We start from the raw sequence: 72,089 nt of genomic DNA, 5'->3' as shown, positions 1-72,089 counted from the left end.
TGTTGAAGCAAAAAAAAAATGATGCGTCTGGTATTGGGCTAAAGACCGTCTTAAAGGTGTGTTTCTTGGTAAAGTAATTAAGAAAAAATCATGTACATAATTTACTACTCCTTAATCCCTGAGTCTGCCTTTGAAAACTCGTATTCAATTCCTATTCATCATCTTGAGGCGTGTGTCTATTTCCATTCCGTGGTGTAATTTTTGATTGATTGTTACATCTAATTTTATGCAACTTGTTTGATTTCGGGGTTTTAATAATTTACATCAATTATAAATGCGTGTTCTGTATGTTTTTGTTTGTTGTATTTATCCTTAAACAACTTGTTCTTGAAATATCACTTGGGGCCTTGACAGTAAAATTAGAATACGTTTCTAACAATTGCTTTTCAATGGAAATGTTCATTTGTTGCTTTATTTGAGATGCTTTAAGTTTATTAACATTTTACAATAAGTTTTAAAGCCAAAACAACCATTTAGTAACACATTCTCGTAGGCCACTGTACGCATGTACAGACGGACTGTAGTACAAATATAAACCAATAACAAAATAATTTTACAATTGTATTAAACGATAAAAATAGTCCCTTGACTTTAAAAGAGATGTAAATTAAATAGTTTTCTGTGGAATATTGACCCGCTTCAAAGAATATGCGATGAAATCAAAGTTTGGTCTATTAATAGTAAATACATATTTACGCCCCCAGTTTGTTTCATTGACCTCATTCCTGCATATCTGCATCCTGGCAATGTCACACAACGAACTCCATTGTAACAGGTATGCAAATGCGGAAGTAGTCAAAACACTCCGACAAGTGTCCTGTTTTGGAACCGGTCTACCAGCTATCAGTCACCCTCCCCTGGGTTCTTTTTGCCACCCCAAAACATCAACCTTTCGAAGGCGTTCGTTCCCGCATGCGCCTCCCGGGTTCATTTGTGTTCATTCCGTAACCCGAAGGAAAAACATCGAACCGAATGTTGCTCAGCCGGTACACGACACAACCGAATGAATGAATGCTTTGCTAGGGACAGTGGAATATTTACGCGCGCTGCGAAACTTATTTTTTATCGCTCGTCAGAACATCACGCAACGTGCTTTACTGTACGATAAATTCATAACTGATGATAGGAGCCTTATCATGCTGCTGATAACGTCGATCGTTACCACACGCGGGCTACACCTTGCAATATGTGTGTCAGGTTTCTTAATCAGTTCGCAACGTGTGGCCGATTGATGAAATAGTGAAATAACATTTAATATTTTTACTTCAGACAATCCCAACATAGATCAACAACGATATCGTGGCTGTTTGGGGAACGTTAATAGATTTATTTTGAGTCGTATTTTTTACAAAAGTGGCATTAAATTTCCATTTTTGGCGAACCGTTGCTTTTTTCCTTTTTCTTTTCCCCGAACATGGTGCGCACTTAGCGAACTCGTCCAGCATCATGTAACCAGTGTCAGAATTCTTGTCCATCGCACACAGAAGATGAGATCATATTTTTTCCATTTTCCTCCATGGATCGGTCATATGAATCCAATGAACACATCATCCCCGCCGGTGCCAATCTTCCAACTGCGCGGAAAGATGATCCAGACCGGGGGGGGTTTCAGAGAGAAGAAAAAAGTATGCGCTAGTACAGTGCAGAAAGGAAGCAAACAAGCAACAAGAAGAAAAAAAGCACGTGAAAATGTCACCCGAGAGCAGCATAAAGCAGTCGATTTGCTTAGTCAGTGGTTTATGACCGTGACTAACGATCTAACGAAGACGATAGCTGAAGTAAAGTGGACGGAAACGATGCTGCCGCCTGCTGGCCCATGGTTCGTTCGGTTTCGCACGATGTTGCGGCGATAGTTGCTATATTTACATTACAACCCACACGCGGATAAACTAAACAAAGCAAAAGCAACCCACAGTCGTTTATTTATGTTTTGTGCGAAACTGTATTTATGCTTGGGTGTGGGGTTTTTTTTTCTTTCATTTTCTCTTTTGCCTAACTGGAAAGCGGATTTGCAAACTGAGATGCGCTTGTGGCAACAGCGGGCACAGCGTGTCCATTATACAGTGAACTTGAAAGGAGCAAACAGAGGAGGGCGAGAATTAATTTTCTACCATCCGATCCACTCGAAGGACTTGCAAATGTGGCCGCGGTAATGGTGGAAAGTGAAATAACAATAGAATTAAATGAAGACTCGCGAGATATCGTCAGACGAACATTCGTAAGTAATGAGGCGTACTACAGAGCTTATAAATATTGTTTTTTTTTTAATCAACACTTTCTTACAAGCTTGTGCTCTTCGTGTTTCTTGCTCCTGTTGTAAGTTATCAAGCAACAGAATTAATTCTCTAATCAATACACAGTTCGATAGGTAGCAACATCCATGCTATAACATTTCCATAACAAAGCATATTAAAGAAGCAGTAATTACAACACTGTTCGGCAATGTTCGATTTCCATCCATTCCTTAGCACCATAACAGCTAATTAAAATCAATCTCCTTCCGGGAGCCAATCGTCCGAGGTTATTATTGCCGTGGGCTTTAACGTGGGTGCCATAGCGCGAAAGATTTCCGATAGGGAAGAATATGCATGGCGATTAAAGCTGCGAGCAAGCACACGAACCCACCAATCGCAACGTACGATCAATGAAGCGTTTAGCTCTATTTATATTCTACCGTTCGAAGCTTCAATTGTCCTTGGACGCGCGAAAGCTGTTCCCGTTTCTCACCTTGAATGGGTCCTGCTTTCAAGACCGCTCGGGCTCTGGCGGTCGTGCAAGTTCCGAGTCCTGGAGCACTCTTTGGTCGATATGGTCGAGCCGTGGCAGAGCAGAAGTTCGTGCGGTTTCCGATGCGGTATGTGATTAGCATCAGCGTTTTCTCGACACTTAGCAAACGCACACACCAACGCACCAACGGTGAGAAGCGATAAAGAAAGGGGCCAGGTTATGGCTTGAATGGATGCTTCTCCGATGTATAAAATCTATTCAGCTGGGGGAGCTTAGAACCAAACCGTTCACCAAGCAGTTAGAAAAAGGACGAACGTAAGCGTTACTAATTATAGCCCTTTCCTTCGGTACACGGAACTGGCAACAACGTCTTTATTTACACCCAATTTTTGCCATCGTGTGCACTTTAAAGGGACGCTCGCTTCAGGCGGGATCCCTGCGAACTGAGCGGAAAGGCGAGTGCTAGTCCCGCCTTCGATGTCCTTGAAGCAGAGCGGAGCACTACTACAGTCTAGTGATCCAGAAGGAACGGATTAAAGACCTCACCGTTTAGCAATTGCTAGTGTGCGTTTGGCTATCGTCGGTTGACTGACGTTGTCAAAGTGGAATACTTTTCCGTTTTTCAGGTGCTGCATGCATTTCCACTTCAAAGGAAGACGCAACCGGAGCGAGATTAACCTTGAATGAAAAGGTTCAACTTCAGGGCTCTTTCTTGACATTCACCTGGCTGAAAAGGAAACGAACTGATGGCGAGTTGCAATAAAAAGCTACTCTCTGCTTGCAACGGAGTGAAACGAAACATGAATAAAACTATCTTTTGATAGCAGAATCCATTCAACGTTGGAAATAGAGTAAATCACTGGGATGAGGATACATATTGAAGTAACGTTTTTTGTGCACTGTGCTGTTGAATTGCATCCATTCAATGGTGCAGATGTTGGATTATACTATGCCATACATCGACGACACGTTTGAATCCTTCCCAACAAATAACCACCTGAAATACCGGATCGACGTTGAACTTTCATGCACGGAGAGACGTTCCCTATTTTCGGTTCTTCCACAGCGACTCTCCTTCCTTCCTTCTATTTACCGAAGCGTATCGGTTGTTTTAACATCACTATAAATGAACGCTGTAATTATACCCGGGCAAAGTGTGTCTTTTATGTACCGAGCATAACATCGTGACCACGACACAAAACCTCCAATCCTACACTCGCAGCAATTACGTCAAATTAAACAGCACCAAACGTCATAAACCATGTTGCAACAGCAATTTATAAGCATTTTTAACAACCGGACCGTTCCCATTTCCTTATCCTCCGGGGCAGTTCGGTGGAAGGAGAAATGTCAAGATCTTGTACAAATCGTCACTAGTCGCTGCAATCAAACGGACCACTGACCCGTTCCCCAATGTCCTATTTTAATACGTCCGGTAAGCACGGAAACTCGCTCTTTAAGTTTAATTTACTGTGACCGTCCTCCCGTGCGGTTCCCATCGCTCGCTGCACGGGAGTTTTGAATTCCACCTCCGCAGGAATCACCTTCAACGGTGTTTGGTGGCTGCCAGAAGTTTGAACGAGTTTCCCTGTTCGTTGGCATCCGGTGGCGGAACTGACTTATCAGCAAAATTTTACCGAACCGTTCGGGGCAGGCACGTCTTGCTCCCATTCCATTTCATCGGTCAGAAACTGTGAGTCGGTTGTATAATTCATAGGAATTTATGAGAACTCCTTTAACGGTGCTTCTACTGGTCGAACTTTCGGGTTAAGTGACATTTTTCGAGGGTTTTGCGAGAATGTTCAACCGACCCTAACACACTGATTGGTGCGGATATATATGGTGTGTGCCAGCAAAACTGAAGTAAAATATCACACAAACACGCGCTCCCGCCGTAAAATAGCAATGTTTGTAGCTTACTTTTATACGTGCGAAAGGCTTTTTTTTGGGGGGGGGGGGGCGAATTCTTTCCACAAGTCCCCACCCCCAGTATAGCGTCGAAAATGTGTGATGATAAATCAAACACAATTAACATTTTTCTTTACTAAGTCTGTGTTTTTTTTGTTGCTATCGAAAGCAGATCCTTTGAACGCATGTGCAGCTTGGGAAGCTTATTGTGTGGTTCGGTGGCATCGTAGTGTAGCAAAAAAAAAAAAGGTTATTGTATATCGGAAAAGTGTTGAAAGTGAAAATGAGACAAATTTTTTGAAGTCGATGACTAACTTTTTTTATTGAAGGGAATATAAATCAATTTATTTTTTAGTTTTGTACGGGATTCGTGTTTTTTTTTCCACGGGCTATGGTGACACTAGTCCTTTTAATTGTACAAAAGAGAAGAGTTCGGTAGTGTATGCAAATACTACTATCAGGCCCGCCCTTCATAATAATTTTCAGTGTATTCTATATAACATAGTAATGTTTTACTGATTTATACATCAATCCACAAACATGATAATTCGATAAGCAAAAAGTGCAAAACAATACATCGGCAATATGTACCATAACATAAAAGAACTCAACTACATCATATCTAAATTCTAGAAAACTTTCACCAATTTTTGGGAAGTTACAGATTTAGATTTAGAAAGATTTAGACGTCACATTCATCAGTCAGTTCGTCGAATACCCCTTTTAATTACCACGTAAAACGAAATTTATAAACGAAATCAGTCTAAAGATGGCAAAGAACTTGTAAGATTTGTATATTATTACGTGTAGAGTTATTATCATGTGCAATAATATTGCTTGACCACCAACGGTGAACTATTGGGAGCTTTAGATAAGGCACGTCATTCTAATATCCTTAAATATTTCAAAACATTGTAAACTATTGGGAGTATGAGGAAAGCGAAGAATTAGAAATATTCGACGTAAAACATGACCAAAAATTTGGATCTAACGAGGCACTTTCCGATGGTTCTAGTGTGAAAATAATCAAATCGATAGCGTTTTCAATAAATAAGGTTTATTTTAAATGATTCTTGTTGTATGTACTCTATTTAAACCGATGAGTTCCTCTAGCTATAAACTCTAAGCTAGATAACTTTTTTAATACTTCATTTAACACTTTTTGTTTAACTTTTGTATATTCTTGTTTATGTAGTTTTGTGATCAACTCATCTATTTTACTATTTTGTGATATTTTATTTCAAAAAGATGCTATCGAATATAAAGAGGAACAAACACACAAGATGGCCATCCTTTTTAGTACCTTTTTTTAACATAATTGGCTCCTGTTTATTATCCATCTGCTAACACAACAACAATGCCATCGCGAAAGGTAATTCCTTCCATCACTCCCAGAAAATGGGAAGTGGATTTTATTTGGCACCTTTCAAATCAAAAACACCCAAGCAAAACCCGAGACTCATTTTGATGTTGCGCGACGGTGTTTATGGGCTAAAGTCGCTGCGTGTGTGTGTGTTGCAAAACAATAAGTAAGGGAAACGAACGCAACGCGGCATATAAAATGAAGTGAAAAATTCTGTTCCTTCCCACACCGAGGAACACCGATTTTTGTCAGCATGAACTACTGCAAGAAGTACGCAAGGTACAGGCATTTACCTTCGGCAAGGAGCTGCGTGCTACAATTTCCCCGGCCACGAAGGGTGACATACCTCGATGGCGCATCCATTAGCTGCCAGTGTCTGGAGCAAAACAAGCAAACGGCACACAAACAAGAAATCGTCCCGTGGGGGAATGGGGGGGAAAGCTCTCGGGATGCGAATGGGAATGAAATTTAATGGCTTTATTTTCATTACGCTTGACATGCGGACGTGCCAATGTAATGTCTTTACGTTGTCGATCAACGGGACGCCAAAAGCAACGAACATGGCAGTAAAATTATTCCTTCTCCTTCGATTTTTGCACAGGCGGGAAACGTAGCGGGGGGCACTGGAACAAAAAAAAACACACACAATCACACAGCCGAAGAACAGAAACATTTGGAACCGAGGGCAGAAAGGTTTCGACTGTTGGTGATGCTCTTTTGGACCATAATATTCACCCACTTTGGTACAGGTGCGAAGTTTTCCGATGATCCAGTGTCGTGGAACTTTCGCCCGGGCACTGTTTCTCGACCGAAACAGATAAAACTTGATCTGCGCGCTGGCCAGCGTAGAGTGTGTGGCTTAGTTTTGCCGGCTGTGGTTGTTGTTCCGAATGTTCTCATCCTGGAAAACTTATTCCCCTTCGTCCTTGCCACCATCTTCGCCACACAACGGTTCGTATCGGACCGGCTGGAGCGCACCGCATGTTGCCATTTATTGGACGCAACTTGAGTCTTACGCAACTTCCCCAAACGCAAGAGCAAAGTTTAGATTTACCCCAACCGAGGGCAACCATCTTCTTTCGTCCGTGTCCGAAGCCTTCATTCCTGCTCCTGCACCACAAACGCCAAGAAACCGAGCATTCCTTCAACCTTTTGTTTAACTCCTTTTTTTCGCACACAGCCGGGACAAAACTTTTGCATGAAACGATTTGGGATGAATTTTCCTCGGCGCTTCCTCAACACACGCAGCGAAGGAAGAGTGGGGGGGGCGCAGGGGAGACCGGAAAAAACCCACAAAATTCGTTGCACAAGGATATAGAGATTTTTGCGAGCGCAAGTGAAAAAAAAAAACACCGAGCCACAGAAACAGAGCAGCGCACTACTAACTGCCACTGCTCGAAAAACGCTTTCGGGCCAATTATTTATGGACAAATTTGTAACAAAAGTTGTCGCTTTCGGTTCCTGCGCATCCGCGCAACACATTCCCTTCGGCCCAAGGAAACTGAAGGATTTGAGAGAAAAATTGCAACATCTGGAACAACAAGCTCGAAAGTGGCGGACGGCACTCCCACCACCACCGGTCCGGTCCAACCCCCCTCCCCCCTCCCCCTCGCACACCGGTTGCGTTGGTTGGAAGCTAAAATTAATGGAAAATAAAATTTGCATTGTGCTTGCGCTACCAGGACCCACCACCGCAAGGCAACAGTTCCTTTGCAATTTTCGGATTTTCTCGCTAGTGATTGTTGTTTCAAAATTTGCTTTATTTATTTGAGTAGCCGTGTTGTTGTTGGTGCTGTTCTGGGTCAAATTAAAAGCAACAACTGAAGAAAATGCCTTGTACCGATGGTAGATGGTGGTCTCGTCCAATTACGCAAGCAACACACAACAGCCGGGCTAAGCTGACCCGATTTTTCTTGGATTAAGGTGAAACATTTCTTTGCCAGGAAGACCTTTTTGGGATAAGGAAAAGATGTTGGTTTTTGGTTTTTTTTTTTTGTGGAAATCTTAGCAATGTAAATCGAATATCAGTTATTCAGTCTCTCGGTTATTTTATTCATCTCGGCGTGTTGAATATTGATTAAGTGATACGGACAGAATTACTGAAAAAAACAAAGGAAACGGGCAAAACATATCGAATCGAACACATTAAAATAAAAAAAATTAGAATCTTACAAAACGATTAAACTTAATTTTGATTGAAATTGTCCTGAAATCCTAATAAATAATCTAAAGATACAAAACAGAGGTGCAGGCATACAGTGTGTACCATATCTATACGATCGCTTAATTAATTCGTCTGAGCTACTGAATTTAATTTTTCTGTTATTGTTACTGACAAATTAACTACTCCGAGTTCGTATATTGACAACAAAAATGTATTTTTTTAATGAAAATTAGTTCAAATAGGTTTCAAGCGTTTCAACAAGGTTAATATATTTTGGTAAATATCGTTTTTCGAACATTTATTTATGTATTCCAGTGATTAATCTAGAACCGTGCTTTACTGTTTCTTGTTTTCCTTTATCTTTCTGTGTGTAGTTGTCATCATGGGGTTTCTTGTAAAGTTATGTTACGCACTGTACTGTTTTTACTTTTTATCTGAATTTGTTTTGTTACATGAGTGTGAAGCTATTTTAAAGTGAAGTAAATACCAAAATTTAGTTATAAAAACAAATTTAAAATGCTTTTATGTATAAAATTTCTTAAACAAAAGTTTAAAACAACAACACATAATACATAAACATCACACAAAGAATATCCCCATTCCTGAGCCGCTATGTATGAACCCTGAACGGGTTAATACAGAATGGAAGTTTCATGATTTTCGATTAAAATTCATTACGTCCTTGTGCCTCTTCCAGACCGATAGCAATCTTTAATTCATTTCGACCACCGTCAGTCATGTTGTCTCCGTTGAAAATCCCTGTAGGCGCAATATACCACAAGCCAAAGTGTTTGTTTTTCGACAGCGCTCAGTTGCACCCGCAGTACGGTCCATGCATCCTGGTTTGTCTCCCGGTCTGCGTACATTTCCGGCCTGTCTTCCGCCCCCATACGTGTCGGTATCAAATCCGACTGAAGGAATCATGAGCCACCGATGAATAATATATTATTCTTTTCATCAGACGCTTCGACGCGTTTGTGGGCCCAATAGGCAATTCCCGATTTGCGGGTGTTTTACTTCCCAACGGGGAAGATCCGTGGCACTAGCGTGCGGCAGCAGACGACAGAGTTACTCATTCTTTGCCCATTGTGGTGGGGTGTTTAAAAGAAAGATGCGAAAAACCGGAAAAGAAAATAAAATAAAAAATAAATCCCCAAAAACAAATGAACGAGCCTGGCGAACGTTTGCCCGTTTTGCTTTCGTTTATCGAAGAACTCGATTGCTTCTGTTAGCGAAAGTCTCCACCTCCGACCAGTATCTTCATCTTCGGCAGACATGTTTAGCATTTTTTTTTAGTGTTCAATATTTTTCAAACCCGTCATAATGGTAATAGCATCATGGCGAAGAACTCTTCGGCGTGCGTCTGGGGAAGAAAATCAACTACACGAAGCCGTGCAAAGTTGCGTTGTCGATAAGGCAAAAGGTGGTGTTTCACGTTTCTCGTCCTGCGACTTTCAACGAATGTGACGACGGCATAACGTTGCCTTGCAAGTGGAAGCTAGCACATAAATAGCACAAACTCAAACAACGAGCAATACACACACAAAAAATGCATTGGCGTAAACCCGACGACGCGTTGCCCGACTGTTTTGTTATTGCTCCATGAATAACTGATACGGTGGAATAAATATTTGAACGGGTAAAAGTGAAGGTGATAATATTTCCGTGCAGAAATGCTCCCTCTGCAGCCACCAAAAGCAGGAACAGCACAGCTGAGCAAACTGACTGTTCATCATGTAGGGGGTGTGTAGTTTGAATTCTTTCTTCTGCTGCTGGCTTTGACGATGATGTTTACGATGAGTTTTTTTTTTTCGAGGCCAGCTTCACATAATTGGCACGCAGTGCAGATTCTTGGGGTTTCATTTTTTGAACTCAATTCTGCTGTGATTCTCATACATTTTAAATTGTATCACCTGCTCCATCGTAGGGGGGACATGGTCTATTGCTTTTCTCTAGTTGAAGCAATCAAGGGAGGAGTAGTAGAAAATAAATACATCATTTTTGCAGTAAGATATATTTCATATTAAAGAAATATTGGGCCAAATATCCCCCCGCCGGGTGTCCGATAGGATTCTAACGTACTAGCGAAATAAATTCATCATTTATAAACGATCGTTTGAATTGTCAATTTTCGTGTGGGCATTACTGCGAACCATCTCAAACGTCAAACGAACAACGCACACCGTTCTGCTATTCCGACTGTAACACTCATTGACTTGTGTCGAAATTGACGTGTTAAATCCAATGCCCTATATTTTGATACGTTCCCCCACATCCTCCAAAGACACGCAAACGAATGGGCTCCATTATCGTTACAAATAGCTGCGACTTAGTGTGGCTATCGCACGCCGTGACATCGAACCGAACCCCCAATATCTCATCCGTACTCAGCCGTGACACAGCTCTAAAGCTCTCATGCTCGATGCCACACAACCGGAAGCGCCTTAAGATATCGGAAAACAACAGGCCCGAACTCCCACCGTCGGTCGCGGCACGACAACGTCCTGCGTATCGTATCGTTTCTCCATTTACGATCCATCAGGACAGCGCACTGCTCTGGCACAAGGTGCATTGTTTCGTTGCGCGCACCCCAAGATTTTGGGATTTTTCTCTGCATGCTATCAACATAATTTTTCTTCTAATCAATCTCAATCACACTCCGCTTTTCCTCGCCATTATATCCCGGTTCGATTTGATACAGACGTGCCGTTAGCGATGGGTGGGGGGAGGTCGATTGCACTTTCCCTTTAGGATGATTAATTTCCCTCTGCGAACGGAAGGATGAAATAAGGAAACCCATTGTTTTTCGCCTGTCAGCTTCAAAGGGCATAAAGGCCTTTTGACAGACGAACTCTGTGCGGTATCGAATGGTTAGCTTTTGCACTTCCTGCCCACATTATCGGCAAACGGAACGGAAAGTTACCTTTTGTTGTGAGTACATTTGTTTTTTTTTTCTTTCGGCACGGCCTGCTATGACTGATGGATCACATGTTGGGTGAGCAAATATCATAAGCTGACACTCCTTGTCATGTGAGTGGTACGAGCCCCCGGTTTTCCGATACTGATGTCCTTTTGATTTTGGCCGATGCTAACACGCCCTGCACGGCTGACATGTGACACTTTCTGCTTGAGCGTGGTTACATTACCCAGCCATGCCATGTTGCATCCATTGCTTTGTTGCTTTTTAACCGAACGTAAACATGGACACATGTGCCGTTTCTTCCATTGCGACAATGTTATGATATGGCGAAAAGGAATAGAACTCCATTCCGAATAGCAGGCGGCACTTGCGCTCCGATATAAAAACCCACCCGAGAGGGTATTTTGTTGATGCGCGTGGCGCATATGAGTGAAAGTGTGGGAAATTAATTTAACCCACCCCGGGACCCATTTATGCGCACCTCCAGCATCTCCAGCTTGCTGATGGAAGATATTAACGGACTGTTTACTTAAGACCCTTATTCCATTCGCTTCTCCCTGTGCAGGAGGGAACGTTTGAAAAGGGGTTCCGTTTTTCGGTGACTTATTTAGGAAAACAAGAATGATTGAAGATTCGACAAAAGGGCAAACACACGGCTTGGGAAATAGATTTTAAGATACAAAAGATGGTTGTAATTAAGCCATTCTTTGCTTGTATCTGCCACCAATGTAACGTAAGTGATGGGGTAAATATTTTACGATTTTTATTGCTTTACAGAAGGGTAGTACTGTAAGTTGTTTAGGATAGTACAAGCGCAATTTCTACACGATTTATGTTTACAACAAAAAATCTTCCAATGGATAAGTAATGTAAACAGATGAATTTTTACATAAAAAATCGATTACTCGTTCGAGCGATCGTTAGCTGCTGGTTTGTTCAATTATTATTCATTGCATGATTCCGTCTAATCGTTTCCCGTACCTAATTTATATGCAGCGCTAAACGACCTAACCTCCGAAACATGCAAGCCCAACACGGAAAATACAACAATTTGTCTTACACGTTCGATGACAAGAACAGGGACAAGCACACTCGACGGCACATACCGCTATGTGCCAGGATATGCTAATTAATGTTGCAAGCTTCACCTTTCGAACCCCTATCGGGGATTATGGTTTAGTTACGAATCAACAAAAAAAAACAGCCAGAAAAGTAACAATTTCATTCAAATAATAGAAAAGGGAAAAAATGCCAGTGAGACCCAGATTTCGAGGACAAATCGCGATGCTTCAAGAACCATTTGAAAAGGTAAAGCACCCTTCATTTCTCTCGCTCTTCTACGCATTATAGACGAGCTCCCTGTTTTTTGGTGGCTGATTGACCCCTTTCGAGATGCAACGCTTAAGGGTCGGTTGCGTTTTGTCGGTGCACATAAAAACACAACAATCGGTTTGTAGTACGCGGCTGTCCCGAAGAGCAGGAATGATAAATGTGACTTTTAGCACGGAAACCATTTAATAAGAGGTGAAACACACGGTCCCTGTAGGGTACTCGTACTTTCTTCCCTAATGATGCGAAAAACGAACGCAATCCTAGCCCGAAAACGCAATCGACCGATGCATTGGCAGAGGATTTGCCGAAAACAAAATCGAAGGGATCGGCACGGTTACTGTAACTCCCAAAAGGGAAAAGTACCGGAAAACCATCCGGACATACCACTTTAACACCGTGAGGGGGATGCGTTTGCAGCGGGCTGCGGATTGATAAGATCAATGTTTTGGGAAACATATTTACAGATTCCCCGGGAATTCGGTACAGATTGTTGCATTCTGCGATTCGCTTTTATGCTTGTGATTTTTTTTTTTATTTCCCTCGTCGGTTAGTTTTACCCAATTCTAGAATGCATCCCTTCCGGGGCATTTCTAGTGCCGAAGCTGCTCCAGTTCGTAATAGCGAATAACGATGTTTATTAGTGTTTTGCTCCGTGTTGTCCCTATTTGCGCCATTGAAAGGACGCGCCATTCGCTTTGGAACGCTCGGGCAATGTGGTCCGGTGTACAAAAGCCACGCGCTGGCGCAATATTGCATCGATTATAGGAGGGTTTCCACTAATAAATAAAGCCCTACATCCACATGAAACCTTCTTCCTGGGCTACACGTTTTTTTTTTCCTGTGCCCTCTCTTCGCCGAGCGTGGAAAATAAATCATTAGCTTTTACTGTGGCAAATAAAGCAAAAGTGTAGCAGCGGTAAGTGTAACGCCCGGACTTGTCAGTCCGACTTGGAAGTGGGGAAAGGGATCGAAAAAAAAACGTCGTAAATTACCCGTAACATTCTCGATTTGCTTTTATGAGCGAGCGGCATTAAGTTCCACTGGGATGTGAGGACGTAATGGGTGCGGATTGAGGACGCACCGACCCGAGCTAATTTGTGAACTATACTCGCTGAGCATGGTGAAAATGAAGTGCTAATTTTTTTGTACGAAACAAGATTTCATTCCGAAAAAAAATTGTATTCGTTGCTCTTTGGAACTCTAAATAAATGTAAATCGTTAGATTGGCAACACTGCAACAGCATCCGTACAAGTGACTCATACCATCCGATCGGAACTGGAAATCAAACCAGTCGTCGGTAATTGCATTTGCCTTCTGACAAGTTTTGCCCTTTCGCAAACAGTTTAGTCACTGCACAAATACAACCACAAAACAGTGCATAGCTGCGTGTGCAACAACAATCTAATGCACAATACGGATTGTTGCATTCCCACAAGTGGTTCTTTGCGTGGAGAGTAGCGAGCCGTTCATTCGTGGGATGAATCTCCCAGGCGATGCCGGTGTGACAGAGAAAGCAAACAAGCGTGAAAAGCGAGAAACCGGAAAACATCGCCGCTGCGTTCATCCAATCCGTGCGTATGGATGTTTTGAATCCTCTGCTTATTTAGCAATTTTCACTTGTTTAAGTGGAGTTTCTATTCATCGAAATTTTGTTAATATTACAATATTTTATGCATAAATTCTCTAATTTATCTGTATTTATTTCAATTAAATTGATTAATCATATTCCGTTGTTACATATTGTGTATTTCATTATGTTGATCCCAAGTAGTATTACAGTAGTATACAGCAGAAGTATCAAGTAGTATAAAAATACAAAATGTAAGTTTTTCATACAATAATTAAACCCTCCAGTTGCCGAAATGTAAAACATCGCTGCTTTTAAAATTTTGTTCTAGCACATTCCCACTGTGCCGGACCGCGCGTCGTCCAGAATGAACGCTTACGCAAATGAACTTACGCGGCTGCTGCTACACCTTCCAACCGTTTATTCGAATTCATGCGCATTCATTTGGAAATCAGACGCGAACCGTACTGGACGTGTGTGCCGCGAACGTGTTTCGGTGGCCGGTGTTAGAAATTTAGACCGCGTGCGTACCAGAATACCGCCGTTTGTGTATTCCGGTGGCCGTTACGAGATTTCCGTGCGTTCTTTGCTGCAAGTGCAGTCGTGTGTACCGATAGCATTGTTTTTTTTTTCTTTCGGCGGGAGGGGGTATGTGTGGTGAATGTGTGTAAATTTTATTTAAGCGCTTTAGAACTGAGCCATTCACGGGTGAGCCAAGGGAAACCGCACCCAATCGAGCACACGGGTGTGGTGGAGTGTGGTGGACGTACCGTTGCACAATCCAACGAATCCCAACTGCAGTTGCCGCCCGCTCTGTTGTGTTTAGTTTCGTGCTTAGTTAACAGCCCCAGAAAGCGCGAGTGTGTGGAGTAAATTGGATTAAATGATGCGGCCAGGCCACCCCGTGGGTTTTGGCCGGTAGGGCTTGACAGGGCCAATTCTATTGGCGTGCGTGTGTGTGTGTGTGTGCGAGTGGCGATGTTGATTAGTTGTGTTGTATTGTCCCCGCGCCCGAGCTTGTGGATTGTAGACACCCCTGCACAAGTGATCCCGAAAAACAAAACCCACCCCTAACCATTCCTACCATCCCGTGGTTGTGGAGTTGATTAAAACACTGCCCTGATGAGCTGTTCTCTCGTGATCTCGCGATCGTGTAGGCATTTGTTAACAGAGGTATCTATTCGTTTTGGCTTCCCAGCAAGATACCTTTGATTACCAGACCAGAAGAATGCTGCGGGAGGCGTAATCAATTCGATTGAATCACCTGCGGTTTGGATGTGTTGGTGTGGGCGCGCGAAAGGCCCACAAAGTCAACCTGCGATCGCACGTAGCGTTTGGTGCGCTGGTGTACGTGGCGTCACGACAAACCATAAGCGCGGACCCGAGAGGTGTGGGGGATTGGGAAACACAGCTAAGATAATTGTAAATCCACTTGTTACTTGTGTGCGCTCTTGTGCGTTGCATTCATAAATTCGGGAAGGCAAACTGATAAAATTCATGAGTCAAAGAGGCAGCGTCAGTACGGTCCAGCGCAGTGATCGTACTTGTGTTGGTGCGCGAAGTCGCGAAGAATGACGGGCTCTCGCGAAGCAGATAAAAAAGCGTAACCATCTAACAACAGGCACCAGCTTCAATGTAACATACGAATACCTGTGCACCTGTGTGACGTCACGGTCCTATGGGCACTGTAACCTGAAGCAGCAACCCACCAAACCCTTCGTACAGGGGATGAAAGTGAGAAGGTGCCTCAAACCACGAACAAAAGGCAACATAAAGAGAGCGAAAAGAGAAAAAAAAAACGCGTCACACAAAGCCCAAAGCCAACATGAGGCGATGAGAAGAAAACAAGTGTGTGCGTTTTAACGTTTGCTTCGGGGTTGATCGATTTATTTGCCGACCGTTTGGTTGATCGACAAATTTAAACGCGCGTAGGATGTGAAACGTGTTATTGAAAATATTTTGTTTTAAATGAGTGTTTTGTTTAGTTTTTGTTTCCATCATTTAAAAAGCATTTTGCGATTTTTATTTCTATGCTCAATACAGGTTTTGCTCATAATTTCAGTGCTCGCGTGTGTAAAAATGTTTAATTAAAACACAACTTTGCCAGGTTGAAAGTGTGCTATCGATTTTCCCACCAACAAAACAGTGAAGAGAAGTGTGAAAGATTGTAAAAGTCTCTTCCGTAAGCAGTGTTTCTCTGCGGGATCGTGCGCACAGTCGTCGACGATCGCGTCGATCCACAAGATCTCGCTAGATAGAAAGGCTTCTTCCTGACGCGACCAAAAAGGAAACAAGATGGCAGCTCAATATGGCCGTAGCAGCAGCTCAGCGGCCCTGATGATGCTGCTCGTTTGGATTACGCTTATAGGTAAGAAATGCAACAGCAAAAAATTAACTCCCCTCATGAAATTATTGCCCGTACATTATTGGTGCCAAGGATGGTACGCAGTTTATTGTATGGTAAACTACCCCTCCCAACAGTACGTTCCATTTCGGTATTGGAATTTTGTGATGAGAGCTAATAAAACTAACTTTCAAAACTCATTCGAATTCTTGTGGAGGTCTTTGGTGTTAGAATCCACCTGCGGGTGAAGTTGTTTGGCAAACATTGACCAACCACACAGGTGGTCATCGTGCGTGGAACCATTATGTGGAACGAAGAAGACGCACACACATCTAATGTCTAGGTAATTCTACCGGTTGTGGTTTTTTTTTTGTTGCATCGTTCCATGCGGGAACCCGCTTTTGACAGTAAATAAACAACGAGCAAAACCTTCCGTTCGCTCGCTGGCCGCGCGAAGGTAGAAGGTTTTGCGCGCGATCAGACCTTTCGTCGACGGTCGAAAAAAGCGCTAGGAAATTTGAACCATCTGCACGAGTACAACGCAACCCGGCAACACAACACCCCGTGGCCCTCTGTGCGCTTCGTTTCGTTGGCACCGGGGTAATTAAGTGAACAATTTGTAATCTTACTTTGCACACCCGTACCAGGGTAATAATAGGCAATACATAAACGATCGGAAGAGGTGCACAGTGTGAAGAAAATGCTCGTTTCCTTTCTCAGTGTTATAGCGTCATGCGCTTCGCGGTTTGTTGTCTAGACGGCAGGATGTGTTGTTGTAGCGTGGGGATATTGCTCCAAATATTGAACCCCCCGACCAGCAGAGAGACATATCAATTGATTTTAACGACGCTTTGGGTGAACGGTTGCAAAAAAGGGGTTTTAAAACACTTTGGCGAAATTGTTTGAGCAAAAGACGCTGTGAGCAACGGATTATGATGCAGCGTTCTAATGGGAAATTGTCTTCTTAATGTGATGAACCGGCATCCAATTATAACTTTTGTTGACGAAAATTGGATTTTGTCCACGTCTCTGGGGTTTCGGCAAGCATAATTCCTGCTTCATGTTCAGTACATGTAAAGATATTATAGACAAAATGTGTCGTCGATTATATGTGAATTCTTCATCATTGTTAATCGTTAAATGCTATTTATTTGCTTACTTTGGGGCGTCAACAAACTTTTTTGCCATTTAAATTTTGACTGATCTTCGCTGTTGATCGTCATTTTCGAATAAATGGTGTCCCAAATCATATTCTTCACCGATCAAGAGAAAGACAACAAAAATTTGATTAAACCCCATTGTCCTTTAACAAGACATTAGATTTAATCCGGTTCGAAGGTAAAATATCTTCCTCCCAAGGTTACTACAACCACACCCAACGCACGATTCTAGTGTTTCGCTTACGTCCCTGGACTAAACCAATCGATTTAATGTCGCAATGCCGTCGCTAGCACGAGTGGGTCGCATAACATGGTAAAAAGTCCCACATTTTCAGGGACATTTCCCGCAGCTGGTCTGGATACTGCTTACTGTTCGCACGACAAAATGAATAAACGTTTACTACACCAATAGAAGTGCTGTTGGCAAATACATGCACACACACACACTCCTCTCGCTAACCACTTGCATCTGTATCCTTCACTTGAACCGTTTGTTGGTAAAAAAAAAGTGTACTGCACGGCGTTCCGTAACGGCTTAGACAAGGACGTAAAAACCACCGAATGGCATTTCAACAGAGGAAGCGAAGTTTTTCCTTTTGCTATGGAGGAGAACGCACCAGTAGACGAAAAAACACACACCAGAAATCATAAGGCGAAAGAAATTGCGTCGAGAAAACGACGGTCGTTTGTATGACACCGCGACGGGAACACGCACACCTCCGATCCGGTGTCAGATCCCCGGGTTGTACGCCGATGACAGAAATAGAAAATTCCATCAGGTCACCGGTTTCGTCGCGAATACCAAAAGCCAAAAGAACTAGCGGAGGGCAGCGTGTTACACGGTCGCTGGGAATCGGCAGTGCCTTTCCATTTCCAACCACGGGTTGAAGGCTGGGTTCGGAAACAAAAAATTACCCATCGCAAACGCTTCAACTTGACCGCCTGCCAAAACATTAGCCAATGACCGGGAACCGAGAAACCGAAACGTGTGGAGGCGGAAGCGGGACGTTTGTGGGTGGATTGGTGGAAGATTTTGTCGGCGTAAAATTGGAACGAAAGTGTTAGAAAAGTGCTGAAACACGCCGGGAACGGGACGGAGATGTAAGACGTGTGAAAGATGGCGAACCTTTTTGCCTTTGAAGCTTGGTAACTCCATCGGTTCGATCTGTGTATCCAATCCCGATGACCCTTCGGTGTGGCCCGATCCCCGAGATGTTTCCAAACACCCGCCGACACTAGCCTAGGCGGTAAAGCACATTGCACCTTACGTAAATTCTTCCGCTTGTCCACTCAGCGTCAGTGGACCGGTCAGTGGATGAGTCGAAGACTCTGCTATTCTCCACCTCGGAGACAGCGGAACGAAATAACGAAACGAGCGAAAAAATAGACTAACATGACTCCCGCACACAAGGAGTTGGCAGTTGGCTAACATCAAAATAATAATAAAAAAAAACCTCCCGTATCGATTCGATAATGTCGGATCGACACACGATCGATGGGCCATTGGGGTTGTGATGGACACGAACTTTCTAGTGCAAGCAACGGTAGACTCTCGCGTACGTACCGGTCCCATTGGCTAGGGGACTATTTTTAGGTGTTATGTTCGTTGTTGCTGCCCGCTAGTCGTCGGCAGCAGGATTGACTGACTGGGCCGGACTGACCTGACATTTCATGGAACAACGTCCAACAATCCGCACGCTATTGTTTGCCGAAAGGGAAAAGTATTATTAATCAACCAAACAACACCAGCGAAGGTTCCAGGTTCTTCTTCATCATCATACGCTACCGATGGAGGCAACCAAATTTAATTGGGTTGTGATGGACAGCTTTCGGCTACGCGAAACGTTCGAACCATGCTTTTGGCGTTGGTTGTCATAAATATTGCAATAAAGCGCGGCCTTAAATCACACAAGTGCGCCGTTTCGTACCAGAGTAGTTACAATTTTAGAATATACCCTCTGAAACCACAGTGATGTTTAATTATTTGTGGAATGATTGGTAAAATTTGTGCTTCGAATGTTTTGTTGTAAAATATTTTACTTACTCCTCGAATTGGGACAATCCCTTGGTCTAAGAAGAGTGCACCGATCGCCATGCAACGAATCTCACATGCATGTGACGATGATGTAGCCTTAATAAGACAGACGAAAGAACATAATTTCTCCTATATTCTTATAATTATATCATTATACGTTTCGAATCGTACATTCGTGGCCCTAACCCATCGATGTACACTTTCCAATAAATCCCCAAGATGTATACGTAATTCTATCTCATGGGGTTTTTAGACTCCTTTGCGTAGAGGGCCAATTTCCAGCTGGTTTTCATTTGTTCCAACAATAAAAAAATGCGGGTCTCCCTATAGATCAGCTTGGCAATACATAAGTTAGTCACGCTATCGCTTCCACTTACCACTTCCCGTAATGCGTGACAGGCGATGACATTCGATACTCCAACACATGGTGGTTTTACAATTTGCGGCATTTTAAACAGACACCTTGGCAGGAAGTACGTAATACAAGAGGTGCACCCGATTAGTGCCATTGGACAAAACTAAGGCAAGCTTTCGATGCAACTGTCTTGTTGTTTCGCCCGTGCCTGTAGCCTGGCAGGAGCCAGGTTTATGTAACTTGGTAGACAATAACAAAAATCAATAAGCATGCTGACTGCCGATAGCAAACCGGCCATATACACATCAATAATGTTAGCGCCCATCGATCGTATTTAGTTACCATACACACACACACACATGCACAAACCCCACCACAGCTGAAGGTCATCCCCAAAGGGAGCGCGGTCTGGTTGTCACCAGCCCGGATAAGATTCCGGCAGGGCTCTGAGGATTCAGCTTAACGCTTAGCTTTTATGACCGCAGTGTGACTCGGAACGACCGGTGGCTCATTTTTTTCTCATTAGTTCTTAATGCGGGAAGCCTTTCCGCTTCTGCTTAAGCCGTGGGTCTTCAAACTCATATTGCCATACGTTGGTTAGACACGATCATGACGGGAAGCGAGGTTCTTGGTTGTTCCGGTGTATGCTTATGGTTCTTTCTTCGCCGACCATATGCGTCGGGCTTATGTCACCGGTAATGATGGCGATGGAATGGTGATGACATCGGTCGCATATTGATTAGCTAAAAATTCTTTTAGCGAAGCTTCCCGTAGAAAATGTCTGGTTTATTGCCTCTTACCTGGTTTATTCCGATTTTGGCAAGCGTTTATGAACGCAATGTCAGGCAGTGTTATCGTAATGGCCTGAATATAATGAGCACTAATTGAAAGGACGTCATCATTATGAATGGATCCATATGAAACTCGTTAGCAGTATAATTGATTGCGTCAGGCTTTACGAGAAAGCTTGTTAACTAAAACCCATATATTAACAGTTGTTTGATGGGCCATTAGCCATTGGTGGGCCTAAAAAAGAACTCTTCTCCGGAGACTGTTCGCGGTATTGACGCTATTCTATGGGAAGTCAAAATATATTCTTAGGGTAATGTAAATGTGTATTTCATGGAATGATAACTTCATCAACGTAATACACTCTTGCTACAACAACAAACACCATCGCACAGTACACGCTCCTTTCATTCACAACATTTACCCGCTGATGATACGCATGGAATTAAGCTAACGATCCTCATCACGATTAGCGCACAGTTCCTGCGACACAAATTTGCACATGCACACACGGCGGATGATATTTTTTCCAGTGTTAAAAATACATCCATTTCAATGTGTTCCTCCGCAACAGCAGCATCATGCTCGTAAGTAATGCTATCGCACGGTGCATACGGTGCATCCCACCCTGCACCTTGCCGTGCAGTGTGAGAACTTACAGCAAGCCGGGTTCTATTTTTGTGGCCTTGACTTGCTGTGATGCATCTCTTCCAAAGCGAAGTCCGCAAGTCACAGTACCGAAATAAACCTGCATTGAACATTGGGGTGTGTGTCGTATGTAGGACGTAGAGTGTGAGCGGTGTGTGGTTTGCAATGATGCGGTGCAAAATAATTCACCCATGGCATGGGTTGTGCCTCGCAACGGTCGAATGTGTAGGTTCGAAACATAAATAAACTCATCTGTATTTCCATTTCCCTGTTTAATGAAGGAAGCAACTTGGTTGGGGGTAAGATATTTGCGGCAAGGCATTTCTCCAAATTATGCATTCGTGTGCTATTTTATATCCAAACCACGAGATCCTCGTTTTAAATACAGGTAGTCTTCGAGATACGCTATAAAAGGGGAGATCCAGGGAGATGTCTAATTTCCGCGTATGTCGGATGCGGGTATAATATTAATTAAAGTTGAGTTGAGTTGGAGAGTTTACTTCTTTATACAAGTACACAAGTACGTACAAGTACTAGTACATACAAGCACAATACTAGAACTACTCTACCAATCACTTGAATTGGTCTAGTTTCTTCCAATCATATAAATTTTGAGGATTAAACTATTGTAACTTAGTTATATATAATATAATAATATATAATATAACCTCAAATAAAATAAAATAAATGTTGCCCAGCTCTTTAAATTAGGTTAAACGAAGTGTAGTGCGCTAATAGGAAATGAAAATACTAATGAAAGTACGCTTAAAACATTACCATCCACATAATCCTACAACATCATGGTCTCAGCTGGAATATTCAACGTGTACACGTTAGATTTCTACTTTCAGTTCACATTTCATGTGCTCCAATTTTTGCCACCTTTCCACATCATTGTTGGTCTCATTTAAAACGGCTAGCATAATTCGTTTTTGCGGTAAATAGCAACGGATCGGTAACAGTGGCTTTGAATGCAAAGTAGAACCGTTCCATGCGACTCAGGTGACGGCAGGAAATAGCGGATGTGGCCAGTGAAATGGTGTGTGGTTCCACCTCGATGGCAAACTGGTGCAGAGTGGGTTGGTGACCGGAGCAAGTGTACGCGGTGCTGGTGACAGCACTGCGAAAGGTGCAACGGTGCAGCGGACCAAACTGTTCAACCAAATCGTAACCGTCCCTGCGACGGTTCGTGTGCCATCATTGTCACTTTGCTCGCGCGCACACCCTGTAGTCGTCGTACCATCGGACACGACGGATCAAACGTCTCATCCATCGCCATTGACACACGGGATGCGAGAATCGCAATCCTATGCTTCAGCAATTCTTTTGTGTTGGTATGTTCTGCTGCTTTTGCATACACCCGCCGGAAGTAGTCACTTCTTGCAGGCGGCATTTCGACGGAGGGCGAAAAACGGAGTTTCCCTCCCATGCGAGAAGAAAACAGACGAACGCATGCAGAAGAATGTGATCCCACCATCTTCAAACACATCCGTTGCACTGCGTTTTGATCCAGCTGTAACTATGATCTTTTGCTGAAGCATAAGCGGAAATTGTTCCGTATGTTCCGTTCAAATCCCACAGTCTCGCGGGTACCCCGGTGTCGGGGAAACATTTTTTCCCCCGGTGTAACAATCAACATCATTGCCGCATTTCAAAGTTTGGCCGGGAAAATATGCCATCGATTGCTCGCTTTAGCGCAAAGGCCAAACACCACCAGCGAGTGGAAAATCGCGAATTGTTCGCGGCACGAACGATCAAAACGTTGGAATGACATTCTCACGGTGGAAATCTCATTCGCCACTCCATAGTTGCCTTTTTTTTCTTGTTCTTCTTTCGACGGCTCGTTCGCCTTCCGTCCGGGCATATTACACGTTGGTGGTTGGTTTACGATTGCAGCATTATTATTATTTGCAGTCGGAAATACCTTGAAGTGAAGGAAACGTGACGTGCGCTCCTTCAATCCTGTCCTGGGCTCTCGAGAGGAGGCCTGTCAAAAGGGTTTGGAATTGCTTTCATGCTGCGCAAACCACCTACACTGCAAACACACTAGAGCCTATGTTCGGGCATTCGGGAACAAGCGAGAGCATAATGAAGTGCAAACCGACCCACCTCAGCAAAATGCACCCATCCATGATGAGAGCAGCTCCACCATCGCCCCACCGTCTTGGTTGGGATTGTTTCTGTCCTTTCACCCGAGAGAATGGGATCGCCGTGTGGTGGTTCACGTTTTTCTACACGTCAGTTTTTTTTTTTGCCTTTCATGCTCTTCAAAAGCTTAACCGTCAAGTAATGGCAAGAAGTTTGCTTGACATTTTGGTTAGTTAAATTTCGAACTCGATGCATTCAAGCACTGAACCATATTGGAGTATTGAAGAGTGCAGAAAAGATTGCACCCACCCAATTACTTGCAAATTGTTAGGCAAAATGCAAGTTTTAATTGAATTTCCAGGCCCAATCAAGAGCTAATTTTGCGCATGTACTCCCGAAATGAGGCTATCCATTTGTTTCAGTACTTTATCTCGAAAATCGAGCAATACGTGCCAATAGTGTAACTACTAATTCAGGTACACTTAAAATTGGCTCTCCACCACGAACTGTTGCTCGTTTTTGTTAACGTTGTCAATTGCATTTAGCATACCGGTGGCCGTTAGAATGTTGCGCATCCAGCAAAACCGCAGCTTTCGATGAACACAGGCGTTTTACGGTATTCCGGTAGCACACCTGACACACCTGATGCCACTTGCAGTGCATTCGGTGCATTACGGATGATTTTGTGCAAACCCTTATCATCCTGCCCTGCCCACCTCGGACGCACCTCCTCCGTGCCATTGTACTGTTACATACGTTAGCGAACGTACAACGGTCGAAACATAGATCCGTTTACTCGGACACACACCTATGCAGAAATTTCCAATTCCGATTTACTTCTGGTACAGCAGACCATTACGTTTGCATCCGGTATCATATCTAGAATGCATTCTGGTGGACGTGGGCTCGATAAAGCGTTCTCTGTAAATGAAACATGTGTTCCAGGCTCGTTTCCATGAGTAGGCTAGATGTTTGCTGGTTAGCTATGATCCTAACAAATCACATTAGTTTGTTTCAAAAGTGTTCGATCCGGGGAATCGACAGAGAAGTTTAAATTAATTAAATTTAATCGTGTTCTGTACGCTACTAGTGGCTTAATTTTAGATACAGGCAAATTGTAATCTAAGCTCAGATCAATCTCATGAATCATTCTTTAGAAAAAAAAAACTTAGATTAGATAAGTTCAAAGGGAAAACAGAGCGAAAAGTCGTTTTTCGACCATCTTCGGGATTTAGTACATAAATTAGTACAACTAGCGTAACTAACGAGTCACCGTTCTGGAACAGGTGAAAGTCGAGGTGAACAATTTCACAATCTACTACTCTTTATGGCCGGGCTGACCCTCGTTGACACATGACACAACATGAACCGTTAGAGAAGAGAAGGTAGACGGGAAGGAGGCATGTAATGTGTCCGGTACAAACAAATATCACTACGCTACAGCTGAAACAGCCCCATCTGTTCAGCGTTACGGAGCAAGAAAAGCTTTATGGAAACGTGAGAACTTTCCATTTGTACACCACAAGTGGTGGGTAATTAAAAAGCATGAAGCAATTAAAAACACGACAAAACGAACTCCGTGTGGTACCGATAGTGGGTACTATCGTGGTCACCATCATACTCCCTTGAGGGTCAAACAGATCATCAAAAGGGGGTCCAAAAGACGCTTGTGTGAGTGCGTTTTTGTTTTCTTATAATACAATCGATTTACTTTTCATTTTTCCCAACCTCTGCTCGATTTGCCCCCTAACGGAGGCACCGTCCAGTGCTGGAAACGTTTCGTGACGGTTTTTGGTGCAAACTATGCTGTTACTGTTCTACTTTCACACGAGCGATAAAAACTGCAAAACAATAAAACCATCATGGGGGTCTGCCGGGAACAAATTGCCCCACCATCCATCCGGGAACGACCCAAAATGAGCCTAAATTTTCCAAAGCTGTGGTTTTTGATTTGTTACTACCGTGCCGGCGTTTGGGATGAAGCTATAAAACGGTCTACTCCTCAACCGTATCTGCTCACCACACCGAAAGCCGAATTCCTTTGTCATTGTGGAGTTTTGGGATGAAAAATTGTCCAACAAAAATCCTTCCACTAGTGGCCAACCCAGGCCAAACTCAACTTGAGCAAGGCTTTTTTTGAGTAAAAATAAACGATTGCAATTTTTACCCAGTACGAACTACCGACTAGAGTTTACTAAATATTTAAGTATTGAGCAAATTCTTTTAGCGTAACGTTGCTTAGCTGCGCAAAAAGCATGTATACTATACCGAAGCATAGACTATTGTGGAGGTATTTATTTCACGAGTGAAGAGGCAAACATTGATGGAAGTCATGGGACGTGGATGGTAACTATAATATTCGCGCGATAGTTTAGAAGTTGTAGTGTGGAATGTTATGTGCAGCATGTTGGCAAAATTGAAGTTAGCTACCACCACCCACCGAAGGTATTTCGCTACAGTTTTCCTCTTCGGTTTTGGGATAGGCTTAGAGTTGGTAGAATTTGCCACAAATTTTCCCCACGAAATGCTCCATCCATGCAGATGAGTAGCAACTATACAGGCTAGAATATTTTAGCCTTATAATATAGAGTTGTTTAGACAGTATTTTTGGAATAAAATTGTGGCCCGAATGCACTGACGTGATATTTCTTGAACAATACACCACTTTTGAGTTGATTAAAGGTTTTAAGAAGTCAAGGGCAACAATAGAATTTATTAAAAAGTATTCTTTTTGGATAACCCTCACAATTTCCTAAACGATCGCAATAAAAACACCCAACAAATCGTGAAGACATTTATTCGCCACATATGTTGATGACGAACCAATGGTGTCGTGTTTCAGCTTTCGATCTATTGCAATAAAAATCGTATATCGAGTTTATGTTAAACTTTCCGTAGCAAGAATTTATGCTGTGGCTATTAATTAGTACGATAATTAGTATTTTCACATAGTCCCCAAGACACACGAGGTCTCTTGGACTTACTTGGATTCAGAGAATCGACGGCTCATTTAGTTTCTTGTACAATATTGATTCAAATTAGGTAAAGATTAGCTTAAAATATTTAATTCCATCGTATAAAACTTAATTTCGTATAGTCTGGCTAGCGTTTGGTGTTTTTTTTTAATCAAAAAATGCTTATTGGATCAACATTAACAACAAAAAAAAAATAATTGCAGAATCTTTTCTACCTTCTGCTTAACAACCTCCATAACAACGGAACCTCCTGCGCCGTTTTCAATTTGCGTAAAAAGTGCGTTCTCGGTCTACTGAGATTTGCCGTTGTGTAAATTGGCTCCCTTACCTGTACTCTACCCGGCACATTTTACGCTACTATCACGTTCATCATTGTTCGCGATGGACGGAATCGCGAGCTTCCTGTCTGTAGCTTTCATACGAACATTATGCTGCGGTTTCAGTAATTTCCGGATCTGGAAGTGGCCACGTTCGCGGTAGGGAGAGGTCGAAAGTCGCTAAACAAAACCACCGCCAGGATATGGCGTACTAATTGAAAGCCCAACCTCAGCAGATGGTTGGAACTCCGTTGTCTATTATGGAGATATAGTCACACAGTGGCAGGTGAATGAATGCGAGCAGGAGCAGGAGCAGGGGCCTGTGTCCTTTGCAAGTGTGCCTTGCTTTGGCGATCATATTGAATGTATGGGCTTGCTCCCATCCCCGTGCTGGTAGCTCGAGCACTAATTAAAACACGAATAGTCGACGCTTGTCCTCACCGGTAAAACACGAGCCGCGCGGCTCCCTGCGGATGGTTGTGTTGTGTCGGCTTTTTTTCTGCTGACATAGTTTCCTGTTTTAACTCACCCGGGGTGGTCCGAATGTTTTCCATTTTCTCATCAACAGTGCGTGCGTGCGTGCCTGCGTTTCGGCACCATCATCATCATGGTCGTTGATGAAAGGGATCCACATTCTACGACGACCTTCAAGCACGGAAACGGAAATCTGTGGCTTTTGAATGACATACACACACACACCCACAGGGTGAAGGATGGTTTGGTTGTTTCCGTTTTGTTAGAATTGTTGACGGGTGTTGTTCTGGGTGGCGTGTTCGGTGTGTTCAAACCCGTGGGCAGGGTTCGCATTTTGATTTTTGCACAGTATGAAGGTAGGGAAGACTGTCAGTCCAAGTACAAGAAAGGGTACTCTTAATTGGTCATGTTGGTCATGTAGTCATCGGTGAAATTTAGAGGACATTTAAGCTATCACCTGATGCAAATAATCAAAATTTGTTTTTTTTTTATATTTGGCTTTATGATGTGTTACTTTCTGGTTCATAAATCAAGTTTTAATATACAAAGGATATTGAATTCCTAGAAATATTAAGCTCTATTACTTAAATAATTTTAATTTAAATAATTTAATTTACAAGCTGTGAAGAACAATCATTTCGTTAAGTAGCAAAAATATGAAAGCGTCAATTAGAACGTGCCTTTATCTATACTGCAAGATTATATTGGAGTAAAACTTGCTCTTCAAGTCTTCCACGCTAGTGCGCATTATTACGATGAAACACAAATAATTATGAGCATCAGATTTCCACCTAGTTGGCTTCCCTTTCCCACCGAGTGCTCAATTTTTGACGATGGAACAATCTCAAGTGCGTTATGTGGGTTAGAAACTTAAGTTCCATTTTCCACGATCTGCTCCACCTTTTCAAGTGTTTCATTTAAATGACGCACCAAAAGAGAGCCGTGTTCTTTTCTTCTAACTTCAAGTTGCTCAATAGCATTAACTGTAGCGAGTAATGATTTAGTTAGGGAGTAGTTTATAAACCCCTCATTTAATGATCTCTTTTTTGCCTCTTTCCTCTTCTATTTCACAGGTAAGCCATGAATAAAGCCATTGACGGAGACAGATGGTTCTTGGGGCGGTTAAGAAGCTCTTCCCAACCGACTCACGTAGCGAGCAGTGCGACCAAAATGTCGGTCGAGGTTACGTACCACTTCGGAACGGTTTCATTGCGAATTTCTCTAACATCTAAGAAGAACACAGGAACGGACACACTTAACGCGATGTAAAGCAGCACGTTTGATGCACTAGTTAGCGTGCTCTGGGGCATCTTAATCGTGCGACGGCACGGGTAGATGAAAGCAGAGGGATAATTTCAGCCTTTGACAGTCGAACACTTGAGCGCGCGCGGGCTGCCCCAATTTGCCAGATGCCTGCTCCATGCGTGCCCCATTCAGCATGCGGCCCGCGCACTGGTGGAAATTTGGATGCGCAAACATGCCAGATGCTCGCTTTAATCACATTATGTGCAGTGTGCGCGGTAGGCCCGTGTCGTCGCCGTCGTCGTTGTCTAGCGTGATATGATGGCTGCAATGAAGAGGCGGTTGTTGATTCGCATTTGCTAACGATCATCAAATTATATGACGCCTGCTGCAATCATTTGCTCAGCGTCACTTTGCCCACTTTGCTGGCTGTGCAAAAGCGTGAACCTAGCAAGCTATGGTTGATATGGTGTACGATCGGGTTTGCGGGTGAAAAGCATTTACGCTGTTTGGAAGTTTAATGCAAACTGGAAGCAATTTGTAATGGCAATCATGCATAAATAGCCATTCTTTCAGGAATATTATGTTTTCTCCTGCATTGCAAAACTTTAACGAAGTGATCCCTTAATATATTTTTTTATGGGTCTTTGTGCGCTATCAAACAAACGACCACAACCTCCGGGAACGTGTAATTGGCGGTATTGAAATACTTCCACCCACCGAGCACATTAAAATACGCTTTCTGAGTGTTGTGTCATCAACTTTACTACAATGATGCGCTCATCAATAAAACAAAAATGTGCATTCGCATCCGCACAATTCGTTCCCTTTTTGACATGCCGCGATAAACATTACTCAAAGGCGCGTGGAGCAAAGCCACACACATCCGCGCACGGTGTGTGATGATGGCGGGTTCCCTTTTTAATGCTTCGCCCTCACATCATTCGCGGTATTCGACCGCTAGTAGGGAGCATTTTATTAATTTCAGTTCGACTATTCATACATACATCTTTCTTTCTGGCTCTCACACACATGCTCACACGCGTAACATTACTTTCGCACGCAAATGACTCTTGCGCCTCCGGTCGAGGCGGGGGACGGTCGGGTGGAGAAGTCGCCGGGAGGAAGCTGCGAATGTGCCGACGCGTACTCAATTAAAACAAATAATAGCCTCACATTCATTCATTCATAAACGATGATGATGCAGTCGCGGTCACACAATGAAGTAGCGCGTCCATCCTTTTTCCCCCCCTTTTCTTGCACTGGTGACCGGCCGGACGCACTCGATCGTGCCAGAGATAAAAGTCGGTTGATCGTTTAAATTTTTCCAGTGCATCAACTTCCATTTATATCGCGTTTTGGACGTTCGGTGAACCACAACACACGGTGGCCAGCGGTGGGAGCGCACGGGTGGAACAAGATTAAATTCTTCCTATCATCTTTCAACTCGGTGGGTTTGTGGTGGACGCATTGACACGTTGGTTTTAGCATCAGCATGACCAACACCACCATTGGCTCATTAATATACACTCCATGATGTGCTCATGCATACATCGGCCCAGGGCTGTTGGTCAGTCAGTGACAAACGTAAAACTAACCTTAACTCTTCGCGCACTGTATCGGTGTGATTGGACGATGCTGGTGATCCGCAGGATCGCGACAGCGCACATCTTCTGTCACGTGCAGAAACAACCGCACACATTTCCGAACTCAATTCGATACACTTCAGTCCGCGCACAAGATTCGTGCTGTCACGAGACTCGCCACTGTTTGAATGACAGCCTGTAACGATTATAATTGACGTACAGGGAAAGGAAAAATTAGGGAAAAGCGAAATCCACATGCTATTTAATGGAACGATGAAAGCGCACGAAACAACGATGACATTTCCTGTTTCCGGTACCGAAGCATGTATCGCCGCTCGCCGCCCCTATGCTGCCGGTGAGCGATAGTGTGTGTGTGTGGCCAAACGCCAAATATTGGAACGTTCCAATCGTGTCACATTCGTCTCGCTGGTAGACTCTGACTTGTAGCTGACTTGTCATTTGGGTGGCCGTTTTGGCGTGAGATAAGTTAAGCTGGGAGTTTTTTTTTTCTCTCTCTCTTGGCAGGATAAAATATGATGATTGATTTCACCAATCCACGATCACGCGGCGTTTAGCGAAGGGAAACTTCCACCGGGGAGGTTGGTGGGCCTGTGGGAGAGGCTTTCTGAGTGGTTGATTATTAGCAATCAGCTCCACCAAGCTTTGCCTGGTGACACCAATAAACCGATCATAGTTGAAACAGTTTATTTTCCTCCCCCCGTCTTTTTTAAACCCTCATGGTAAGCTTGGATAAAACTGCCCAAAGCTGTTGACAAATAGTTAACCGTTCCAAATAGTCTCCGGCCCGATGGTGGCGAATCGTTCAATCATTTGAAACTGACAGCCTTGTTCTATCCACCCGAACGCTCCGAACACTTTCCACTCCTAGACCTAATTCCCCATTTTGATTGGACACCCTGACGTTGGACAAAGCGGCTTAATGTCTGCATTTTATTTCCTACTAACTTTCCATTTTCTCTCTGTGTGATTCTTGCTCGGCGGGGCTCAGTTTATTCCTGCTCATCTTCGACGTAAGAAGCTGGCTGGCTATTTTCTTTTTTCTCTCGCGAACCAAAAAAAAAACAGCAAAACTGCAAAGTAATTGAAACATTTTCCTAGCATCTTAATCACGTCGCTGAAACGTGCCATTTTCACGATGACCTTGTCGAATCCTTCTTTTTTGCTCTTTGATTTTACTTGCCGCTTTAGTTTTGTGGTGTTTTGCCTTTATTATTACCCGCTTGGAGACGAGCTTTTCCTCTGCGAGCGTTCTTTAAGATATTCCCCCAACTGTGTTGGGTGTTGAATGCAGATTTTTGTTGGAGATAGAAGAAATTCCGATGGTGGAAATGTTATCAAAAAGCTATTTTTTTGTTTTAGTCTTACAAATTATAACGTTCCAGAAAATCTTTTGAAAGTTACCCAACTTTGCTAATCTGTAACGGTGTTTATTTTTTAAAATTCGTTTTTATCAAACGTGTCGTCACTGTTTCGACATCAGTATCGATTGTGTGCACCGATGAACCGAGCCGCTTAAAATGTTCTCGCAATATAAACATGAAAATTTATGCGCCATTTATCTTGATCTTCCTTTCAACTTCTCCAAAGATAAGCCGTGTCGTGTTTTTTGTTTGAATTTTTTTTCCTTTTAGCGTATTTGTTTGTATACGTGCAAATGACACGTTGTATACGTGTCCCTCGCTGTAGCGCGAATACATGAAAGCTAGCTGTAGGCTGTAGACAGAATGTTCTAGCGAAAAAATAAACTATTCGTGCGTGAAAAGCCTGGAAGACAAAGCAGTAATAATGAATGATTTCTTTTCGTTTTTTTTTTTTTGCTCTCGAATACCAGAACATCTCTCAGCATCATCGTGCCGTGTCGTGCTCATAACTCATATATTTCATAACACACACACACACTCACCCACACTGCCTGAGACAAATCATCCCCTTGTACCGGCCCGGGACGGGAAAATCGGATCCCTGGCTCTTTGTTCTCGCGTTTGAAATTCTCAAAATCCACCCATTAACGAATGGAAGCTAATGCTAAAGGGCAAACAACATTCGTGAAAGACAAGAATGATGCATTTCATTATTGGATAGTTTGGCCAGCGATATTGAGATTCTGGCTGATTCTGGCTGATTCTGGCTCGGTGAAGCAAAGAAAAAAAAAAAACAAGATGCTGGAAAATACAGAACATAAATCACTTATCACAAGTGGTGGCGTCAGCCTTCTGTTTGGCGGGGGTGCTGCAACATAATCTCGTTTTTATTTATATTGGATGTTGGATTAGGCATTCCTTCGATGCAGTCATTTTTTATCTTGAATTGCTCATAAGAGAGATTTTTTTTGTAAATAGCGTCATATTTTCACTTGATTAGCTATTATCTTAACGAAAAAAAAGCATTTCCGTGAGCTATTGAAATGGTTTTGCATAAATGTGTCGATATTTACATTTGCTTCCATTGCGAGAATCGATCTAAACCTGCCCGAACACTAGAGCGATTTCCATTTCCATTCGATTGCGACGTTTCATTTGCGCCTTTCCACGTTCCGATGCTGCACAATAAGTCTTCCCGGTGGCAAAGGAAATTCGAACCCAAAAACCCTCTTGCACAAGCCGAAAAACCAACCATCCCCCATCTGCCCTAGGCCAGCAGGGTACCCTTCTTGTGGCCATTGCGCCAAGGGAATAGCTACACAAATGTTATGATAATTAACTTTTTATTATTATGCTATGTTTATGTAGCGCGTCCTCTCTACCATTGCACCGCACAGCCCTGTGGTCCACCCTCACGCAGCGAGAATGTGCGCATGCTGTGAACGATCGGAATCGAGGGATTGTGCGTTTGATAATAATGTGCTGAAGGTGTTGAAAAGTGTGTTGTGTATCGTGCTGGACCTGCAGCATTACTGTGCGCCTCAGACGACAAGACGCTATTGGACAGACAGAACGAATGCGAAGGGCTTTTGTTGCTGCAGTCAGACCGCCATCGTCATCATTGTCGCGGGTCGTTCCGGCCTTGAAACGATCGTCTTGGGAGTGATTCGGGGAGTTTTGTGAAAGGCATAGATTCTCTTGACATGCTGACGTGGGGAGGATATTTCCACGCTTGGTCGTTGTTGCGCTTTGCCAAAGTTTTCCATGTTTATCGTTTATGGATGCGGGCATTTCTTTTCCATCTTCCGGGAATTATGGAACAAGGGAAAAAGAGAGGTACGCAAGCGGCCGGTGTAGTGTTGATAGCAATAGAAATAAATAAACCATTTATGATAGGAACCGACGGTGTGGTTGGTGTGGTTGCAAAATTTTGATTATCACGATATCGAAGTGCGAAAATAAATATTGCAGAAAGAAGAGAACACACCAACATCTTTCGAGTTATCGTGAACCAAGCGATTGGGGTCATAAAATACAGCACTTGATAAATATCGTTTGAGAGACATTAAAATTTGCTTCTTTTGCCTTATACCAAACAGTAGCGTGACATTCATATTATAAATAAAAGAACACCCTGCATAATTCGGTTGCGGTGCGGTCATTAGCTAAAGCTAAGCAAACGTGAACGAGACGACGAATTCATTTGCGGTCAAACCGCAAAGCAATTCCGCAAACCACCCGATATCTCCGGGGTTTGGTCGATGAATCATTTATGAACGACCTCAACCGCGAAACAATCATCCGATAAACACACGCCATCGTCGCACACTGCAACAACAGCGTTTCATTCGTGAACCCTTTCCCTAGCGGTCAGGGAGCCCTACACTCGGTTGGAATGCGAGATTTAAATTGTTCTGTCGTGTGTGCAATACGCTGTTGGAATGTTGTTTCGTTTAAGTGAGTCAACGCGAATTCTGGGGGAATCTTGTTGGTACGTTCGCATAGGTAAGAGAGGCCATAAAGAAGGTGTACTTCCCGATTCCCGAATGGGAGTATGTTGGTTGATATGTACTACATCTGCAAGACCATCATTCACACAGGTGCACCAGGTGTGAGTTGTGTCGTAAAATAATTGCCTCTTTTAAAATTCTTACATTCGCTTAGCTTGCGTTCGAAATACCGTATCGTTAGGGCTTCCGGGACTTTACCTTGGACGTACTCCACAATTGTCTCGTAAACCATTAGAGATGCAAATTAATAGGCATCTCCAGTTTTGATGGAGACTGTTCAGATTCTAACGTTATGTCGTAAATGATGGCGAAGATTGTACTGATCCAGAAGGACGATACACTAACGAGTGCTTTGTAGTACCCCTTTCTGTTGGCTTTCTTCTTGGCTAATTCAAACAGAGCGAAATTTGCATCGCTAGTCACGTCACATTCCTTTTCGAAATGTCACCGTCCTTTGACACCGTTCCATGTATAAAAGAATCGATCGGTGTGAAAAATATACGATCTCTTAATCGTCTACAATCTTAACCAACACAGTAGGCGCGGGGATATGGTGGAGGCATTAAAAAAGCAAAATAGCGTTCGTCATGAATTTTCTTTACAAATTTTATCGTGTTCGCTAGCGGTACAGAAGCAGGAGGGCGACCAAGAAAAAAAAACAGAAACAACCAACACCACCATCGCGCCAGAAGTCAATATGCTGAAGGTATAAATATTTCATATTGACGACCGTCCGTCCGTCGCTGTTCATGAAATATTTATGAATAAGTGAATAAAAATCCGAATATACATTCACAATCTGCGTCCCGGGGCACTAAAAGCACTTGGGCACTCGAAATGGGATGCAAATGCAGCCGCCACGAATCGCGAGAACTTCGTTAAGCTCGGGCAACGGTCGCCGTCGCCGAGTGTTTTCGGGTGGCGTTTTGGCGCCCCGCGTGCACGTGACGTGCCGTGCCAAACTGCTAAGAACATTCCGTGCATACGCTTCTTGATTGTTTAACTATTGTGTGATCAAGAAATGATTAAGAAAGTCATTCCTTTTTTGGTTTCCCTTTGGGTTAGAGCGTGCGGATGTCCAGGTGTACACAATATGAATGGACGCACAATTTGCAATGCTAGCTACCATATTCATATTCATTATTTGGAGTTTTTATGTTTAATTTGCACTCAGCTTAGATTGCGGTTTATGGATTGCGAAAGTGAAACAGACAATAAAACACATAGCTATGTAACATTACTGTCGGATTTTCGGACGATATTTCTGGGACGGTTTTAGCTGGACACGGTTTAATTGCACAGGTTCAAATTCATATAAATTTATTGCCGCTTACTGCGATTGGAGAAAGACGCCCTTCGACTTGGAACTACTCGTAAATATAGATGACGATCGCTATCGCCATCTGCCGGTAGCTACCGCTACTTCTCTGACGTTCAGGGGTGTCAAACTGTTTTGACAATTACAAACATCAGTTATTGATGTAGACTGATGCTACTGTTAATATTGTAAAGCTAAATATTAATAATCTGGCTAAGTAATTGTGTAGCGTATACCGCAATTGCCCTACAATGAACTCTTTAGGACGTGTTATCACCTGTGCTCGAGCTTATTGGAAATGAATTGCAGCAATATTTCAGTAACATTCAATATCACCTACACTGCAAGCTCAATTTGCTCACGTTCACTGCATTTTATGAAAATGTGCATTCAACCAGCGCATGCAGACGTTCGGTATTATATCCTGGGGACTTAAATAAACTGTGCTCGTCGATCCATATGCTACTAGTTTTTTAGAGCCAGCATCGAGAAGCAACATATGTGCTATAAGCCGACACATAGACTGGTGCTTGGTGGGAAAACTGTAAAACCAAAAATGGAAAGATGGCTACAGAGCACAAAGTGAAAATATTATCCAGCATTCGCAAATGTGTGGAATAACTGTGGGGTACAAGAATGTGTATCTACCAGCCACCGTTTACGGTGAAGAGAAGGCAAAGTTTCAGCTCTACTTAGAAAATGATACGAGTTTCTTATTTGGTCGTTTGATTGGTTTTTATGCGCCTAAAAATGTATGATCTCGATATGCGAATTGCGAAAAAAATATCAAAAATCTGAGGAAAAAAATAGGAAAGAAAATTGAAACTCAAAAAATGGAATATTTCCACGAAGAACTTTATCCAAACGATTTGCGACACCACCGCCCATCTGAGAGTGTGTGTATGATCGTAAGAGATTTTTTTCATACCATTCAAATTGGTCGTCCAATAAGAATCTTCGCCCCAGCTGGTTCTTATGTGTTCCCACGGAACGGGTTTTTTTTCTGGACCATATGGGCTCCATGATTTGATCATGCTCCTAATGCACACAGAGTTCTTTTTTAGTTCCGTATGATAAACGGAACCAAAACGGTTATTAAACTGCCATAAACTTTTTTGCTAAATTGAGTAGACTTTTGATAAGTGATTAGGCCGGTTTCCAGTTTTTCTTGGTTTGAAACTAATTGTCAATTGATTTGTTTCAGTTTGCGCAAAACAAAGAAAGAGCATCGAAATGGCTTCAATTAATTCATGCCTAAGTTCACTCGGAAGCAACCATCTTGCTTGAGTTATATTACAAATCAACCCTTTTACGTATGCGTTCGCTCGCCTAAAGGTTCTACGATCGCTGCCCATATATATATTTAAAACAGCTCTCATCTCAATCTGCACTTTGTCTGGATTGGATGTATTTAAACGGCTTACGATAACGACCATGCTGCAACGGAGCTGCAACTGAAGCAATCTCACAAACAACAACCCACCGATGTTAATCCACTTATCCGAGATAATTACTTTGATCCAGTGGTCTGGATATGTATGTGAACGTCTGGAAGCGATGGAATGGAAAGCGGAACCAAATTTGGCTGCAAGAGAAAGAGACCCTTTGTGGAACTCCCTCCTCCCCCCCCCACAAATCAGTCTGGAATGTACCCAAGTAGGGGGTGCCTCCGATACGCTACAGACGCAGTATCTGTCCATCTTAAGAGGCGCACGGCCAGTGCTTTGACCCGGGAACGGTAGCAGAACCTTGTTTTCCCCCTACTCATTCGCTATCGATAACATCACTCATGATGGCGTATTGCTACATACCACCGTACGCGTCGGTTCCGAAGGCTCCGATTGCACACAAGAAACGTAAGAAAATTGAACCGTATCATTACGATTCCATTTGCTGTAGTTTTTGGGGCAAACGAACGAGCGTACCCTGTTGCCCTTGAAAGTAACCCACCGGCACGGACGGAGCAGCGCACGATTTTAGGTTTTTAATTTTATCTAACAACAGTTTTAGTGTGCGCCCGACTATCGTTCCTTACGGCTTTCCAATTGCAGACGATTGATTTATCCTCTTTGTTTATTTGTTCTCCGACGGAATTGATGTTTTACATCGCGAGATAGATGATACACGGTGAGCGATATATTTTCATTAATGTTTTCTTAATATAGGTTCTGCCATTTGCTTCGTTCAGCCGCACCTTCCCTGCTGCGCAAAGGTCCCAAGACGATGAATTGTTTTATTCCACCCTCGCGGATGTTTCCCGAGCGCCGGCAACAAAACCGCAGGGCGTATTGTTTTGGTGTATCCCTTAAGAGCAATTCGGGAGAGGCTCGTTGGCACAATACACCGATCGCTGGAGAAGGTGCTGAAAATCTATCCCAAAGTGTGCTGGAAAACTTGAACCCAACACCAACTGGTTGGGGCTCCCGTTGCGACGTCTTCGGTGTCGTATTACGGTGCTTTCCAACCGAATAGCAACCGATCCGATCGACAGCATCCATCCGTCGCCTTGTTGTGCGCCTTTTGGTGAGTGATGCTGGTGGTGCATTTTATGTGGCCGGAAAGAACGAGTAGCATCAACGGCGTTTTTGTCGAGTGGCAATCTTGCAGTGAAATTGAGACTACATTAATTTGTGCCAAGTCTAACAAAACCCCCACGACGAGCCGTTATATGCGGTGGAGTTGGAGAAGAAGCGGTATTTATTACACCATCCAATTGAAAATGCCTCGTTTCTATTTGTACTGTCGTGCGTGGGCCTACTTCAGGAGTGTCTAATTAATATCTTTAATATCGTAGCGTGCTGTGCAGTGTCTTTTTGTCTCATATGGTTAATAGGGTATGAAGCATAGGTTTTTTTTCTTAGCAGTGTATATAGAAAATCTTGACAAGTAGAAAAGCTTAGTCCAAAGAGTTGGCCATTGTTAGTCAACTTATCAACTTTATCTCAAAATTAACGTATATTTCTTTTTAAAGGTTTCTTATTCATAATTCGTCATTGCTCTTAAATAAATATGATCATTCGTAACAATGCTCCTAACAAGCCCAGCATAAATCAACCTGCTCCGTAAAGAAAGCGATCAGTACGGTGCGGATTAGCATGTCGTGAGAAAATCCCACATTTTGAATACAGTTAGACATGATCCATCCATCTCCTAAGCTGCCATTATGGGAACAGCTAAATGCAGTTTAGTTGTTAGCCCAACGACTAGTTTACAGCGTTGAAAAGAAAGCTAGCGTTCTACACGCAAACAGAATCTGCCAGCTTTTCCAACGGCAGCAAATGTTTACTAGTGGATTAAATTATTCGTTCCTAATTGACTGATCCACTTAAGCATATTAAGATTTCTGTTTCAGGTGGTTTCCGTTATACTATTTGCTGCTGCACCGTTTTCAATCGCTATGCTTTATGTGCTGTTAGCTTCATCTTCCATTTGCAATAGTCTTGTTTGCAAAAAACAAAAAAATTAGTTCCTACCAACATCGCATTGTTGCCCCATTGAACTTCGTCCGTTCGTTCGGGTGGCTTTTCAGAAGCATTCAAGTGGCATGCACCGAAGAAAGCGCCCGAGATAAATGACTTTTCTTAGGGGCTATTGATTTTTTCCCCCATTTTTATGTGCTACTTCACGATTCTTTGGCATTGTTCGTGTCCTACTTTGACCCCGAACCGAAGCGATGATGAGAGGCGATCATTATGGAAATGGTTCCCTCGGCACCAGATGTGACCGGGACAGTACGTTCTTTACTTTTGATGACAGTGATTGTGAGCGAAAAAAATGGAGAATGATAGAACATAAACGCCAACGAACAGATAACGGATAACAGAAGGGACAGGAGTGATGAGATCGTGAAGAGAAAAAATAGAATAAAAAAATACAACAACAAAAGTGATAAACATAAAAAAGGAAATGGAAAACAAACATGAAAAACATGACATGATACAATAGTAACACAAAAGCAAGAGAATGAAGCAAAACAGAATAAGGAAACATTGAAAAATGGAAAGAAAACTATGAAAAAAGATAGCAAAGCAAGTAAGAAAGAGGGAGGCGACGCTTGTTATTTTCAAATCGATGAAATTTTAATTTTGAATAATAACAGCAAAAATACGATTATCATAAACGATCTGATCCGTGTACTATAAAATCGACGCAAGAATGCGAACTCATTGTTCGGATGTTCGTAACCTTTCTCAAGTTCGAGTGGCACTTCGAATTTTTACAGATGGTCCGTCGGTCCGTAAGCGTCGTGACTGCAGCGGACAAGAAAAATTCTATTGTGGAGCTTTCTTGGTACAAAAAAAAATCAATCACGATTTTCTATTCCTTTGTACAATTTTTATGCGTCCGGGCACTGTGATGCTGAGTGTGTTCCTAAGACCATTCCGGCAATGATGGTCATCCTTTCGTATTAATCCACCCAAGGGTGACAAGGGTTTGTTGACGTCATTCGGATGATGATTAAAATTTATCATCTCCAAAATCAATGGGAAGTCTTTTTGCGAAAGTTATCTTATCAAACAAGCAAAGAATACTGTTAGAACATTTGTTGTTGGGGTTTTGTAAGAATTCTTTTCATGTGCTGTACAAACCTGCGCTTTAAGGTTATGAAGCTGTAATGAATTCTTCCCAGCAATCTTTTGTCCCTATGATACCAACCTACATTTAAAGGCACATCTTCAACCTCGGCAGATGCGTAACGTAACGTTTTTTTCCCCCTTTGAAATGCTTTAAAACATTCCAAATTCCATGACAGCCATTTCTTGGTTCCATGACTCTCACTGCTACCCCAAATTGATAACCATCAACGTCAGCATCTGTTCCATAGGTACTCAATCGCTACACGGTCGTCACCACCCGCAATGGTCCGGTACATACCGCTCCCGCTTCCCATGCAGCAAATATTCTGTCACGGCGTTTCGTCTAAATTCTTCACCTCAAATATTCCACCGAGTGGCACCGTGAGACCCCTCCGCCACCGATACCCCCATCACGCCTAGGTGTAAAGATCTGAGGCAGTTTGCACCATACTTGGTGTGACCTCACAAGGGAAAGGCAAATACTATTCACCTTACTTTCCCTCTTCCCCTAAGGCCAAAAAATTGCCGCCCGAAATCTTGATGAAGCGCGGGAATCAGGCTTGGGAAAATTGTCTATACCGTCGTCCGCGCCCTATCCACCGAGGTGGCATTGCAAACGATTCCTTGGTACCGGTAATTCAGCATCATTTTCTTTTGGGGTTTGGTCGGTTTCTTGGCTTCGTTGCAATGAAATTAACTTTCTCCTGCATCTCCATCTGCCGGTTGAGGAATGAAGAAGCGATTCCCCGAATTCCCACTGGAACCGTCAATCTTTTACCAGCCAAGCACCGATACGGAACGGTTCGTCCGTTTCGTCCATCAATCGCTCACATTTCGGTGAGCTGCCTGTGTCTCGTACCAAAGTCCCTGTACGGCAAGCAGACGCCCGATAAATGCTTACCCAACGTTCAGCAAACGGACGAAACGGCCATCAAATATGTCTTCCACCGGCAGATGATGGCAAATGAAGCACCGAAATAGAGCGAGTGGCCTATAGATAGATCGGTGGCGTATCATTCTTCCTGTGGCAGAACACATTTCCTCCAGAGAGGGAGAGTGAGAACGAGAGGGAGGTTCCGGCAGCTTCACCATGCAACGCGTCACGTAAAATGACTTTGTCGGAAAATCGGGAAAACCAAAATCATTCCATTTGTCGATTCGAAGCATTCCTCTGCCGATAAGGAAGACTTCAAACGAACGAATGGTCACTTTCGGATACATGCGAAACAGAGGAGCTGGTAGTTCAAAAACACCGTCAGCAATTGAGTTATCATTAGTAGCGTTATCTTTGCCGTCACGCAGATGTCCGTTGGCTGTGCGGAAAAGCATCTTTAGCAGGCGTTGGAAGGCAATCAGTTGGAAGTTGGAAGGAAATTTACGATGTGGTCACTGATCGATTGTTCTGTTGGTTGTATTTATTTTTCGTACATCATCTACTGAACCCATCACATACCCTGGTACACCAACTTGGCAGTATTCTTAACCTATAAATTACTCACTCGAACTCGTTCTTTTAGTCATTGCACTTAACGGCCTCATGTGTGTACTATCCTGATGGTGAAATGGCTTATTATTTTTATAGCTCTCTAATGAATGGAACTCGTGCCAACCGTACATCCTTTGCTTGTGGAGTCATTCCGGTGTATGGATAGGCCTGATACCTGCCGGAAAGCATAAACGGTTCCTGATATGCGCTAATTCATTACACAATTCTTCGCATAATGCTTTAATCCTGAAAATAAATAGCCAACCGGGAAGCGGGTTCGCCTACACAACGTTCCATCGTTGAGCTTATGGCTCATACCTGATCACCACTAATATGACGGTAACCGGCAGCCTCGGTCGATGAGATCGGATCGTTTGAAACGACCATACTTATGCTTTGAGCACGTTCATTAGTCCGGAAGGATGCACAGTCACGGCGGCACTGCTGCTCTCGGTAGGGCAGTTCTCGATAAAAAGATTTCCCGCATTATCGGTCGTTGAGCTCGGTGAATCTCAGAAAATAACTCCGAAGAAAGCAGTACATACGCATCCATTCAATACACACACACACCGTGTGCTCGCAGGAATGCCAAGCCCTTTGATGATGTGGCTCAATAGGGCTCAATAGTGAGCGCGGGGGCACAGTGAAGATGGAACGTCGTGCAGGAAATTGAGTCAACGAAACACGAACGTCGTGTTACCATGCGACTACTGCCGGTGAATGGTCGATAGAACGACCAATTCCTAAGCACCTTCTTTATGACGATAAAAGCTCATTGCTCGCACATAGGACGTGCACGGTGGCACAAAAATAGTTCCTCTTAATCCTGCATGATACCTTACCGGGCGAGTGCATGAAAGAACTTCACCAGACAATTGTTGGCAATATAGATGTGCGCCTGTGTGTGTGTGGGCTGGCTGTTGTAGGTTTTGGGAAGGTATTTCTGAGGCATGTCGAGTGTGTATTTGCCACCGTCCTCTTACGCAATCCAATTTTCCACACCGCCGCTGCTCGAAAAAGAAGCCACTGAAATGGCAAGCAGTACGTACGCGTGCTTGCGGATATGCACTTGGGGCGTTGCACATGCAGACGACAGAACAAGGCAGCGCTAGCAAATAAAGTGTTGCAGTTCGGCAGGTTGTGCTGAGCTTGTGTGATTGCAATCATTGTTCCGTTTCCACCTGATTTAACGACAAGTTGCAGCAATACGCTACAGTTAAGTTTCTGGATGTGTTCTGTAAAACATCACCTCCAGAATCTGTTTGCTTACGGGGATGGTGCCTCAACACACTCACCGTCCGTTCGATCCCACGAGCAACAACACAATTTCGATTACTTGGCAGGGTTTTACCACTTGCTAGCATTGCTTACTGCATTCAAATTTATTCGCTGTTTATCCTCAGATCAGGCAAGATAATCGATTCCAGCTTCTTGGGTAATTGATATTTTATTCACTAACATTTCCGCAATGCAGACACAATACGCTGGGAGAATGAAGTCCGTCGCACACATCGACATAAGTCACTGCTCGCAGACAGTCAAAGTTTCCCACGTACAAATTTTGCCATTAATCATTTGTGCGTTTAATTGATTTCATGATTGATTTTTGGAGGTGCAGAAACTGCAGCAAGTGTTTCAAAATTAATTTTACCAGCGCCATCATCTTTGGAGCTAGAGAAATTGATTACGTGCAGGGGAAGGGTTGTCTAGTTCTACGATTGGTTCGAGGAATTCAAGCTGACATCAACACTTTCGATTGACATAATTAACTTCTTGAGAATCTTGGCTATCGACTTATACATAATGTTCTACTATCCGCTTTCGTATATCTTCACACAACAATCGTTCCTAAATAGAGCAACAGCTTTGGGCATAGCCTTCACATAATTAATCTCAGTTATCTTTAGAAGTGCCAAAAATAAATCTAAAACTCTCTCTCCCAACAAATATCCTAAATCTTCGAAATAAAACCATTCCAAGCCGTAAAGTTTTAGTTGCGTGATTTATGGTTGATTTGCTTAAAACTATGACTGCGACTGCTGGTGTAGCTTATGTTAGTGGGGAATAAATTGTACACCGAGACACATTAATGACTAATTCGGGGCAATTGATTGTTATGCCGTGATTTATTATGTGGTGAAATCTGGCGCCTAATGAAACTGCTACAGCATCGACCACATGGGCGACGTACGTTTAAATGTTTTACTAAAGCCCTCTCGCAACAGAGTTAGCAAAATATTTCTTTTTTTGAAACATTCGAATTGTTCTACTCCACAGAAAAATGCTGGCCCAAAAAGATTGCACCATTCCAAATCCACGTCCAGCGTCTTCCATTTCATTCTGTTTATCCCTTTTGTCTTGCGGCTGTCAGATTGTCTTCCCCAAAACGAAGGTTTGAACTGTCACTCGATATAAACTGCAACCTCGCTCAGGATTTACTGAAGTATGAAATAATGTCCCGTAATATGTCAGCACCATTAGTAGCGGAGCTTTCCGGTGTTTGCTTGTGCATCGTTACCCTGCGCGACCCTCCCATTGGTTGCTTCGTTTCTGCTTTTGGTTTCTTTCCCACCACAGCCACAACGTAATCCTGCCTCAGTCGGTGCCAGGCGTTCGGCGAATGAATCGGAAGCAACAAATCCATCATTATTACCCGTCATCGATCAACATCAAAATTAATACACTTCCATTTCGTGCAGTGTTTCGTGGTGCTGCACGACGTATTCTTTTTGCTTGCAGCATACTTTTATTTGTGCGCAAAATTCCAGCTTTATATCAACCAGATAATCCACCATTTCGGCTCTTGTCAATGTCGACTGACCGAAAGCGTTCTTTCCTTATTGGAAACTTGCAAAAGCTTGATTGATCACACAAATCTCCCATCCCCATTACGGTCGGCCACACACCATCCTGCCCTATTTGAGCGGTAGCATTCGGCTAAAATTTAATTTTACACATGTCATTTCTATCCATCCAGCACGATGTCACAGCAATGGACAAATGTCAATAAGATTTTTACATTCGCCTGAATGGTTTACAATAAAACAATCCGGTGGTGGTGTGCGGTAGAGCACACGCAAGCAAGCGCTTGGCTTAACCGGTTCAGTGCGCTCGGCCACAATGTCCTGGAAGTTCGCATCCATTCACATCCACGTCGTCGCCATGTGCCATACGAAGCTCAGCTTGATTGTGGCCAAGCCGTCCTTGGCTCGACGTAAGACATCATGTGGAGGAATTGGAAACGAATTCAGTACGAAGCTGGATCGATGTTTGGATTTCTTTTCAATCGTTTCCATTCGCTGCTCGTATGTATGCTTGCTGTTTAGACTAGAACACACGTATCCTTCCAAAAGTTGGCAAAAGAGAATGTAGAGACTAGCCAGCACGGAAGCTGGATGACAAAAAAAAACCTACTTGTTCGACCATTCGACATTGACTGTACGAACATCGCACAACGACATTGCAGAACTTGGTACACCCATGATAAAACAGAAGAGCAAAAGATAATTTGATGCACTTTTGCTTCTGTTTTTGTCCGTCTGGCTAGTTACTACTCGGACGCTCGGTCATGAATTGGATGACAGGACTACATTGCTATTGCTGCTCACTGCCGGTGTCCCAATTTCCTCGTCACTGATTTTTGGCGTTTTTTTTCCGCCCTATCTAGTTGGCAATGAGGAATAGAAAGAGCGATGGTTTTTTTTGCCCTACAACTCTGCGCTAGAAATGTGATCTATAAATCATGCACGCACACCACACACACGCAAAAAGAGCACCGATGATTGGGCCAACGGTGTACGTCACCGATGTCGCACTAGCTATTTTCATTTTCGCAGAACATTTAGGCGAAGTCACCGAACGTCGTCCTCTGGCTTCACGATAGTGGTGACGTACCTTTTTTCGTGTGCCAAAAAAAAAACGGCAAGGCCTGCTGGCGTTATAACGGTGGCGTCCATAATGTTTAGCTATTCATAATCTGTGTACGGTTCAGTGGTCTCACATGACATTTGCGACATGAGCCCCCCTCCGGGGCTACGAATCAGACTAGACGCAGTTGTAAACCAATCAGAAGATGAGATGTTATGGTACATGAATACGGTTTTTTTTTATTTCGTGAAACTCCAATACATCATCAGCATCATCACCAAAAATGGACTGTCGAAGAGTAAAAATCAATCACATACAAGAAAGCTACGTCAGACGATAGATATTGGTAATGTACACTCTTTCAGCTTGAAATGTGTGTTTTACATCTTGTGTTTAGTTTATATTATTTAGTTTATAACTTCAAACTTATTAATGTGCCAAATGTGATTGACGATCGTAAAAGTTGTCAACCTCAGACCATCGTCGAATGCTTCCAAACTCACAGTGGCAAAGATTCGTTTATTGCACTTCAGGGTGGAATATAAAAATAATGCTCCCCGTTTAATGTGTATTCGGAAAACCTCCATTTAATTGTCACAGTAAATACATCTCCCGGGGCAACCAAGCGGCTAAATCGTCGTAAAATAAATCCTCCACCGGGGAAATGGCCGATTAACGATTACAAAATGCCTTGTGGAGTCAGAGCGTTTTTGTCACCGGTCCGGCCTTCCGTCAGCGCCAGCAACCAAGATTTTATGTAAAACCATAAATTTCGCTACCCTTCCCTTTCCTTTCTGTTGTAAGCTCATTCTACTTGTGGAGCAATACAGCACAAACGAATCGTGTACAGCTTTACACGATCGTTAGATCATCTCGATCGTCGGTTCATATGCTAAAGCCGGTACAGAAAACATTCACTTCATCATACTGTTGCTTCTGGAACTGCAGGAACTATCACTGTGCGGGAAATGCATCTTACTCTAGTGCAAAACGTGAAACAATTTTCTGCAGCTTTACGATTATGTGTCGAGAATTATTTGCCGACTATCGTTTGTGCAACATTCACCATAAAAAAAAGTGATGGCCACAAGATGTCAAAGCTGGGGAGAAAAGGCTTCATCAAAAAAAGCAATATATACCTATGCGACGCCATGCTACGAGGGGGCTCCAATGCCAAACGTTATTACATTTTTACAGGGTTCTCATTTTAGCGCATAGTAAATGCAGTGTAAACAGTGCTTCGAGCTTTACGGAGGCACCGATGTGTCATCTGTAACGTTATGGCGGTTTGGTGGAATGTGCAATATGGTGCAGCTGTTTCGTATGATGCCGTGGAATGGTCGTACCATTACACCGGGCCTGTGTGGAACCTTATCCCGAAATTCATCAAAGCGTAATTAATTGACGCGGAAAGTTGTAACGATTTTTGGGCTGGCATGATGGTTTTACCGAATGTTGCGCTTGGTCGTAATTGCACAACCGCTCAAGTGTAGTAAAATAAGACGATGTTGTTAGTAACTTTGTACCACTCTGGGCAATCTTTGCTACACTGGTACACATTTTTTTGTATTTTCGTTACTTAGCTAGGCAAATAATTTACATTAAATTAAGTATATAAAATGCAATTGCTAGTACATTCCTAGATTTGTGTTTAAACTTTTGCTATAAAACATAAAACACCAACAGTGTTCGGAAAGCAGCATAAGATGAACCTCGTGTACAAAATGTCTTTACACATGCCAGGAATTTGCATCGGTTTGTAATACAGCATTGGTTTGCTGTGAGAGGATTAGTTCGCTGTCCTCGTCACCAACAGACATAGACCGGCACGGTCTTCTTCTGCAAAGACATTCCATACGCTTCGGCAAGGAAAAAAGGAGCAACAGCACACAAAGCCATGCTAAACAAATGGAACCATGAACCATTCCCTGACGCTGAATGCATTTCACATTCCAAAGACACATGCGAGTGTCATAAACCTAACACCGCATAAAATCATCAACCATATTGTGATGTTGAAGAGTGGTGCCGCCAGTGCCGGTACCTAGCGAGCAGCAGCATCATTATTTGAGGCTTTACTGCCAAAGCCTTCCCCGTACACAAGTGAATTAGAGTTCGGTTGGTTCGTTTGCTGTAAGCTTTGCTTGAAAGGGGGCTCCTAAAACACTTTAACTCCTGCCAATGAGGTAGTAGTGCCAGTGAAGTTGCAAGGATCTACAACTACACTGCTGTAAGGTAATAGAGTGGCTGTGGCAAAATGTTGCAACCGATGTGTTGAATCATAATTCCGCCTTTCTGCTGCGGTTTTGCAAAGCGAATGGAGTTAGGAGCGCAAAGTTGATAAACCCTTTTTACCGTAGACCCTTAACACTTCATTCTGCCCGTTCAAAGAAAAGTTGTACCAGAACGAGACGAGCCGTGTAGTGCGAATTAAGGAAGTGGTTAATGTTATCCTTTCGTGGAAGGAAGTTCCAATACACAAGCGCTCGGAACGGCCGACTAACTTACCGATTTGAACATGTTCCAGCATTTTCTAGCAAGATCGTAAACTTGATAGGGAAATTTTAATTGAGTTCAATCTGTGATAAAAAAAAAACCTACGTATAAGCAAATAGTTTCGCTTATGCAAAACTCCACCGTAAACTGATGGATAATCAACCACCTTCTGCGCTGTTTTGTTTCCACAGGAGTGGCACAGTCCCAGAATCAACCGAGGCTGAAAATTTTGCCCGCCTCGTCCATACAGCGGAAACCGGTTGGACATTCGCTACTGTTGACCTGCCGACCAGAAGTACCGGACACTAATCTGATCTCGGATCTCAGATGGAACGACAACCGCAACATGACCATCCTACCGAAACCGTAAGTACCGGGGAAACAAAAGAGGTGAACTTAATATTTGCAGATGGTTCTCTGGCTATTGTTTTTGTAGGTTGTAACGTTGTAACAGCAGTAGTAGTAGTACGTACGTCTTCGTGAAGTGCAAAAATCCCTTTTGTTCGGTTACAGTGTCAACCATAATCGGGTTCTTTCAAGCGGATTACAGTCATGTTGACGAGAAGTAGGTTTTAATGCCGGAAAGATGCCGTGGATAAGTTACTGCTAGAGTAATTCTTAGTTTTCTAACATCACAACTAACGGTTTTAATGTTTAAAAAGCAGTCAATTATACGTTCTAATCATGGAACTTGTTAGAAGTGGCTTCATTAGAACGAGATTAGGGTCGTAATCGTGTAGATGAATATTAATTTAATATTGTTGGTTGGTATACATTAGTTGCGATATCCTACTCGATTTCTATTCTATCTTTACTACTCCCGATCGTGCTGATCCTCTCTCATGTGCTTTTGGTTTAACTTTTGATTACTTTTTTTTTCTCAATGATTTATTCCCGGTGTAGGATGAACTATTACTATCCTCTGTACGATTCGAAAGGTCGTAAGCTTCCAATGAAGTAAGTCCACGTTTTCCCATAGCCTAGGAATGGTCGAACCCTGTTGCTGTTTTCTTTCCATGCATTTTAGTTGGTTTGAGTTTATTTCCCTCCCCTTAACAAACAAAAAACCATCTTGCTCTTCTTCACTCACTCAGTGCATCTTTTTCGTTTGTGTATAACGTTCTATGCAAGTATATTAGGACTAGTATATTAAAAAATTTCCATCGTACCACTAGTACCGATTCTTATACCTTCTCACCAGACACTCACACAAACACGCATCGTACCGTCAAGCGTAATTAATGCCGCCATTTAGTTGATCTCATTGCAATTCAATTATGCTTTCTAATAATGTTTTGTGTTTTAACTGAAGTGTAGTTACGCTGTAGCAAACGCACTTTTCGCATTGCTGTATATTTGCCTTATCGTTGTCACACGGCGTATCTTCCCACCGGCCCGGGACAGGCTGTTCCAATGCGTACTCCGCTGCGAGAACGTGTGTATGTGTAGCTTTATAGGTGCAGCGCAGATATTCCTGCATCCTTGTTTATAATGCCAACACAAAGCAGCTATCTGATGCATACATGTGAAGTGTACGATCTCACCACACACACTGCTCTTGTTCGCCAAACTTCATTATAACTTTCCATTGTATGAAACGTGCGGCTGTGGGACGGAATTATTCAACCACCCGAGGAGTACCGAGAGCATCGAGAGCAAACCTAATTTAGCCCGAAATTCATCTCGCACCCAATTCCCTGCCCAGCAAACTAATTTTCGGCCACAGCCTCGACTGCCGTGCCGGCATTGCCGGAGTGGTGCTGTATGACCACCGTGTCGTTATTCATTCACAAAAAGCTCAAATTCGATTGCATTTTATCGTAGCTGCAGCAACCAATTACGGAACACCCGTTGCACTCGTCGGTGCAATTGACCATTTAAATGGCCAACGTTGTAGCCTAGGTATAGCGACGCTACCTTAGCGGATGGGCCAGTGTTTCGCTGCGAACGGTTTGGATGCAATTATATGTGCTCCATCGCTGCCAACTGTGTGTTGCACGGTGACTGCAGGGTAGGTTCTGTCCGTTCAGACGCACATAATTTGATGGCTGATGGCAGTTTCTAATAGATGATGATGCTCAAGTTTACATTGTTCTATATACACTTAAGAAGTTAATCATCGACAGGCATGAGCCTTGTTCTGAATATCTCCACGAGCTCTCTCTCAACAACGCACACGCATCTCAAAATTGTGCTTTCTAAATCACATTACGTGGACAGTGTACACCACACGACGCCCCAGTATATACAACTTCAGCAAAACCAGCAGTATGATGCACTAGCTTATCAATCAAAGATACTACTCCGTACATTACTCCGTAATTGCCAAGACAGACGGTACGGCAAAGTGCACCATGTTCTAAATTACCATTCTGCAGAAAACGTTGTTCAAACAGCGTTATGTTTGTCGAACATGAGAATCTCGCGATGTCGTGTTGCAGTGTGCTAACCTTACCGTTTTGTAACAGAAGTGATTTCAGGCCACCGCTTTAGCACAGCCGTCCTTCAGCAGATTGATATTTATTGATTTTCTGGATATATCGGGCAACTTTCAAGGAAATTTGCATAGTTTTACAGCGATTGATTTGTTTGCTTTCTGCGGCTACTGGTTGTTTACTTGCCGTGTCGCGCTCCACTCCCCTTATTTGTAAAGATGATTGTCCCTATGCTACTGCCTTGCCTTAATCGTGCAGCACCGTTCGGAGATTGTGATCCACAAACTCCATTACGGACACGGCTCAGCTCATCAACCGAAAGGGCGTGTGTATGTGTGTGTGTGTGTGTTAGTGTGAATGAATGTCCTGCCACAGTTTCCAGTGCCTCGAAAACAACCTAACACCAATCGATAGTGGAAGAAGTGTAAAGCTCACGATATTGTACACTAAAGTCGAGCACTCAAGACGACTCTAATCCCGTCACCGTTCTTCATTTTGTGACTCTCTTTCTCTCTCTCTCTCTTTCTCTTACTCTGCACCATCAGTTACAATGTCTGTCCCTCGCTCTGACAAACACACACCTACTCACACTCCATCCACTACGTCAGATCTCATACGTGCTAACCGATGGCCAAACTTGACCGATGACCGGACGAACTCTCTGCTATTGGGGGGGGGAGGGGGGGGGGGGGGGGGGGGGGGGAGGGGAGGAGGAGGGTTGTGTGTTGTGTGTTCTAATAACGTGTCGACGCAATTCAATTTCTCTGCACCATTTTCAGAGCGGGCCAGTCATCGCCGATGATCTACACGGAATCGATAGCGGGCGGTACGGCGTTAGCGCTAATCTTTAACTCGCTGCAGGAGTCGATGGCCGGGACGTACTTCTGTGCCGCTTCGTACTCCGTCACGGAAAAGCTGAACGCGGCCGTCGTGGTAGAAACTTACGGTAAGTGGTTTTTGGCGTGCCGGTCTGTCGTCGGGTCGTCAAGCAGTAGCGGGGCTGCCGTTAGCGCAGTTACACAACACAACCACCCACTGGCGCTTATTAGTGGATCACAACGCGAATGGGTCCCCCGCCTTCCCGCAGCAAGAAAGCAAGGTCCTCCAAAAACCACCGGGAAGAAACCTGTGGTTCACCCTTGTGACACGCTTAGCTCTCAATCAACAACTTGTTCGTGTGCTGTAAACTTTTGTACAAATAAATTAATTCCTTGCTTCATTGAGCTGTGGCACGCTTAGTAACTAGGACGCAAGAATTTGACAAGGTCAAATCGATTACATTGTTGCTATTCCGAGCCAACAGTTCTTTTGCTCAACTCTTATTTACTAGACGATGGAATTTCCATTCTACGATAAAATCGCTTCAGTCAGCTAAACTTCTTCGTCTGTTTGTTTTCCACCCAAAGTTGCCATCACCTGGAAGGATGCACCCACGGATCAGCGTCCTCTGATGGGTACGGACTACATCGTACGTTGCGAAGTAACCGCCAACCCACCGGCCACTGTTGATTGGCTTCGCAACGGTGACCAGGTAAGCTGGGTATGAGACCCATACCATTCCTTCTTGCCACCCTCCACCCACACCGCCAGCTCCGTAACAACGAGTCTCACCCAATGCCGCTGTCATTCGTTCTGTATCGTAGATCAAGTCCAGCGGACGGTATGTGATCGAAAACCGAGGTTTGCTGATCAAAAACATCACCGAGGCGGATGATGGTGTGTATACGTGCCGGGCTGCCGTTATGTCGACGGGTGAGCTAAAGAACCGTGAGATAAGGGTCGAGGTGCAGATCATGCCAGAAGTGCAGGAACTGCCACGGGTAATGGACGCCGTCGAGGGCCAATCGTTTTCGGTGATGTGCAACGCAACTGGCAAACCGGTGCCCGAATTCCAGTGGGTTAAGACGGGAACGCAACAGAATGCGGCCGACTTAGATAGGTAGGTGTGTTGCGAGGTGTTCGAGTGAAGTGATGTTGATGCTGGAATTCATGAAGGATATAATCTAATCTTTCGAATTACACCCATTATTTCTACCCTTTAAAATGACAGATTTTCCGTCAACGCCATCACTGGTCAGCTCGATATCAGCACCGTGGAACAGCAGGATCATGACAGCTATGCCTGCATCGCACGCAATCCGGCCGGCCATTCGCAGTCGGTGATGAAACTTAACGTGCTGATACGACCGAAAATAATCGAGTTCATCAACATTACCGTGTCGGAAAACGAGGAGGCAGTCTTTGTGTGCAAAGCGTTCGGGCGACCTGCGCCAGAAATCACGTTCCGTCGCTACGGTACGGTCGAAGAGTACTCGATAGGTTTGCAGGTTAGTGACGATCGCATCATCTTGGAACAGTCGACGGACGATGAGAAGGGCGAAACGCTCGGCACGTTACGCATTTCGAAGCTCGCCACCACCGACGATGGGCTGTACGAATGTATTGCGCGAAACCGTGGCGATGTTGCATTCAAAGTTGGACACATCACCGTCGAATACCGGCCAATCTTCGACCACATGAAGGCGCTACCGCCGGTATACACCTGGGAGGAGCGTACGGCTAACCTGAGCTGCTTCGCGCAAGCCATTCCGAACGCAACGATCGAGTGGCGTTTCAACGATCGGCGCGTGCAGGATCTGTACGATCAAAACCTGCGCATCGAAAACGAGGGTCTGCGCAGCGATCTGCTGGTAACGCCGCGCGACCGTCGCTACTACACCGCCTACAAATGTGTCGCCCACAACAGGCTGGGCAGTGCGGAGCATCTGATGGAGCTGCGTGAAGCTCGCATTCCGGAATCGGTCCCGCAGTCGAAACCGCGCGTCGTCAGTGCGACCTCGATCACGTTCGACATTATGGCACCGCCGGTCGAGCCCGGTTTGCCGCTGACGGCGTTTTCCGTACAGTGGAAGGAACAGATCCAGAACGATTGGAACTTTGCGTTCAACCGTACCTGGTCGCCGGACAGCCCGTACATCGTGGAAGGGTTGCGACCACAGACGGCCTACTCGTTCCGATTTGCGGCACGGAACGTCGTTGGGCTCAGCCAGTGGGGTGCGTACGTGCAGCAGTCGACACCGCGCCGTTCGGAGCCGGAAACGCCACGCATCCTGCACACACCCATCCAGGATGAGGAGGAAGACAGCGATCCAATCGTTACCTCACCGTACGCGGACCATTTCGACATGCGGTGGAGCATACCGGTGGACAACGGTGAGCCGATCGATATGTACCGCATCAAGTACTGTCCGGTAAGTGCTGACCCAGACGCTATAAAACGCTTGAACAAACAAACGCTCTCAAAATGCTATCTAACACGACACTGTGTATCGTTCTGCCAATCGCATTCAGGGTACCAAGGTGAACGGCTACTGGACCGAGATGGAGGAGCACTGCCTCGAGCAGGACATTGCGCGCATGACCAACTTCGAAATGCGCAACCTGCAGGCCGATACCTACTACCGGATAGAGCTGATGGCGCACAACGCGATCGGCTTCTCGAAGCCGGCCCACGTACTGATGAAGACGGCACGAGGTGAGTCCGACCATTCCCTAGGCACAACCTATGACGTGTATCCGGCCGGTTTCGGTGGCTTTTCGACGGCCAGCAGAGGTCCCTTCTCTGCCCGTGCTGGGTCGCCTCAGGACGTTACTTTGCTGTTGTTAACTGTTTACTTTGTGTGTAGATTTGTGTTCGTTTAATCGCTTCGATACTACTACTACTACCTTGGCTCGTTACGCAAACTTATCATTCTTTACGCTGGTTTACGCGTCGCGCAACCCAGTGATGGTCGGTTGAACGGACAAACCGATCCAAACACTGCGCGTCGTGTCCCAATCATTGATATCAGGCTGCATTGAACAGGAATGTCGCTTACGGACGAACAGTGTTTTGTTCAAAACCGTCTAAATTACTCAATTATACGTTGTAAGAGTTTTTTTTTTTTTATTTGTAGATTAAATGGTCATTTTAATTGAACCTTTTACAGAATTTTGTTGCGCAAACTAACGAATATTACAGCTGGTTTTATTGTATCTGTGGTAGCGAGAATGGTATATTTTTTTTTAAATCTTAACTTTAAGCCGTTCCAAACGAACTGACTTGCCGTCATTACTTCTTACAAGCCCGTAGTATTTAAGCGATTAGCAAACAGTTAGTATATTCTTATTTTTTACCAAATGTGTAATATATTTCGTACGGAATGAGCAAACGACAACAACGACAACAAACAACCAACTCGGTTACACATAAAAAATCAGTACACGATTCAACGCTCGTCGACTCTACTCTCGCTATCTTCATACTCATTCTGTTGGTAGATTTGCTTTAGACCACTTTTGCAAACTTTGTGAATGCGTGAATCTCTCTTTTATTTCTCTCTTTTTATTGTTTTTTTTTAAAGAATAATACGCTTATTTCAGTTTAGTGCTGAACTCGATAAATAATTGTATGAACTTACGGGTTTTACATTGCATTATTTCTTTTGTTTGTTTGTATTCTTTTCTCTCTGTCTCCTGCGTTGCAAATGAACGTTTGTTTGTGTGAAATATGATTCGGAAATGAAATGAAACAAAATGAGCGAAAATACTACGGCTCCAAATGACAACGACGTTGGCTATATCGGTCGGGTAGATCAAACTGTGTACGAATTTAGCATTAACAGTTGGTGTTTGCGGATGCCGCTATAAATAAGAGCTTAATAATATACAGGATCATTCGTCAATGGATCACAGTTGGAAAAGGCAGAATCATTTAAGTGTAAAATAAATAGGCATACGCTGTCGAGACACGTTTACGCGGCAACGAAAGCATATCGAGGGAGAAATAGAAAGACCAAAATTGGATAAATTTTCCGCAAAGTTCCATTACACATTATCGCTGTCGCTAGATTATTACACTCACACACATACACATTGGATTGTACTTTGTAAAAGGATAAACACTATTAAACAAAAAAGGCGGAAAATGATTCTGTTCAAGCTTTAGACTCACTCAACTAGCATCTAGTATTGGCAAGAATATGTAAAATGTAAGAAATGTAAAGTACTGTTCAAAATTCCAATTGGAAAACAAACGAGGAATACACTTCTATGGACACAAGTTGAGATACCACAAACAGAAACATGTTGCGTGCGGAGAGTGGCGCGCACGTCCGTGAGGCATCCCTCCCGCCAAACATTCAAACCCACGGCGTCTGATGGCATACTCTGATGATGATGACTGTTTGCCGGGTGTATATGCTGTTATCTTTAAGGCGATCTGTTCTCATTTTCCCTACACGCTCTTTTCTTGGCACTGTTTTCACTGTTTGATTGTTTCCTAGGTTATTTTCTCCCTTGATCTTCGTTTTTTTTGCATTTTTCGTTTTAATATTGTTTATAAAGATTTTCATTACCTTTCGCTATCTAACGCAGCTTTGCTACGCTGGCGCTTCACTTGTATTGATGCTGCTGATGTTTGTTTCTCTCTGTATTTCTTCTTGCGTTCCTTTGTTGTATCTAAGGTCTCAGCTTCATGGCAATAAATTTTGGTTTTTTTTTCTTGCTATCTCTCTCTTTCTCGCAATATGCCATATTCTGCACCGCGGGCTTTGGCGAAACTTTTCCTATATAACTGCAAACTCTCAGCAGCGCGTGTTATTTTGATGATGAGTTCCTCGCGTACCATCGTTGTACGCGCTTAGCTTTTCTTCGCTTTGCTAAATGAAAAATTCCCATCCAGGATGCTGCCAGTTTCGCGTTGAAAAGCACATCCCATACCGTGACCTTTGGCTCGGTAGCACCTAGCAATAAAACATTATTGCCGCGCGTATACATTACACACATTACTGGACGGACAGGCGCGCCCTTTAATTTTTTAACTCCACGCCTTCATACAGTCACGGAGCTTGATACTACTGTGGCCAACAGGATGGGAGCTGGTGGTTCGAAACGAATGTGCGAGATCCAGGATACAAACATCCTCGTTTCGTGATAGTTTTTAATTAGATTCGTTTTATCCCTTTAGAAGTTTTGTATTTAATTTCGTTTTAAAATTCCACGTCAAGCTGCATCCGACGCTGGTTGTGTCGGAATGTGGACTTCCTGCTGTAGAATGGGCCAGCGATCGCGTATAATGTGCAAGCAAGTTTAGCAGAACCGAAAGCGAAAAGCATAAGAGCAATCCTCAAACCCTTTTCCGTGCTTAATTTGTGATCATTTAGTTGTGAAATCCTCCATCTTAAGTCTGTAGTTATGTAGCGAGACAGAAAACACTGGAGCACTGGAAACGAGAGGATGGTAATAAATTTGAACGGTATTAAAAAAGAAAAACAAATACGTAAACTTTATTCTCCTTTTTGCACAATTGGTTTAACCGTCGCATCTTCGCTACCGCCAACTTACTGTCCAACTTTTGATTCACTTGTGCGAAAATGGGTTTTGCCCGAACCGGATGCGCCAATCATCCATGTTTGTCGATGGTGCGCGTCGACAAGAAACGTTAGATTTTGCACTAATTGAACGAAATTAAACAAAGTTTAGCGGACAAAATGGTCTACCTTTAACGCTTTTCTTCGCTTCGCTTGCAATAACTAATTTGTGTTGCGTTTCCGGTACGCTTCGCACAACCCAATCCTTCGTCGATTGTTCGTTTTCATCTTCGTGTTTGTAGGTGTTGTTCTAAACTGTCCACGTTTTGCCGTACGGCACCAGCTTTTTGTTTGCTGCGGAATTTCAATTTACCGGACAAGTCAAAAAGGATTGCGCAAGCAAAAAAAAAACGAAAATGTCAAGACAGAGACGCTTCATCCATTTTCGTGCTATGCACCCTCTTTTGCATCCACTTTTAATTTCACTATGCTCCGGGTTCGTGCGGTGCTTCTTTCCCGCTTGTTTTGCCATTTTTTTACACCGAATTAACATACCAAAACAACACACGGTCTGAAGTGCAGCTTTGTAGTTGTGTTGCCACTTTGGCGAAATTAATTTCCGGCCACTAATATCCGTCCGGGTGCCGGCTCGAGGGCATATCATTTTCATGCTCATCAGCGCAAGACCACCACCAGTGTTGGCGTGCCTAAATGATTCGCGCCATTCTTCGGTTCTTTCGTTGTTGGCCCCATCCACATTCCTGCGGATACGATCGATCGTGTCCGGACGCGGTTCTCTTCTAGGAATGGTCCTATCGAACCCCAACTGCATGGGTGGGTTTGAGTTTATTTGTTGCGATATTGTTTATTTATGTTATCGCCTCTCAGTCGGAGTTCCTCTCTGGTGTGCTCGATCGCTTGCTGACATTGGCAAACGGTGGGTGAACTTTTTGCGTAAATAGCACGTTTAATGTCCCGCACCATGGACATAAATATTACTAACATTAACCGTGAACTGTGAAATACTTTGTCGACTGGCTTTTTTTTTTATTAAATAGTCATTTGCGTTGGTCTTAATCGCTCGATACACTGTATGCAAACCAGATGACCCGTCGAGAACAGTGGACAAAATTCTGCTACTTAAAGCGCAAAAAAAAATTAACGTTCTCTTTGTTAATTTCATTTGTCCAATACTTCTCTTGTACTTTGTAGTAATTGTTTTTGTTAGGTTGGTACATGTGATGTTATTAGCAGTAGTGTAGTTGCTTGTCCGATGTCCAGCGAGAATATTACTTCTGTTTTGAGTTGAAAGGGATTCTGAGTTGGAAATAACTTGATTTTACATGTGGATCGTTTCGTTGTAACTTTGTACTCTTATGTGACTGGCTCTTTCGTTCGATGCTTGGTTGGCAAAATTCAGAGTTTTTTTTTTCAACAAATGGAAGCAAACTTTCATGATGTGTCATGATGTCAAAAATTCAAAATTAATATACCTATCGCTGTTTCGTATAATATTGTCGTAGTTTGCAACGCTGTGGAAGTGTGCATCCTCCATATTCTAGTGTTACATGTTTCTCCTTCAAATGCGCAAATATTACCAAATTTATAATAAAACCACCGAAAGGTATATAAATTCTAATGTGGCTTACTAAAGTTGAGAGAGAATATAAGAACTTTATGAATACATTGAAGGAGAACTGAATTATGCATGTAAACTCTAGCCTCCTTTCTAGAAGTAGTACATTACATCTTCCTAAATCACTGTACTGTAATTTGTACTACGATCACAGTTTTATATAAAAAAAAAACGACCCAAAAAACCCCACACCATGTACTATATGAAAACCAATATAATCCAACACTTAGTAGCAAAAGTAGAGAATTGGAACCAATACAGAGATGATCACTGATTCAAGGATATACGATCCTTTTTTCTTTTCTCTTATTGTTCCTCTTTCTCTCTTTCTTTTTCTCTCTCTCTCTCTCTCTCCATAACGAAACTGCCTACTCTGGCACACGTACTAACCGGCCGGGGAATCATTTCCCGCCATCTACTAACCTCATCAAAACCATTCTCCCACATACCACCGGCCCCGCGCACCGTTATCCTCGTCACCTTCTTACCCCCGATCGTGTCACGGCAAATCAACGTGTGTATCTTTCTGTGTGCGTGTGTGTGTGTGTGTATGCGTGTGCTTGCCTGTGTCCTTCCATATACATATATACCAACCACACCCCCGTTCTCAACGTGCCCTCAACGCGTCGATCTGTAGATAATTATTACACTGGTAGTGCGAGCGTATGCAAAGGAAGCAACGTGCGTTGGTGGTGGTGGTGGTTGTGTTGGTCCTTCGTCCTTTCAGCACTGCCATCGATAGCGGCGATCAGTGCCAGTGTGGAGTGTGCATCGAATGGTTGTGGTAGTAGTAGCGTCAGTAGTAACAGCAAACCGATCGCCAATGACGTACAACGTGAGGATCGTTTACACAGTAGGAAGGAAGTACCCTCGTTCAAGTGGTCCACCGTACTCGACGGTAGCGGATCGTAAGATTGTTGAGACTTAGCAAATGGTGACTTGCAGTGGTCAATGAACTACAAAAAAAACAACAAAGAAACAGGGTGCTCAAAAACAACCCACTCACCCAGTGTTCACTTCTCCTTGCGCGGAAAAGGATGAAATAAAAGGAGAATAAAAATAAATGTCGGAACTGAATAATAGTTAGGCAGAGTATAATATACAAATCATTATCAACCCCATAAACTATCAAAAAACCAGCGAGTCAAACATTATAACTAGAGTATCACAGAGTCACGTTTTGTAACAGCTTTAAAGGGAATATCGATCGAGGTTGCATTACCACCCATGCATAGTGGAGTTTTGTCAATTTTTAATGTTATGTTTCGATCGAACACGCACGATTTTCCCTGTTCACAACATCACACGCAACAAATTGTAGCAGTTAGATGAGGAAGAATATACAACGAGATCAGAATAGTTCACAATCAAAATCCTATGAACGAATAACCCACCTTCTGAAGCTGTCGTCCATTTTGTTTAATAAAAAAAAGTTTTTTTTTTATTTCGCAATGGTGTAGCACATGGGAGAGCTTTCTAGACGAACTCTCCATATAAACCAAAAGAATTCTAACAAGATACACGGTTTTTGAAATGACAGAACAACAAGCGCTGCACATGACATTTCAACGAATACCACAACCCCAGCAGGCATGGCATGGTTCAGTAGAACGATAGAAGTGAAGTACGATCCAAAGAGTATAAACGTGTCCTGAGATGAATTTTGACAGCCAGACAATGATTGTTAGTAACATTTACTGTATTTTTCATTAATTAAAGCATATTTAATTCGATAAAGGCAGTAAATATTTCTTCGGACCAAAACAAACATCAATTGGTTTGTCAAAATCCTTCCCAGAGCGCGTTTATACTGGTCGGATATCATCGTACGGGTTTTGTGGTAAGGATATCATGTGCTTGCATTGAACTATGCATGTTGGGATGTGATGTCTTCTAATCTAAGGCCGTTGAAATGTCACGTGCTGCACTTGTTTTGACAATGCGCTTGCGTTATTCTGTTATCTCAAAAACCCCGTAAAGCGATATATACGTTATATGAACTTTTTGTATAATGTTGCATACCCAGCCTCAGTAATTGTCCCAAAAACCTTTCAAAACCAGTAAAATTATCCTAGACAACGCAGTTGACTTGCAAGAGAACCATTATGCCGTTCATAAGAAAAACTGCCATACGATGAGGGGCGCCGTAAGGTGAGTTGAAACTCGTTTAAAATATTTCGCTTTGTAATGGGTATACTTGTTTGCGTCGGTGAAGGTTAGAAAACCCGAGAAGGAAAACCCCTTTTTTCACTTCTATCTGTTTTGTTGACTAACTTTTTTTTAATCCAAACTGTTTTAACATTGCTGTCAAAATTTTTATATAAATGCAAAACAAATAATAACTAAAAGATGTAAGATTTTGTGAATTGCTGTTGCTCTCAAGCCAAGATTGCTCGCAGATAGTTTTTGGTTTTCGAAATGTTTGTACAGTGATAAAACACTATTACGGGCGTGCAAGAGACGCGCAAAGCTGAAGGCTGGAAGAAGCTGTCGGAGGCAAGTGTGTGCTATACATACTGTTACTATTTCTCACAATCTGTAATAATGATGAGCTTAATTACGACTGTACACTCTGTCATTTTGATGCAATATTTAAACTAAATTTCGAATAACTAATCGGATCGCTTTAGTGAGTCGACTCATTTCCAATGCCTTGACCTTATTGTGAACCTATGAATTTCGGCAAACCAGCCTTGCATTCTGTGTGATTTTAAAATTTTGACCGCATGAGCCAGGGGTAGGCTACTGTAGAGCGCGGTCAACTGGTTACGTTCTGTACGAAATGAATTATATAGAACGTCGTACATTTATTATACTAAGCGAGTGTCACATCAAACCGCACGTGGACTCAATTCTCGAATAACATTTCGAATGAGGTAGCAAAATGCAACAAGTGTAGCAAAGAATTATTATGTAAATGTTAGTTTTATCACAAATGTTTATCACAGTTAAGTTCGACATGTTGCAGTCACTGCCACTGAACGCGCGCTAAGTGCGCTTCTCAGATTTATTGGGAGGCTAAGGTGTATAAGGTTCAATTAGGGTTAATCGTATATGTGGTATAAACATATACCCACCACTCATACCTTCAACGTATCTAGTAGAATTTACGTACACAAATATATTTGTGCTAACGAACAGAAATGGATGAAAAATAATACATCTCTTAAATTGCACGATTCACAACGCCAACATACGCGTGAAAGGTCGTTAGATTCTGTGAACGTTGTTGGCAATGAATAGTAAAATTAGGTAAACATAGCTTCATTGCTCGCAGTTCGTTACATTACAAAAACCATTTCGTAGTCAAATAGAGTCATTGTGATGTACATAACACCGGTACCCACTCGAAGAAAGCTGTAAATAATCACTGCCAATAGTGTTTAAAATTCCCTTGCTAGGTGGTAAATTATGAAGATCCAGATGCAATTAGATTGCATTCCCACACAACATTTTTACCCCGACTTAGTTACTTATTGTTTTACCCAGTTAATTATTTTCCCCGTTTTAACTAACTTGAACTAACTGTAGCAAAACAGAGGTAATTTTTGGATTTTTGTTCTGGATAGCAATAAATGTGGTAAAGAAAAGGTTGACAACCTTCAAAATCACAACCAACGATTACAATACAACCATTTTCCGGTTTCAAATATAAATGTTTGGCCTACATTGACCAATAGATCATTACACTTGGTGCAGTCTGACACTTCTGATAACTGATAATTGGCAACTGATCGGAGGACATCATGGAAGCCGCACCGTCAAACTTTCAACCAACTCAATATGTTTGTCTTATTTTCTATAAAATGTCTAGTTAACGTATGTAAATTTTTTAAATCTTGTTAAAACATGAAAATTTGAAATTGTTTTGCAACAACAGCCAATCCTTATTCTCGATCGTAACAATGAAAATAAGAGCAAGATTCAGAAAAAATGGTGAAGGATTCAAAAATTGTCACAAACTCGATATCGGACGAACCATTTCGTAAGTTATGATGTCCACCAACTTTGAAACTGTGGCTTCGAGATAATCGCATTTAAAGTTTTGTGTCTTTGTTCGCTCCGAACCGCCCCGGACACTGTTTCGCTCTTTGACCTATAACTTTGGAGCTTAGTATCTTTAAGTGAACTTTAGGTAAACTTTGCAATGCAGAAGCTACTTCAAAGCATCTTTTGTTAATCTTGCCGAGAGTACTAACTCTTTAAATTCATTGTGAATAAAATGTAGTCACTCAAGCTGCCTGTATTAAAATTTAAAATAACCAAACACTGTCGTCATGGTCGTGCAGAACGGACACAATTTTTTTCGTTCCCGCTAGGGGTTGGTTTATCATTTCCGGTGGCAATTACTTTGACCTGCGGGTGTAACCAACGAACCTTCTGCTACTTATTTGTCCGCTCACGTTTAAAACGAAACTTTCCATCGTCGCATGAATTGTATCGCAAGTTTCTCACGTTAACTTGGCGTAACTTGGCGACATCTGACTAATGTCTGCCGCAGACACTATTTATGTATTTTTGCTGCGGTACAAGAAATCAAACAGTTTTGCTCCATATACACCGGAAAACACTGTATGTTTTTTTGTAGTCGGAATATTTTTTTCAAGTTAAGTTTTTAGAAGAATAATTTTTACTCATATCTTTTCAACACGATACTGTCACACCCTTTTCCATCATTTGTTCCCCGAAAAATCATGAGAAGTAGAAATTTTGTACATATAACGCAAATGGAGCACAACAAACAGCATCAAACTGTGCAATGTGCAACGTTAATGACAATAAATCACTGTTGTTGTTTAGTTGTTTAACAAACCGCAAGCAAACTAGGGCATTACAAATAGCAAAGTAGTTTATTTCGTTTGCCCCACGATTCTAGACGAACTGAAGGGAGAATGGGTGGGGTTTTCAGTTCCTATACTTGTGGGTAATCTTCAAAAACCCCGATGATCACGAGGAGAGTGTATGGGTGAAAATGAGAATGATAGTTTGTACGAATTTCATTACAACGAAACCCCAACGGGAAGCAAAATCACCAAACACGTTCCATAACAAATAGTAAAAGTTGTATAAAAAAAAAACAACAGATTCATAACGAACGGTTAAAGCGATTAAGGGGGTGGTAAGATTAGAACAGTTTTTGCGACCTCGTTATCTCGTGCAGTGTATGAAAATTACGATCGCTCCCATGATCCTTACACTTACGACCACTAAAATGGTTCATAAATTATTAACAAAAAAGCATTAGAAGAGCCGGCTTATTGTAGGTGTATGTATGCGTGTGTGTGTGTGCGTGTTTTTGGGTGGTAACTATTTGTGGAGTTAGCGAACGGTTAGATAAGACTAATTCACGAGCTCACTTGTAAGGTGTTTCGAATCAAATAACATGCAAAAACCAAAAACCAAAAAAAAAATGCCATATTGTAACGGACATAATGAAATGGGACTGTTTTGTGCTTGTACATAAACCGGAGCTGGTGGAGTATTGTAGTGGAACAGGATAGTAGTTGGGATGGGAAGCTATGAAATAAATTCAATTACATCATCACTACCGTCTAACACGTCGAACAAATCGTAAAGAAGCTTTTGTTTTCTCAATACTAATCCGATTGGTGACAAGCGTGTAACCGATTCGGCCATATTTACGTTTAACATTAGTAACTGCAAGCTCGACGGGTAACTACTTCGGCCATGTTTTGCAAAAGCTGAAAGCACCGAAATATGATTGCTAAAACCAAAACCCAAACATATGCTGCATCTAACCAAACACAGTGTACACCTACCACAGCCCGCTCCCACCACGGGTGTGTGTGTGTGTGTGTGGGAGGTCAAAGCTTCCCTCCTCTTTCCATCGCTTAGGTTTCCGAAACGAAGGTAATTATGCAAACGAAAGTTTACTTACACACGTATCAAAACGAATCAAAAATTTGTTAGCGTTCTTGTAGCACCCAAAACCAGTTCAGTTTCCATACTTTAGCTATTCACCAAGAAATATCTCTACCACTATTCTAATAGTTTCAAAGCTGTTAACTTACTTACTCACCAGAAAAAAAAACACACACACAAAAGTCACTGTTTCTATCTTGTTTCTTCTCATCTGTTCTTTGCATCTGTCTCTAGTGTTTTTTTTTGCATAGCAAATAATTTAAATTAAATGAAAATCCACACAGAATTAAAAAAAAAATACAAAATTTAAAAGAAACAACATTTGTCCTTTTGCATTACCATTTGATGAATGAGTGTAAATACGTTATGTGTTTTACTTGTAGCGAACTTTGTTTTTCGAATGAATCATTGGGAAAGACACACCATACACTGCAAGCAAATTAAACTAATTCTTACACTAAACAAACTAATTAAAACAACCTCAAATTTGCGATTCATTCGGGCGAACCGCTCCGATCACTCGACACATAGTACAAACATGGCAAGAAACATTACCTGGCCGTATCGACTTTTTTTTGCCAAGTAGCCGGATAATCAGTCCTTGCTACGGGGGATTGGTCCGGATTGGGATTTTGGTCCGGTCCGTTCGTGTGAAGACCGGCACCGCTACCATCATGCCATCAGACCACCCCTACATCATCACACATGATATTAACAAATCTCGGAACATTTCCATGGCAAACCCACCACCACACTGACACCCGCTCAGCTAACTCATAGCCACGGGCATATCGAAAAAAAAACAAAATACACTACGCTTCATTAAAATAGAGCACACGACGTAAATGTTTAACAGACACATTCTCATCAATCCTGTTTCTGATTGCTATGACAACGCAAAGCTCTATCATCATTACAGAGAGTAATAATAAAATGTGCGATCTACGCTAATAACTCTCTACTACACGCGCACTGCGAACGATCAGGAACACGTTATACGTTCGATAGTAACACAAACTAGCAACTCCAGGAAGAAATAAAACTAATGCGCATGCTCTTTTTGTGTGTTTCGCTTGCATGAAGATCATCCTTGCTGTTGTGACAAAGCTTTTTCCATCTCGCCGCATTTTCCTCATTCGGAAACTCATCATAAACAGTCACCATGTTCATGTTCATCCTTTTTTTTTTTTTTGTTTCCTCAACTTTCCTTCACAAATCACACTAACGACACGCAAAGAACTTACTGTTCTGAAGCGAAAAATTGCATACTGCACAGCAACTTCATTCACACGCACAATGTTTTATCGATGTTGGTTTTTGGAATGGTTCAGTGTGTGCACTCTTTTTTCGTCGATGGCGGACAGCCTTCTCTAGCGATCGAATGTTAGCAAAGCTGTCTCCCAGCCTACTGTTATATGCACTAATTGTGAACGATACGATGTTGCTTGCGCTGTAGGTGCATTTGTAGCAGCAAGCAGTTTAAATGTAGCCCCTTAAAAACACCCGGCGTACGAAACGATTGGTGCGTTTTAGTTAAGTACTTGTTTGCTTGCCAACATTTTGCTAGTGTGTCTGTTTGCCTGTGTCAATCAAAATAATCGTGCTTTGCCCGTACTTTCCTACTTCCTACAGACAGTATCACGTGCAATCAATTTCTTTCTCTAGCAGACTATCTGTACAGCTGTTGCGTTGCGTTTTTTCTTTTCAATAACATCACCCACCCTGGGGGGTCGTCTCTTTTAGTGTATAGTGTATACTACGGGGCCAGGGACCTTACTAATCTTCGATGCGTTCCATTCGCTTAACCGTACGAAACTAATCTTACGCCTGTGTTCTTTCTTTAACCATTTCTTTTCTCTCGCGCGTCTTCGCCATCGTGACACCATTGCTGTGCTTTCGACCACTTGGAACCATCACTACCACCGCCAAACACGCAACAGGTATCGACGTGGTACTGCGAGTTGACAGTCCAACACTGTCGTCGGCGGCTGTCATTGGAATCGTGATCGGATCGGTAGTGTTGCTGCTGATCATCGCTGATCTGCTGTGCTGTGCGTTCGGTAACCTGGGCATACTGGCCACGCTGTGCCGGAAAACGAAACGATCTCCCTCGGATCTGGACGATGAAGCTAAACTTGGCAGGTAGGTCGTAGTGAACCGTTGCGGGCACATCGTGCCCCCTCTATTTTCGGTGTGGTCCTTTCTTACTCACCATCAAACAAACACACCCTTCAGTATGGTTTGGTTGTCTCAGGGCTTTTAAGGTTAGGGTAATATGTTTGCTAACACCTTCCATCGACTGTGGTTCTAAAGAAGGGTAAAGGATCACCGCAGGCACTATGCAACCTGAGCTGCTTGATGCTCTCTTCTAACCTTCTTCCCAGTGATGGTTGTAAATTAACACTGATATTTAAAAAAAACATCAACTACTTCCCTTTCTTTATCACATCATGCTATTGTGTTCTTCTTTTCTTCATCCTTTCTCCCTTATGTCCGTGCTCCACATTTGTAAATTTCCTTCACGCGCGCGCGTGTGTGTGTGTGTATGACAATTAACATGATCCTCATTCAACCGACACATCTCCATTGTGATCATCCTGCACGTGTGGGGTTTTTAACACGCCACACAAACTGCGCCCACCGACCGATTTGTTCTGTTGCGTTACAATACAAAACAACCTGACACGCCAACCAATGTGCATCCCATCCCATGCGTTAAAACAAACGTTGAACAACGTCACCATTACACTCCAATCTCTCATCACACACCACACCACACTCCGTGTCGTCCGCTTCGCTACAATACAAATAACCACAACCAAAGTCTCTACGGTTGGCGTTTTCCGCTACCCTATTGCAGTGGCAGTCTGATCAAGGAGCGTCCACCGTCACCGTTACCGCTGCCGCCACCAATCGTGAAGCTGGGCGCCACTACGCCATTGTAAGCTCCGCCATGCTACTACCACTACTACTACTACTACTACTACCGCATGCCCAAGCAAGGATTGTGCTCGTGTCGCTGAGCAGTGCATGTGTCCCGTTTGGTCGCTGTCCCCTTTTTCCCCTTTCCCATAGCGTGTGCTCCGTTTTAGGTTTAGTTGTCCCCGATTGGAATGTCCTTCACTGAGGGGAGGTTCAACTTCACGAGTTCGAGTGGTAAAATATGGGATCTCTTCGATTTGAACCGTAATATCGTGAGGTAGATGAGGAATCCTTCCCACTTTCAGATTCTTTTATCTTGTCCAACACATCATATCGGAATGCTTTGTATCGAATCATTTAAAAGCTCGAGGAATTCCACATCTACTAATGCATATTGCGCGACAACTTGAAAAGATTCCAAAAATCGAAGTTTATCGCTGGAACTCAAACAGCCTATATTACTTATTTATTTATTTGTCAGTTGTTGCTTTCGTTGCTCTGAATGCTTAGGGTTGCTACTTTTATCCTGATTTTACCCCGGAAATAATGAGTTACTTGAGTTTGAAATGTTGATACATAATATATGACGACAATTGCAATTTTCTATACATATGCAGAGCGTAAAGTGAAATAGGTTGCTTCTACCTTATACCAACTTCAAGGCGCTTTGAAAATTCCACGATCAAAATGCACATTTCTGTGTATTCGTTTTTTTTGCCGTACGAGTTTTAATGCATACTAAGTGCCACCACACTTCACATTCCCATTGCTTGCTTTCAGTTTTTGCACTGTGTACAACTTCACATGCATTTAATTGGAACTAAAACGAAAAAAAAAAATAATACCGGATCTCTTGTCGTACATAGACGTTTTAGTGCGTGTTTTTCCTTTCCATTTGTATTTCTTCTTTATGGCTCTATACCAACCAGTGCCAACTAGATGGGCAACAAAAAATTCATTTGCCTTTTAAATTCGTTCTCATTAAAAAAATACTACGGAAGAGGGATACTATTTTTTACCATTAATTTTAACCCACTTCCAGCCGAGCAGCCTCTATTTCAACATCCCTTTCTTGTTCCTATTTTCGCTCGCATTGCAATTCACCACCACTGCCACTACCACTATTTCACCACATTAAACTTGAAAATGGTTTCCACTACACATGGTTCATATGTGATTCTTTTTTTTGCACTTCACGTCACACAATATAAGGATGAGAATATTACTTAAAATATGCTGCATCATGTTCTTGTACTTTTTTGGAATTTTCCTTACGTAAATTAACTTAAATTAGGTGCCTTTTGGTCTGGGTTTGATTTCATTTTTATAGAAAATGTCCATTTTGATAGGAATGTTCCAAACAAAATAGTACAACGTTAGTCTTTTCAACAATTTGCTAACAAAATCATTTCCTTCAAAAGCACGAACTAATTTCACAATTAATTCCGTAGTAGTTTTTAAAGAACACATTTCCACCGTTCCTGTTGTGTACATATTTCTTTTATTTAATTAATGCATGTTGCTTTTGGTTTATAATATAATAATACAGACGAACCTCACTGGTTGGGATATGAATGGGTGACAATTAGTGCGATCTCACTCGATCGCAAAATCAATTCAAATTAATCGAATCGAGCACACGAAGTTCACACGAACCGAAAACGAAGCATTTACGTACAAAAAAGGTGAATGCTTAGTAGGCCATATTTATTGAAAATGACAACCTCGATGGTTGGGTGTGCAACCCTACTATTAAGGTGCTAACCATCGAGTAACCCAACTAAAATAAACCCAACCAGTGAGGGGTTGACTGTACATTGCCTTTTGTAGCATTATATGCTTTAAGTACACCATCTCGTATCCGCTTCATCTATACACCACAATCCTGCCCTTATAGAAAATGTTCAACAAAAATGCCTTGTTTTAACCACATTTCCCGTTCAATGTTGTGTTTCTTCCCCCTAAAACAATGTAGGGAAGACGAAAAGCAACCCCTCAACACGCAACCTGCCGCTGCCGCCTCACCGCTGAAGGTAAACTCTTCGGTCGAGTTCGATGGTCGCGTAGTACACTCGCGGAGTGGTGAAATTATTGGTAAAAATTCCGCCGTGTAAAAGCGTTGTACGTTCACTTCCGACGGGGTAACACACTCGTTGTTTTTGTGCACCATCTCGACTGCGCTACGCTGCGGACACAACGTAAGCAAAACAGTGGACGACAAGCGACAATTATTGCTCTCGTACGGTGCATAGCTATTGCTATCGCGTTTGCGGGCATGAATATATGTATATGGTAGATGGACAACAAAGGCATACACAAATACACAGAGAACAAAAACCATCCGTGCCACACGAGAGAAAAAGGATGTGGAACTGCTGCATATAGGAAACGTAAAGGACTCACAGTAACAAACAGGACGGGAAGATCTTTCGCCGCACCGGAAGCGGTACCAATACGACATTCTAATACCATTTCACACTCGGCTAGGTTTAGGTTCCGCTTCCTTACAACCTTTTTTTTTGTTTTGTTCCTCCAATTATCCTAACGTAGTACGAGAATGTAAACAAATCGAAGTCATTTAAGCGTTGTAAGAACAAGCTCTGTGTACGTGCGACAATGTATCACACTAACGAGAATAGTTGGTAGCAAATGCAAAAAGGAAGTTGGAAAAAAATACAAACGCAAACGAAACAAATTTATTACATAATGAGCATACAAACCGTGCAAATGCTCGCCTTCCGTACACCGCGCAAGTATTGAAACCGAAGACGAATTTTTGAGTGTGTAAAGATGTGAAGCTATTGCAACTCCTGAAAGCTACTAGCGTATATTAGGTGTATCATTCACCGGCCAGAATAGGACGAGCATATTAACAAAAAGAAAAAAATCATTCAGCATAAAGTTGTGGGTAATTGTGGTTTGCGATTGTGTCCCGCCTCCAACCATTGTATAACTGTGTCACTCATATTGTGTGCAAAATAGGTGAGAAGAGATTGCGTTTTTTTTTTGTATTGGGTTTCACTATAAATTTCGGTTTTTGTATTCTCGCTATACCCGTGCGTGATGTGATATGTAATGCGTGGTAAGGTGAGAAGCTATCCAACAGAGAAACGAGAGCCTTTACGAGAGATGTAGTTGTAATGCGAAATTAACCACAAATGGCACTTAACAACGGGACAAACCCAACACAAGAACACGTTCATAAAACTTACTCTCAATGTTGTTTGCGCGTTCGGTTTTTTTTGTTTTATTTTAGTTTGGCGAAGAAGAAAAAACATTTCAGTAATTAGTCTGATCAATGGTGCCTATCGGAATGCTCACGAAACCTTAGTTAGTTGAAGGGGGTCTTCGTTTTCTTGACGGAGGAACCTCCTAGACGATGGTTCTTTCTGAGTTTGCAGCATCGCTTTTGCGCTCTTAGTGGAGCGATTTTGTACGTGGTGACGAAAGTTTATGGTAATGTGCTTACTGTCAGGATCGATGCCACACCGATACCAAAACCGTACTTAGCTACTAATTTCGTGTAATTTAATACAATTAATGGCTGCACGATCGTGCTCGTGGGCAGCCAAAACCAGCAGCTAATGTGAATGTGAACAAATCAAAGATAGGTTTAAAACTGGAATGGGCCGCACCGAGCATACACAGTGTCCAAACAGTGCTTTTACTGTAACTAGAGTTTGGTTTTCGTATAAATTTTGAGCAGTAAATCGGATCGCTTTCTTCTACAGCCAAGCGTTGGTCGATCACATTCATCCTGTGCATGTTTGTTACAGTTCACTAACATAAAGGAAAGGAATCTACTCCCATCGCGCTATAGTAAGTACACGCAACCGTAACAATCCAAGTAAATACCGCCAAATATTAACTTAACTCCGTAACGAGATTACATGTGCCACCGGTTGTGTGATGGTGGTAATTAACAGTGGAAGAGACTATTTTTACCATCACTCTTTACCCGAACAAGCAGAGTATGTTTTTGTTTGTTTCATTAAAAAATAACATAGAAGATTTCTTTTACCACGCATGCGAACGTGGAGAACTATGTGTTGGACGTTTGATTTATCGATCCATCTATAAACAAAAAAAAAAACAAACATCTTCAGGGAAAATGAATTATTTTAGAACCATATTTCACACACTCACACACAGAGAAACGTACATTATTTCATAAACAGCGTACGGTTGGCTTGATGTTTCATTCAAGCAATGAAACGATTGTAAACACCCCGGAGCATTGTGTATGTCCCCTAGGATCTCGCTTTCCGTAAAGAATTGTATAGTAATTATGCTTATGTAAGTCACTTAATCCCATGATGTGCTTTTCATTATAAACGATCACGAACGGAAATAAAAAAAAAAAAACGGTAGAAACGATCGCTCATAAAAATGACACAAACAAAACAATCGCCCCCCCCCCCCCTCCCCCCCCTTTAAAACCGGCTATACTTTGAGCGATCACACTAGTGGTTAATGATCATCTTCTGTTTCTTACGGATAGGTTTTTTTTAGTGCGATAAACAAAAAGAACAAATTACGTTATATTTATATTGCAATCACTATAACGATAACTATTATTGGTAATGTGCGGTACGGAGGAAGCAAAAATAAAACAAAATCCTTTTTTTATTTAAACTTTTGGCGTGGTGCCGAGGTATATCTCCTTTCGCGGCAAACATGATGACAGCTTATGGGGCTTTCAGGTATCCATTAGTGAGCTGTAATCCCTTAAAAATAATTTCTCTCTGCAGCTCTGAAAAACGAATGCCACAAGCGTTGATACAAAGCTTTGCGTGTCTGGCGTGAATAAGGTTAAATTACTAAACTTTTCAATAAACTAACCAACAGGGGTGGCTGTACATGTCATGTGCTTGTTACAGTTTTTACTGCAGTACCTTTTACTCACATTAAAATCCGTTTTATGGTTATGGTTTGTTGAGCAGATTAAGCTTTTTTTCGTATTTATTTTCAGCCCCATGCACTGATTCATGTCATGCTTGGTAATAAATCATAAAATAAAACTTGAAACCATAAAAGGATTTTTTGTAAACTCAAGCTCGGATACTCCTTCATTTTAGCGATTAGAGCATACATTCAAGAACATGCTTTATTTGGCATAAGTGGTTATGAAGCACTCGAGAAGGTGGCAAAGCGAGCAGTGAAAGCGGAAAGTAACTATGTGTTGTTGTTTTTTAACCTGGAACAGCTAGTTCGAGTTTGCGTTAAGCACCG

At 42.7% G+C, this 72,089-nt stretch overlaps 1 protein-coding gene across 1 annotated transcript; it reads left to right on the top strand.

Moving 5' to 3' along the window:
• Positions 1 to 16,277: 16,277 nt before the first annotated feature.
• On the top strand, positions 16,278 to 68,971 carry LOC128709426 (fasciclin-2). Its single transcript, XM_053804421.1, has 11 exons — positions 16,278 to 16,350; positions 47,823 to 47,997; positions 48,535 to 48,588; positions 50,846 to 51,012; positions 51,473 to 51,597; positions 51,710 to 52,005; positions 52,117 to 53,317; positions 53,418 to 53,601; positions 65,876 to 66,077; positions 66,760 to 66,876; positions 68,833 to 68,971. The coding sequence occupies exons 1-11, from the start codon at positions 16,278 to 16,280 to the stop codon at positions 68,969 to 68,971; spliced, it is 2,733 nt and encodes a 910-aa protein (XP_053660396.1).
• Positions 68,972 to 72,089: the final 3,118 nt, after the last annotated feature.

This window comes from Anopheles marshallii, chromosome 2 (assembly GCF_943734725.1).
Source record: "Anopheles marshallii chromosome 2, idAnoMarsDA_429_01, whole genome shotgun sequence".
Lineage (NCBI taxonomy): Eukaryota > Metazoa > Arthropoda > Insecta > Diptera > Culicidae > Anopheles > Anopheles marshallii.
This window is presented reverse-complemented; position numbering and strand designations above follow the sequence as displayed.

Excerpts from the sequence above, each read along its gene's own strand:
- LOC128709426 (XM_053804421.1), top strand. The coding sequence starts at position 16,278 with ATGGCAGCTCAATATGGCCGTAGCAGCAGCTCAGCGGCCCTGATGATG. Across the intron at positions 52,006-52,116 it reads AATGCGGCCGACTTAGATAG|ATTTTCCGTCAACGCCATCA; the intron begins GTAGGTGTGTTG and ends TTAAAATGACAG. Across the intron at positions 53,318-53,417 it reads ACCGCATCAAGTACTGTCCG|GGTACCAAGGTGAACGGCTA; the intron begins GTAAGTGCTGAC and ends AATCGCATTCAG.